The sequence below is a fragment of the Nicotiana tabacum genome, chromosome 20 (genome assembly GCF_000715075.1).
Source record: "Nicotiana tabacum cultivar K326 chromosome 20, ASM71507v2, whole genome shotgun sequence".
NCBI classification, from domain to species: Eukaryota; Viridiplantae; Streptophyta; class Magnoliopsida; order Solanales; family Solanaceae; genus Nicotiana; species Nicotiana tabacum.
The window spans coordinates 124,045,827-124,117,915 of record NC_134099.1 but is presented as its reverse complement, the minus strand read 5'-3'; the positions used below and the strand labels follow the sequence as shown (position 1 = coordinate 124,117,915).

Genomic DNA, 72,089 nt, shown 5'->3' with positions numbered 1-72,089 from the left:
TATGATAGATGCTCTGTGACATGAACATCATCAACTAACACGACTTTAGAAGGATTTTTGATACATTTACTAAGCATAGACACATGAAAGACTGGATGTATAGACTCCAAGTGAGAAGGAAAGTCTAACTCATATGCTACATGGCCTACCTTGCGTATTATCTAAAATGGTCTAATGTACCGAGGGCTATGTTTTCCTTTCTTTCCGAACCTCATTACGACTTTCATCGGTAATACCTTTAGGAATACCCAATCGTCAACCTGAAACTCCAAGTCTCGTCGTTGATTATTCGCATAAGACTTCTAAAGGCTTTGAGCCGCTAATAGCCTTTCCTGTATAAGCTTAATCTTCTCGATTGCCTTTTGTACCAACTCTAGTCCTACTAACTTTGTTTCCCAATAATTGAACCATCCTATAGGCGACCTACACTTTCGTCTGTAAAGTGCTTCGTATAGATCCATTTAAATATTGGAATGATAGGTATTATTTGTAACGATCCGACTGGTCATTTTGAGCATTTGAAATTCGCTCGCCAGTTCTTGAGCATGACTAGCCCCGTATGGTGTATTATGACTTCTGTACTTGGTCAGTTTTGGCTTTCAGGTTAATCGGAATAGATATGAAAGAACGATTCTCAGCTTGAGGCTTCAAATTTGAAAGATTTGACCAAGTTTTGACTTTTTAGTATTCGATCTCAGATTTGGATTTTTGTGATTTGGTTAGCTCCGTTAGATGATTTTGGAATTGATGTCACATCATGAATGTGATTTGGAGGGCCGTGTGGGAATTAGGCTTGAATTGGCGAAATTGAAAATTTGGCGTTTCTTAGTCGGCAGTGAAAATTTTGATATCGGGGTCCGAATTGAATTTCGGAAGTTGTAGTAGGTTCGTATTGTCATTTTTGATGTGTGTGAAAAATTTCATGCCTTTCGGACGAGGTTTGATAGGTTTTAGCGTTGTTTGTGGAATTTGGAAATTTAGATGTTCTTAAGCTTAAATCTGACAGTAATTTGGTGTTTTGATACTGTTTTGAGTGATTTGAAGGTTTGATTAAGTTTTAATGATATTATGGGATATGTTGGCGTATTTGGTTGGTCAATGGGACATAATTGGACTTGAAAAGTTGGCAGTTTTGCTGGGCAGTTTTGCTGGTATTTCTGTTGCAGAAGGTCCTTCTTCCCGATCGGGAAGAGAAGGACGTGGTCACGTAAGGGGAAGGTCTGAGGCTGCTTGTTTCTTCTTTGCATTCGCAAACATGGGTTCGCGTTCACATAGGGTGTGGTATATGGAGAATCGTGTTCGCATAGTGTTGGGTCTGAGCTGAGGCAGCGTGGTTATCTCTTCGCGTTCGCATGGTCAGTTCCGCGAACTCGTAGTTCACTTAGTGGTGCTTAACGCGATCGCGAAGGGTATTATGCAATCGCGTAGGGTCATTAAAAGGCATCTTTTTCTTCCTCTTTGCGATCGTGATCGATGTGTATCTAGGCAAATTTAAAAGATTCAAATGAGGGTTCCGAGTTCATAATATAAAATGGAAATGGGAGCTCGGTAGAAAGCAATTTTTGAAGGGATTTTAAGAAAAATGATTGGGGTAAGTGTTATTCACTTAATTTTGGTTAAATTCCATGATTGTGTCTTGATTTTTAACATCTAAAGTGGGAATTTGTGGTGAAAATTTGGGGAAAGGTGGAGGAGAATTGGAGAGTTAATTTTAGGGATTTGGATGGCCATTTGACGTCGGAATTTGGTGAATTTGATATGGGTAGACTTGTGAGTGAATGGGATTTCTAGTTTTGTGATTTTTATCGGATTCTGAGATGTGGCCCCGGTGGTTGGGTTTGAGCAAATTGGGGATTTTTGATCTTATTTGATAATTTTCGTATGGGTTTCACTCCTTTAGCGTATATTGATGACAATATACTAATTTAGGTTAAATTCGGAGCATTTGGAGGCCGAATCGAGAGGCAAGGGCATCATGGGTTAGAGTTTTGGCTTGGTTTGAGGTAAGTAACCCTTCCAAACTTGGTTCTGAGGGTTCGAAACCCCAAACGTTGTGCTATATGATTTGTATTGTGGTGAAGGAAGTGCCAATGATGGGTGAGTGGGCGTGCACCGTAAGAATTTTGGCCTGGCTCATTCCACGACACTGCTTAGTGACTCTTTCTTATTGATATTTGTGTTGTAATTATATGATTTGGGAAGTGAACTGTAAAATCAAGCTAATTATCATGTTAGGTCTTCATGCCAATACCGTTGAGACCCGAGTGGTCGTTTCTTGCTATCATCTCATTAGTTTCATTGATATCCTGTACTCAGTCTTGTTCAGGCATATCATATCACATCTCAGTCTCAGCTGTTATTTATTTGCACATCATATCATTGTTCCGGGCTAGTTTTTCCTGGCATTGAGAGCCCGTGGGAGAGACTGGAGAGTGATGACTGAGTGAGGCCGAGATCCTGGTTATGAGTGATAGTTACGGGATCGGGCTACACGACGTAGCAGATTATTGATTATGCCTTTGTTGGCATTTTATAGTGCTTGGGCTAAAAAGAGCCCCTCTAGAGTCTATACACCCCTAGTGAGCACGGTTGATTATATTCAGGGTTGGATCTTCCCTTGGTATGGAGATGGATCTTCTCAATGAGGCTAGATTGTCCTGTTCCTCGGTACTGGAGAGTGATGTCAGTGACGTGTATATATTCCGGGATGGATCTTCCCTGGGTCCTATGAGCCATATACAGTACCTAGTGGTTGTGAGGTTGTTATTATTATTATTATCTGGAGACAGATCTTCTCCATAGGCATGATTGGCATTCCTCAGTATTGAGTGACTGCTGTCAGAGATATATGTATTCCAGGATGGATCTTCCCTAGGTTGTTTAAGCCATATACAGTACTGAGTGGACGAGTGTTTGAGATTATGGGCACCTGATGCACTAAGCATGGTGCATTTTATACAGCATGTACATTGACATGTAGATGTAGCAGAGTTACACTTCCTTTACCTTATTCATTCCTGCTCTGTTTTACTGTTCGTGTCATTTATTTAACTAAAAGCATGCCTACGTTTCTGCAGATTATTTATGTTATCCTTGATGAGGTCGAGTCCGTCACTACCTATCAGTCCATATGTTGGACTTATTACTTACTAAGTTGGTGTACTCACGTTAACCCCTGCACCTTGTGTGCAGATCCATGTACTTTTGGCCCCAGTGGCAGTCGTTGATTGAGGTTACAGGCTGTGGAGTTTGTTGAGGTATCTGCATAGTGTTCGCAGGCCTTAGCTCTCCTTTTTTTCTTTTGGCCCCAGTGGCAGTCACTCATGTACTCTGTGACACCCTTTTTGGGATGTTTGTATCATAATATGGATCTTTATTTTATGTCTTAAACAATTTATTTAAAATGATAAAAGTTTTTTCGCAAATGGTTTGGTTTTAGTATTATGGTTTTGGGTTGCATTGAGTTAAGGCTGGCCTAGTTCCACGATAGGTGACATCATGATGTGATGAGTTTTGGGTCATGACATTATTATACGCGAAATCAATAAGAGGAAGATGATCATCCCAGCTACCCTTGAAGTCTATCACACAAGCCCATAACATATCTTCAAGTGTCTGAATAGTACGCTCAGCCTGTCCGTCTGTCTGGGGATGACATGCCGTACTAAGACTTACCTGAGTCCCCAATCCTTTTTGGAAAGACCTCCAGAAATTAGTTGTAAACTGAGATCCTCTATTCCGAGATAATAGATATAGGGACACCATGAAGTCGTATTATCTCCTTAATGTAAAGCCTTCCATAATCCTCTACGGAACATGTAGTCCTAATGGGAATAAAATGGGATGCTTTTGTAAGTCTATCAACAATCACCCATATATAATCAAACTTATGCTGGGTATGAGGTAAAACCTAGGATAAAATCCATATTGATTACTTCCCACTTCCAAGTCAGAATCTCTTTAGCCTGCAATAATCTATCGGGTTTTTGATGTTAAATCTTAACCTGGTGAAAGTTAGGGCACTGAGCAACAACCTCTTCTATATCCTTTTTTCATTCCGCCCCACCAATATATTTCCCTAATATCATGATACATCTTTGTTTCTCCTAGATGGATAGAATAACGAGAATAGTGAGTTTCTCCCATAACCTGCCGATGCAGCCCTGCAACATTAGGGACAATAAATCGCCCTCGATATATGAGGACCCCATCTTCCGTAATCTCAAACAGTGTCTTCTTCTTGTGAGGGGTTGTATCCATATAATGATCTAACACGGGATCCTCATACTAGCATTCCTTCAGTTTAGTTACTAAAGAGGATGTTGTCGTGTCCTGAACAGTAATTCCAATATTACCTGAGTCCAGTAACCGAACTCCAAGATTAGCTAGTTGATGAATGTCATGAGCTATCCCACTCTTCTCTGGTTGTAAATATGACATGCTACCCATAGATCTACTGCTGAGGGCATCAACTACTACATTTTCCTTCCCTGGATGGTATAAAATATCAACATCATAGTCTTTTAGTAGCTCAAACCATATCCTTTGGCATAAATCAATTCATTTTGCTTGAAATATACTAAAGGCTCTTATGATCCCTATAGATATCAACATGAATGTCATACAATAATGCCTCCACATCTTTAGTGCATGAATCACCACGGCTAACTCTAAATCGTGGGTCAGGTAATTCTTCTCATGCTCTCTTAGTTGTCTAGAAGCATAAGCTACAGGCTTACCATGCTGCATCAGTACACAACATAATCCAACCCCCGAAGTGCTGAAGTAAATATGTTCTTCAATTCCTGAAAACTTCATTTTCCATAATTAGTCCATTGCAATTTACCTCCCTTCTGAGTCAACTTTGTCAACGGTGATAAAAGGGAAGAAAATCCCTCTACGAATCTCCTATAGTAACCTGCCAAACCGAGGAAGCTACGAACCTCCGTCGGTGTTGTACGTCTATGACAACTCTTTACTGCCTCAATCTTTTGTGTATCAACCAGATACCTTCACCTAAAATAATATGCCCAAGGAAAGGTATAAAATTCAACCAGAATTCACATTTAGAGAGTTTGGCGTACAACTTCTCTTTTTTTTGGTAGAACTCTAAGCACCGTACATAAATGATATACATGCTCAACCTCTGTACGGGAGTAAACCAATATATCATCGATAAATACAATCACGAACACATATAGAAAGGGTCTAAACACACTGTTCATAAACTCCATGAATATTGGTGGGTATTAGTCAAACCGAATGACATAACACGAAACTCAAAGTCCCCGTATCTGGTCCTGAATGCTGTCTTCGGAATATCCTTGTCCTTAACCCTTACATGGTGGTACCCGGACCTCAAGTCTATCTTTGAAAAATACTTGGCACCTTGTAACTAATAAAATAAATCATCAATCCTCGGGAGCGGGTGATGTGCTTTAGAATTTCGGCACAATTGATACCAATTGCTTAGATTTAACTCATCTTTTAATGCATTTTTAGTTAATTCTGATCAAGTTTGGTCGTTTTGTAGTGCATGAGCTTGAAGACCCGAAAATATAGAAAAGAAGTCAAAAGGTCACAAAATAATGGATATGCTGCAAGTATGCAGCCTCATAATTCATATGCAGACTGCATAATTCAAATGGTGATCGCAAATAAGGACAGACTTATTGTCCAAATGAAGAAGAAAATATTCGGTCCATTATGCAGTCGCATAACACTTATGCGAGCCGCATAATGGTTGCATAACTCCAGTAGAAGAAAGTTCTCACCATGATATACGATGGCATATGTGGTCGCATAACAGCATAATTGGTATGCGACTGAAGCAAGAACTGGGAACTTATCAAGTCTGCGATGGAATGTGTCACACCTTCTTCTTACCTTCACCCCCCGAGAAGGGTATAGAGGAGTTTTTCCAATTAAAGGACAATCGAAACAGGATTTATTATTATTAAAACTTCACATTCGCCACTTGGAATAATTTTAGGGTGTCCCAAGTCAGCGGTTCGAATCCCGAGTCGAGGAAAAAATTGACTCTGTATTACAGCCCGTGAACCAGAAATCTGGGTAAGGAATTCTGCTAACCTGGGAGAAGGTGCTAGGTATTCTCGAGTTCCGTGGTTCTAGCACGGTCGCTCAACTGTTATTATTGGCCTATTTATTTGATTTTAAAACATCTTTGGAACCTATGCATTTTATTCTTATTAAAACCACTTTTAATAAAATATTTTTAGGGAAGATTCAACGTCATCTAAAACACATCTTGAACCACGTCACATAAATGCACCCGCAGTGCACGACACATTTTATTTAACATTGTTGAGATTTGGATTTGGGTCACATAAATGCACACCCGAGATTAGGAAAGTACGTATCACAACTACGTCACGGGAACCGTACCCGTAGCTATGATAATTTATCATTAATCGCGCATAAAGCATACTAGCGTGTTTGTGAGCATTATCTCTTGTAAGTTCGCTATATTTATTTCATGTCTTTTCCATCCTTGTTTTTCCTTTTGGCAACGAGTCTTGAACTAATTTGCGACTCGTTTCACTCGCTCACAATTTGTCATTCAACTCTTTTGTTTCATTTACATAATAAAACTTTGGGTACCGCAATCTACATCACTCACTAACAATTACTCTATTTCTGCTTATTTAATTAATTAAGTTGGCCTAAAGTAGTATTCAAGTTCAATTCTTCTTAAATCTTATCAACCCAGACCAATCCAAACATAACCAATCAACTCCTAAAATCCAATTAGCTAAGGAAACTTACTGCCATAATATCGAAACAAGCCAATACATCAATCTAACATTTGTATCGACTAAACTCAATGCATCAAAAGATTTATATGAACTTATCAAAAAAAAATTCAATGAAAAATCATAAAGGAAGTATGTATCTTCAAGAAAACAGATAATGAATTAACACTATGAACAAAGACAAATTAACACTGAAGAGCAAACAAATAACCAGAATCATTCACTATTCTAGCAAGACTAGATTGGGATAATATAAGTGTAAAGAATGGACCTTACTGCTGAAACCTTTCTTTATATTTAGAAACCAACAGTGAAGAAAATCTTGAACAAATATGAGACAGCCATCGACCTTCGCCGGAACCTCGAACCGGCAAACTTGACTCAAATGAAACTCTGCCGGTTGCAAATTGAAACTCGTCGATGACGAAATCCAGTCGAGTCAACCAAGTGAACGTACGAGCGGGAAAATATTAGAGGCAGTCAAAGCTACCAGATCTCGTCATTTCCGGCAATGTAATAGTGAAAAGAAAGAGAGAAAAGACGAGAAATGAGAATGGTGTGATAGAAGTTCGCCGGATTCAATGGAGGGTCACCGGATTTAACCAAACACTCGACCAGATCTAAAACTCGTTGCACATGGAGGAGAGGAGAGGACGGAAGCCATGAAGCTTCGTTGGTCGTCGACAAGTTGACAACGACGATGGTTCCCGGCATAAGAAGAAACAGCCTAGCTTTTCTCGGTTCTTTGGAGGAAGAAGAAGCTTCAGTGGTTTTGTGAGGGTGAAGCTTCATTTATGGTCGTTGCGTGGTGAAGGGAGGTTAGGGATCATTTGATCGGTCAGCTGAGGAAGAAGATAGGTTGCTCGATGGATGGGAACTGTATTTTCCGGCGGACTGGCAGTAGAGATGTTGGTGGTGTTGGAGAAGTCAGGGGTCATTTGGTTGTTCAGATGAGGAAGAAGATGGGCTGCTCGATGGATGGGAACTGTGTTTTCCGGCGGACTGGCGGCGTGGCTGGTTCGTTGGTTTGGGGTGGTTATGGCAGGCTGAGGGCGGCTGGGGTCTCTAAGGGTGCTAGGGTTCAGCTAGGTTTTTGGGTGGTGTCTTCTTGAAGAAAAAAGCTGCCATGGATCTCCTCCTTTATTCTATCTAGGGTTTTATGATGTAGTAGATGAAGAAGAAGATTAGGGTGTTGATGGGGTATTGGGTTAAGTCTTGTTGGGCTTGAAATTGGGCCAAAAGATCAGGAATGGACCTCTCTTACTAAAAATGTGATAAACTAAGCCAAAAACTCACTCTTCCTTCTGAAAATGATATAAAATTTACGAAATAAAAATATAAAACCAATCCTAATCAAATAAAACAAATAATATTACACTATGAAACTATTTTGGTATTTTTCAAGATTATGTAAAAATAAAATAGGTTCAAAGTAACATATCTTCCTAATAATATCTAATGCGTGAATTAAATAGAGAAATATGGAACTATTTTTGTATTTTTCAATTTTGTGATAAAAATAACGTAAAAAAAGTAAAACTTAGTTGAAATAACTATATTAAGCCTAAATTAAATATTTTACGGTAAAATGGGTGAAATTTCGGGGAGGGTCAAAAATTACATGTCTACAACTGCCCCTCTTTGACTGGAAACGTTAAGAGTTTTCAGACAAAGAATGACTAGATAGGTTTTTTGACCCGACCCTTATTTAAGGAAACCAAAACTAAGAGAAAAGGGGAATTGACCGAGCCCTGGTATATGAGCTGCCTACATATCCTTGGCTATAAAGGAATCAGGACACGTGTAGTTCAGAGGTGAGTGAGATGATGGAGTATGCCGAGGCGGAGAGCCGGTTGAGGTGCCATTCCACCGAGGTTCCAGTCCGTGGTCTTGATGTTACATCAAAAATCAAAACTTAAAAAAGACTAGCTAATCCTATCAACTATGCGTTACAAGATTCCTATCTATAAGTCTTCTAAATCTTGATCTTGAGTCTTGAATGATTCTTCATGCAGACTTTGGATTTGAACCTTCACGCTTTCTAGTTGCAGGTGCTAGCTCGTTCTTCTTCAGCTTTTTGGATCAAAACCGGGCATGCAGTGCTTGTGACCTCAACCATGTCTTGAGAAGCTGATATCTTTCATCAACTTCTGCATTTGGATTAACTTCATGCCTTTCTCTTTTTCTTTGTTGTGACTAAATTTTGTTGATCACCTCGGACTGCTGACTTGCATTCTTGCTGCGAGCTTCTTTTGTTTGCTAACTTGAATTGTAATCTGAGATGCTTTCCCTTTTCTTCAGGTAGAAGAATGATTACTGAACTCGAATAATAATGTGAGATGTTTTCTTTATCTCCAGGTGGACGCCTGATTACCGACACTTAAATTGTTTCGCTTCCTTAAAATTGGTGTTGTTCTCCCTTGCTCTCCAGGTGATCGCCTGATTGCCAAAATTTTATCTGTATTCCCCTGCTTTCTAGGTGGGCGCCTGATTGCCAAGACTTTGACTGTATTCCCATGCTTTCCAGGCGGGCACCTAATTGATGAACTTGAACTATATTCCCGTGCTCTCCAAGTGGGCGCCTAATTGCTGAACCTGAACTATATTCTCGTGTTCTCCAGGTGGGTGCCTGATTGACAAAAACTTGAAATGTATTCTTTTGTTCTCCAGGTGGGCGCCTGATTGACAAAAACTTGAAATGTATTCCCTTGTTCTCCAGGTGGGCGCCTGATTTCCATAAAACTTGAACTATATTCCCTTGTTCTCCAGGTGGGCACCTGATTACTGAACTTGAAATGTATTCCCTTGTTCTCCAGGTGGGAGCCTGATTTGCTGAATTGGAAATGCATTCCCTTGTTCTCCAGGTGGGCGCCTGATTACTGAACTTGAAATGTATTCCTTGTTTTCCAGGTGGGCGCCTGATTGCTGAACATGAAATGAATTCCCTTATTTTCCAGGTGGGCGCCTGATTGCTAAACTTGAAATGTATTCTCTTGTTCTCCACGTGGGCGCCTGATTGCTAAACTTGAAATGTATTCCCTTGTTCTCCAGGTGGGCGCCTGATTTCAACAAAAATAGACAAAAACAAAGAAAACATCTGCCCCAGTTTGGCATGCTACCAAATAACAGTAAGAACTTGAAAACTGAAACTTGAACTATGCTCCCTTATTCTCCAGGTGGGCGCTTGATTGCTGAACTTGAAATGTATTCCCTTGTTCTCCAGGTGGGCGCCTGATTGCTGAACTTTGAAAATGTATTCCCTTGTTCTCCAAGTGGGCGCCTGATTTCCACAAAATAGACAAAAACAAAGAAAACTTCTACCCCAGTTTGGTCATGGGCGCATCTGTGAGTGTTAATTGAATCATGTTACCAAAAAATCTCAACGAATTTTAAAAGCTAGATCTCATTATCCAGGAGGGTCCTGAAAACTCCTAGTTATATGACAATTTTAAATCTAAGTTATATTTCATAAAGGTACGACTTCCGCTAAATCTTGTTATCTATGAAGACCTTAAAACTAAATCCCATTATCCAGGAGGGTCCTAATATTTAAAATCAAATCTCATCTTAAGGTTGAAAATTTCAGAGCTAAATTCAACTTCCTAACGGTAAAACTTATGCTAAATCTTAGCATCTAAGGGAGGTATTAAACTAAGTCCCATTATTCATGAGGATCCTTAAAATTTTAAATTTAATCTTATCCTATGCATGAAAACTTCAAAGCCAAACTTATATTTCCTCAAGTTAGAGCCTAGCTAGATCTTGTTACTCATGAATGGTTTGAATTTTAACTAAGCCCCATTGTCCAAGAGGGTCCTGAGAATTTTTAAGATTAAATGACATTATCCAGAAGGGCCTTGAAATTTTAAAATTAAATTCCATTATCCAGGAGGGTCCTAAAAATTTAAAAACTAAATCCCATTATCCAGGAGGGTCATGAAAACTTAAAAACTAAATTCCATTATCCAGGAGGGTCCTCAAAACGTTTAAAATTAAATCCCATTATCCAGGAGGGTCCTGAAAATTTTAAATTAAATCCCATATCCAGGAGGGTCCTGAGAATTTAAAAACTAAATCCCATTATCCAGGAGGGTCCTGAAAATTTAAAAACTAAATCCCATTATCCAGGAGGGTCCTAAGAATTTTAAATTAAATCCCATTATCCAGGAGGGTCCTGAGAATTTAAAAACTAAATCTTATTATCCAGGAGGCTCCTGAAAACTTAAAAAACTAAATCCCATTATCTAGGAGGATCCTGAGAATTTTTAAAATTAAATCTCATTATCTAGGAGGGTCCTGAAAATTTTAAATTATATCCCATTATCCAGGAGGGTCCTCAGAATTTAAAGCCTAAATCCCATTATGTAGGAGGGTCCTGACATTTTAAAATTAAATCCCGTTATATAGGAGGGTCCTGAAAACTTAAAAACTAAATCCTATTATCCAGGAGGGTTCTGAAAATTTTAAATTAAATCCCATTATCCAGGAGGGTCCTGAAAAGCCGAGAATGAACTTACCTGAGCCATGCTTTCTTTCTGGAGGATCTCTGCAGAACGAACAAAATTCCTTGCCTCTGAACCATGCTTTTCCTCATGGAGGGTTCCTGTAGATCGAACAAATTTTCCTTTACCCTTCTTAAACCGCCTTTGTGCTGACAAAATTTGGGCATTACATTTGCAAAAAAATTCAAACTTTCAAGCTTTGATTTGGACACAATTTTCGTCGATGTTTCAAACAAAGAAAACTTGTGAGTTTATAAATATGGTGATTGGTTTGTGGCATTGACTTTCAGGGCGATTGCTCCTTCACTTCCCATGATAACTTTGGTTTCAACTTGAAAGACCTTGCCTGTTTATTGACTGACCACTTTCTCTGTCACCCTTATCACAGAAAAAACCTCTTCTCCGTTCAGACCCAATACCCTCTATCTGTTGCATTGCTCATGAACTGGAATTCACCAAACCTTTGTGTCTCACATGAATCCCAAAGCACGTAAATGGCCACCTACTCAGTGCATATGTTGTTCTTCCTTGACTTAAACCACTAGCCTTGGCCTTGAGGTCTATTGCTTCTTCACTTGCCATGATAACTTTGATTTCTACTTGGAAGACCTTGCTTGTCACCGGTTAACCACTTTCTTTGTTAATTATATCACATAAAATACCTTTGATTTGTTCACCCTACACCCTCCATCTGTTGCATTGTTCATGAATTGATATATACCAAACCTTTATGTTTCACCGAAAATACCTTTGGTTCGTTCACCTAACACCTTCCATCTTGTTACATTATTCATGAATGGATATGTACCAAACTTTTGTATTTCACAAGGATCCATTGATTATTACCAGCTCAATGAGCTTGTTGTTCTTTTCTGACTTATGACATTTTGATGTGTTAGCCCGACCCCATTTTGTGCAATTGGCCAGCTGGTGGCAAATTTTGAAGTCATTTCTCACTTGTTCTAACCGCACAGACTCAGGAAGAGGAAGTGAACATGACCAAAAGAACAGAGTAAAGGACAATGAAAAAAAATGATTCCTAACGAGAAAATTACAAAGTAGAAACCTATCAATTGTGGATACCAACTCTAATGACCATGACATGCACCTGTGGCCTATTCTGTCAAGTAAGCTTGATGTTAAACTCTTGTTGTACCTTTAAACCGTGAAACTGAGCTTCAATGCTCCAATTATCCAATCTGATTCACAATCCTTATTCGACTTGTAGTGCTCGGAGAGATTTCACCATCAAGCCTCTCTCATTTGTTCTTTCTCTCAACTTACCATCGCCTCAAGGTGCCCATGAAGGTTTTCACCAATAAGACTCTCTCATTTTTTATTTCTTTCAGCTTTTATCGCCTTACGATGCCCGTGAGGGTTTTCACCAATAAGACTCTCTCATTTTTCATTTTTCCTTTCTTGGACCTGAGTGTTGCCCCTAATATGATTCACCTCTACTCGCTTGACTTGGCATCTCTCGAAGACTGATCGGAAGGTGTTTCTTTGGACCGTAATGTGGGCTTTTGGACAGGGTTAGAAAGAAAGGGTATCAAAGGCTTGAAACAATTCAAATGGGTTCAAAATTACAACTTTCAGAATCAGATTCCCCACAACAACTACAACTTCTGCCCCAGTTACATTGCTTGGGGACTTTTGGATTTTTATTTTGATGGGACCAAACCATGAGGCTGTCTACGTATCCTTAAAAGGAATCAGGTCGAACGTAGTTCATGATATAGGAATTGCTTCATTTTTGTACTTTTCTCTGTTTTTTTCTTTTTCTCTTTTTTTTCTTTTTTTTCTTTTCTTTTCTTTTCTTTACTCTTTTCCCATTTTTCTTTCTCTTTTTCTCTTCTCTTTTCCTCTTTTCTCTTTTATTTTTTAAATTTTGTATCTGTATTTCTAAACTCTGCTTCTGATTCCAAAAGAGGGATATGAAAGAAAATAAATAAGGGTCGAAGGGGTAACAAAGGATAAAATGTTTAGATAGCAAAATAAAATGTCTTCGTCATTCCAATATTTAAAGCATGCCAAACACAAACAACACAATTAAACAAACCAAAGAAATCATACATAATATCTTTTAACTATATCAGAATTGATAATCATATCGACACATTTGCCTTCTACATATGTTAAATACAAAGTACCATTGGACAACACTCTTGTTACCATGAACGGCCCATGCCAATTTGAGGCAAACTTGCCTTTAGCTTCAACCTTATCCGGCAGGATGCGTTTCAATAGTGTTTCTTTATGTTCTATCTGCCCCAGTTTCACACAATTCGGGCTTGAAGTGATCTCAAAATTCCTTTACTTATTACCCTCAAATGTCCTTACATCTTCAACATTGTTTCGTTGCTTCGTGATTAAACTGACTTTTAAACCAGGCTGAGAATTACGCGTGCATGTCATGTCACTAGAGTCAACAGGAAAAGAACTATAAAAAGAAAAGAGAACTAAACGAAAATGACTAGAAATCACAAAAAATAGAAAATTGCATTAGACAGATGGTGAAAGGGTTTGGACAACAAAACAAACAAACTAAACTGGGGTTACAAACCTAGAACAAACCTAGACAACACTAAACGGGCTATTATGACTAAACAAACTAAGAAAAATAAAAGGATAGAAGGGTTTGAGTCACAAGACAATATCTGGATTACAACAGTGAAATAACCCCGATAGAAGAAATGACAACAAAATAAACCACCAAAACTCCTCCCTGGCTAACCGAGAAATGAGCGTCTTTCCAATCATCAAACTCAACATCTTAGCCACTGACTTCTGCATCAACAATACTAGGACCTTCACAAGTCTCCATCACATTGTTCTTAACAGATTGCCTTTGGGTTCTGTTTACCTGCTCGTTCTTAGAATCAACATCTGATAGCACTGAAAGCTTCGTTGCATGTGGACTTCCTAGGATCCCAGAAAAATTCACATTCCTTTTCAAAATAAATCATACCCACCATATGCGTCTCATTATGCACTGGTGATGGACTTTGGCTAGTGTCTACTGCGTCTGGATTTTGCACGACAATGTCGCCTGCATCAATAAGCTTCTGAATCACATTATTCATATTCCACAACTTCTCTATGTCATGCCCCGGGGCATCTGAGCAATATGCGCACTTTTGAGAAAAAGTAAACTTCTTTGGAAGAGGGTTTGACATTTTTATCTGGATCGGCTTCAACATGTCCAATTTCCGTAGCCTCTGGAACAGACTGACATATGACTCTCCCAATTGAGTGAAGGTTTTCTTCTTCTGCAACCTCTTGTTCTTAAATGCTTGATTGGGCTGGAAACTTGATCCAGAGGGGTTTCGGTAGACTCGTGGGGGTAGATAGGCATTTTGTGGAGCTGGGTACTGGGAGAGTGATGTACGACTTTGGGAGTTCTGTGGAGAGAAGTGGCATTAGGGAGGATCATCTGGTGCATAAGGATATCCACGGGGATGATGTCGAGGCTGGAAGTGTTGATCGGGAAAGCCCATTGGATCATCTTTTCTATTTCTCTTTCTTCCACCCAAGCTTACTAGGATGTTCTGAATGTTTTTCGAACAACTCATGATTTTGCCTAACTTGATTCCCTCTTCTACTAGCTTCCCCATTTTTAACACATCATTGAAAGGCTTCCCCAGGGCCGGGATCAAATGACTGAAGTAGGTGGGCCCTGGTCTTGTAGGAAAAGCTCAACCATTTCTTCTTCACCAATCGGGGTATTGACTCGAGCAGCCTGCTCCCTCCATCTGAGCCTAAACTCTCTAAAGCTTTCCTCCGGCTTCTTTCCCATTCTAGATATGGAGGAGCGGTCTGGGGTAACGCCTGATTTGCATTGCAAGTTTTGAACTAAATCTTGAGCCATCTCACCCAATGTAGGCCACTTACCAACATCTTGATGATTATACCAATCCAAAGCTGCCCCAGCCAAGCTCTTACAAAAATACGCCATCAACAAATCATCTTTCTTGCCAACACTTCTCATTTTACTTCAAAAGACCCTCAAATGGGCTACCGGATCCCCACGCCCATCATACAAGTTAAATTTTGACACTTTAAATCCCGCAGAAAGGCGAACGTCCGGGGACACAAACAGTTCTTTGTAAGCCGTGCTACCATGGTCTCCCATTCCTTGCTTGTTCTTTAACGACTGTTCTATGCCTTTCAGCCTCCTGGGTGCCCCATCTTTCCCTTTTCTTCTTGTGAACCTTTCATTTTCAACATGAGGCTCATCCCTGGGGCCCTGTTTGTATGAGTAGGGAACCTTGTAGGCAACCTCTGAGGGGTAATATTGGGAATCATGAGCTTGAAGATAAGCGGGTGGATCTGGAGAGTATGCAGGATCATCTGGCATCTTGTCCGGATTTTGGGTAAGGGCAGCATCCAGGAAGCTAGGTGGTGGCGGGGGTGGCACCTTCCAAGTCATCCTAGCCTGATGCATGTCAGCCATCTGTTGTTTTAACATCTTTACCTCTTCAACCAACCCATTGTCCTGTTCAACCAACTGCTTTCGAGCGCCGGTATCAACAAAATCAGTTTTGTTGTTGTCTGTCATTGCCTTTTGACTTTATGTTGTATAGAAGAGTTACCACTTTTAAACCACAAACCAACCATCATTCTACTATGAATATAACAAAATGAAGCCATCACGTTAGCATTAGGGCATTTAACATAAGATAATCTCACTTTATGTGCAGTGCATCTAGCCACAATTATCGGTTCTAAAATGACTTTGAGTATACAAAGGTCAGTTGGCATCATCCCAATTTATTCATTTCAATCCTCTCTTTTCTTTGCTTTTCTAGCACTTGCTTGATCATTTTCCTTCCTCTTTTTCTAATTTCACCCTTTTATTTCCTCTCATTTCTCACATCCCACAATTTCATCTCTTTTTTTTCTTTTTTCCTTTTTCTTTTCTTTTCTTTTAACAGTAAAAAAAATGATTCGATCGAACCATATGTAGGTTTCCTACGTATCATGACGCCGCATGAATACGATCTTTGCGTAGTTCTGGAAGAACGGGAATAAAGTAAACAAACTAACGTTCTTTTTTCTTTTCTCTTTTTTTTTTTACCTTAAGGACTATTCTTATAAGAAAAGAGGAATAAAAGAAGCAAATCCTTTTTTTTGAATTTTCTAGACTTAATGTTCTATAACCTATTGCAAACTCAAGCTTAACGAGCATATATTTTGCTTTTTTTTTCTTTCTTGAAACAAACACTATATGGGAAATTATTAAGGAAAAACCCTAGAAGAGAAAAAAATACTTTTTGATTCTTTTTTTTAGGAAGAAGATCGAAAGAATAAACCACAAAAAAATATTTTGAATTTCCATTTGATATCCTGATGCAGGATTTTGAAACAAGCAAAAAGGATAAAACAACATGTTTTTGAATTTCAATTTGATTGCCTAAAGGAAGAAACTTTAAACAAAAGATAAAGTATGTTCTTTTTTCTTCTATGTACAATATCCTAAGTTCTTAGGAAAATAAAAGAATATTTTTTTTCATTTTTCATTAAGAACCTCAAAAGATAATCTTTTTGGATTTTTGAGATTAATGTCTTAAGGAAAACTTTTAAAAGGTACTAAAAGGAATTTTTTTTTGAATTTTGGTCCTAATATAGAAAAGAAAATATAAAAATAATTTTTATTTAAGTCCTAGATATTAATTTCCTAAAGGAAAAACCACCTCCAAAATACTTTTTTTTCATTCCTACCATTAGTATTCTAAAGAAGATTTCTAACGGAAATGTGAAACGCAATATTTGTTTTTTTTTTGGATTTTTGATTCATTACACACCCTTTCAAATGAAAAATAGAAAGTACAATAATAATACTAAAACTCGACATTACTATACAAAACTAAAAGATAAGACGACATAAAATAAAATAACAGACTCAAAACATAAAAAGAAAAGAAAATCTTCTTTTAATCCACTCCTGAATGAGCGATCCTGACTAGATGTCTTGGGGCTCTGTCCTGCTCAAACTCCGATAAGTAAATCCACGCCTGTATGAGAAAATTAAAACCAAATAGGTTAAAGACCTAGAGCTCTATGCGAGACAATAACCCTTCCTATTGAAAACATGCAAGACATGATTTAGGCAATTTTTGCAAAATGACTTATTTGGCCAAAAAATGGCTAGAAGTGCAAAATTTAGCTAAGATCCCGCAAAGCCAAGAACCTAAGATTTATTAGGAAGACCGGACCCTATGTGGGTTGCCTACGTATCATGCCCCGAAAGACGAGAATTAGGTATGTGTAGTTCGGGCAGATTGGATACGGGCGAGAATTAAACAAAAAACAACTAATTTAGAGAAAACATATTTTTTGTCTTTTTTTTTTAAAAAAATGATAAGACATGTAACTTCTTTTTGGATTTTTTTTTTCTTTTTTTTGATTTTTTGATTTACGGAAAATGATGAAAAATGCAAAATATCTTCTTTTTTTTCAAGCTCTCTTTTTTTAACAAGAATGTGACAGAAAATATAATCGGGCCCCACTCGCTTTATCTTCATACTTCACCCTCTATTTTCTTTTTTTTTCTTTTTCTTTCTTTTTTCATTTCTTCATTTACCCTCAGCTATCATTGGTCCACCAAATGACCTTTTTACCCTTGAATAATTGCAACATGCAGCACATAAGATGCATCAGGATGGTCTTTTATTTTTTGGGGTATACCTGTCCTAGACGGACCCAACCCCTGTGTTGAGTGCCCTAAGTCAACTGCACATGATGAAAACAAGCGTTCCTACTAGGGATCCTGCATGAAGCTGAGTTATTCTATGTTAAAAACCTGGGTAGTTGTTCTAGACTTGTGTACCCGAGCGGACAACTCAAGCCGAGGAGGGGGCTACGTACCGGGAACCAAAAGGTCATCCGGCTTAGTAACTTGTCTGAGCCTCTTTCTTATTTCAAGGTATGACACTAACAGAATAGGGAGTCTCGACCAGCGAGAACATCCCCGAATATGAGAAGAGAAGGGTTTCGTAACAGTTTATATACAGTTCAGATAATATCAAAGCGGTAAAAGCAACATTTAGCACATTAGGCCCAAACATGTAATAAAATTAGACAGTAGATAAAGTCAAATATAATAATTCATCTAAGCTCGAATTACGAACCCTGAACCAGAAGTTCTGGGTTCTTATCCCTAGCAGAGTCGTCAGAGCTATCACACCTCCTTTTTACCTTCACCCCCCCGAGAAGAGTATAAAGGAGTTTTTCCAATTAAAGGACAATCGAAATGGGAATTATTATTATTAAAAATTCAGAGTCGTCACTTGGAATAATTTTATGGTGTCCCAAGTCACCGGTTCGAATCCCGAGTCGAGGAAAAGATTGACTCTGTATTACAGTCCGCGAACCAAAAATCCGGGTAAGGAATTCTGTTAATCCGGGAGAAGGTGATAAGCATTCCCGAGTTCCGTGGTTCTAGCACGGTCTCTCAACTATTATTATTGGCCTATTTATTTGATTTTAAAACATCTTTGGAACCTATGCATTTTATTCTTCTTAAAACCGCTTTTAATAAAATATTTTTAGGGAAGATTCAACGTCATCTAAAACACATCTTGAACCACGTCACATAAATACACTTGCGGTCCATGACACATTTTATTTAACGTTGTTGAGATTTGAATTTAGGTCACGTAAATGCACACCCGAGTTTAGGAAAGTACGTATCACAACTACGTCACAGGAACCGTAACCGTAGTTATGATAATTTCTCATTAATCGTGCATATAGCATACTAGCGTGTTTGTGAGCATTATCTCTTGTAAATTCGCTATATTTATTTCATGTCTATTCCATACTTGTTTTTCCTTTTGGCAACGAGTCTTGAACTAATTTGCGACTCGTTTCACTCGCTCACAATTGTTCATTCCACTCTTTTGTTTCATTTAGGTAATAAAACTTTGGGTAATGCAGTCTACATCACTCACTAACAATTACTCTATTTCTGCTTATTTAATTAATTAAGTTGGCCTAAAGTAGTATTCAAGCTCAATTCTTCTTAAATCTTATCAACCCAGACCAATCCAAACATAACCAATCAACTCCTAAAATTCAATTAGCTAAGGAAACTTACTGCCATAATATCGAAACAAGCCAATACATCAATCTAACAATTGTATCGACCAAACTCAAATCATCAAAAGATTTATATGAACTTATCCAAAAAAATTCAATGAAAACTCATAAAGGAAGTATGCATCTTCAAGAAAACAGATAAATGAATTAACACGATGAACAAAGACAAAATAACACTGAAGAGCAAACAAATAACCAGAAGCTTTCACTATGCTAGCAAGACCAAATTGGGATTAACATAAGTGTAAAGAATGGACCTTACTGCTGAAAACTTTCTTTATATTTAGAAACTAACTGTGAAGAAAATCTTGAACGAATATGAGAAAGCCATTGACCTCCGCCGTAACCTCGAACAGGCAAACTTGCCTCAAATGAAACTCCGCCGGTTGAAAATTGAAACTCGTCGATGACGAAATCCAGCCGAGTCAATCAAGTGAACATACGAGCAGGAAAATATTAGAGGCAGACAAAGCTACCGGATCTCATCATTTCCGGCAATGTAACAGTGAAAAGAAAGAGAGAAAAGACGAGAAATGAGAATGACGTGATAGCAGTTCGCCGGATTCAATGGAGGGTCACCAGATTTAACCAAACACTCGACCAGATCTGAAACTCGTCGCATATGGAGGAGAGGAGAGGACGGAAGCCATGAAGCTTCGTTGGTCATCGACAAGATGACAGCGGCGATGGTTCCCGGCCGAAGAAGAAACATCCTAGCTTTTTCTAGGTTTTTTGGAGGAAGAAGAAGCTTCGGTGGTTTTGTGAGGGTGAAGCTTCATTTATGGCTGTTGCGTGGTGAAGGGTGGTCAGGGGTCGTTTGGTCGGTCAGCTGACGAAGAAGATGGGCTGCTCGATGGATGGGAACTGTGTTTTCCGGAGGACTGGCGGTAGAGATGTTGGTGGTGTTGGAGAGGTCAGGGGTTGTTTGGTCGTTCAGCTGAGGAAGAAGATGGGCTACTCGATGGATGGGAACTGTGTTTTCCGGCAGATTGGCGGCGTGGCTGGCGGGGCTGGTTCGTCGGTTTGGGGTGGTTATGGCAGGCTGAGGGCGGCTGGGGTCTCTAAGGGTGCTAGGGTTCAGCTAGGTTTTTGGGTGGTGTCTTCTTGAAGAAGAAAGCTGCCATGGATCTCCTCCTCTCTTCTATCTAGGGTTTTATGTTGTAGTAGATGAAGAAGAAGATTAGGGTGTTGATGGGGTATTGGGTTAAGTCTTGTTGGGCTTGAAATTGGGCAAAAAGATCAAGAATAGACCTTTCTTACTAAAAATGTGATAAACTAAGCCAAAAACTCACTCTTCCTTCTGAAAATGATATAAAATTTACAAAATAAAAATATAAAACCAATCCTAATCAATTAAAACAAATAATATTATACTATGAAACTATTTTGGTATTTTTCAAGATTATGTAAAAATAAAATAGGTTCAAAGTAACATATCTTCCTAATAATATCTAATGCGTGAATTAAATAGAGAAATATGGAACTATTTTTCTATTTTAATTTTGTGATAAAAATAACGTAAAAAAGTCAAACTTAGTTGAAATAACTATATTAAGCCTAAATTAAATATTTTACGCTAAAATGGGTGAAATTTCGGGGTGGGTCAAAAATTTCATGTCTACAGAATGAAGAATATGCGGACCGCATAAGTGGTCTGCGACCATTATGTGATCGCATAAGCTATATTGAGGGGTATTTTTGGCCAATTTTGACCACGACTTTTGGTCCACTATAAAGAGAATAACTAGGGATTTTGTGGGTCATTCAAGTCTGAAACAAGGTCCTACTTAGAGAGCATTAAATACTCCATTTATTTGGAAAGTTGTGAAGAAGGAATCTTGCACTTTTCTAAGCTTTATGGCTTTATTAAATACTTTGTTCTTGTATTTTAGTATGAGTAGCTAGTTTTAAATACTAAGTTTGTGGACCTTAGATGGGTGCAATACTAATGGGTATTTAACATTGAATATATATATAATGGTTCGTTGATATTTATTCAATTCTTGTTCTTTATTTATGATTGGTGGTTGCAAACATTAGTCTATTCCATTTCACTCATTCTTTACTTGGAAAAGTGAGTTAGGGTTTGGTAGAATTGAATATCAAGTATTCAAGACTTTAGTTCTTGTTTAATAGAATCGCTTAGGAATAAGTGAGTTCTACTTGGCATAAATTGGATGTTCTTAAATTGCAACTCTTTTATATTTAGAAAAATCATAAAGAGAAAATACTACCCTACCATTGAAAAATATTGGGTAGTCATTTAGAAATCATTTTCATATCAAAGGACCTTCCATTAGAAATATATCATATTAACACCGATAGCATTATATTCCATTGACGGGGACACAACCTTGGTTTCCTTAATCAAATCATTTACATTCTCATATCAAAATTAGTTACCTATTTAATTCACAATCATATCATTCTCTTGTTACGTTAACAGAATAGAATTACGAACCAAGTCAAGTTCCACACTACTAAAGTGAGATTTTCACACCATATTCCCTGTGGGATTCGACCCCAACCTTGTTGGGTTATTATATTTGACACCAACAGCCTTACACTATTTAATTAAAGTGTAATTTGAGGGTATCAAATTTTGGCGCCGTGTCCGGGGAATACGGTTGTGAAATTACTAATTAGTGTGTGATTTACTTTATGTCTTCTTCTATTCCATCACATTTTGCTTGTTTTGCTTGGTGTTGACATGAAAACACGGTTGAATATGAGGAAGAAAAAAATCCTTTTGCGGACATAGATGAGTACATTGAGGATACAAATGCTATTGTACCTCCGATAGTTGGCGCTACCAATTTCAAGGTGGAACATGGTTTAATCCTAATGCTCAAAGCGGAGGGGTTCTCCAGGAATTCCACTGATGATGATCCAACACAACATCTTAGAAACTTCTTGGGTGTGTGTGCGATGCACAAGTAGAACAATGTCTTAGATGATGCCCTAAGGTTGAGGGTGTTCAAGTACTCACTGGCTGGGGAAGCAAGGAAATGGCTTCAAAATTTGCCACCAAATTCCATTCGTTCATGGCCTGAACTTGTCCGAGCATTCATAGCTAAATGGTTCCCACAAAGCAAGAAATCTAAGCTCCGGGATAAAATTTTCTTTTTTCATACAACTACTGGGAGAACATCTACATGAAGCATGAGATCGATTCAAGTTATATTTGGTGAGAGTCGCCTAATAATGGTTTTTCGGATTCTATCTTGTTGGAGAAATTCTACATGGGTTTAGATGCTATGAACAAATCTATAGCCAAGAATGCAGTTGATGGATCTTTTATGGATAAGACATTTGCAAAGATCACACAAATCCTTGACAAAATGGAAAAACATAACAAAGCTTGGCACTCAGAGGACACCACAGGTGGATCCTAGACCAACATGATTATGGAGAACCAAGAAAGAGATCAAATAATTGCAAGGCTTGCTACCAATGTCAATGTGTTGACAAAAATGTTCACTGAAAGACAAACAAAGAAGGTAAATGTGGTGGAAGATGTTCAACCCTCATCAGATGAAGATTATGAGGAAGCAAACTATGTCAACAACTCTCAAGGAGGCTATCAAAGGAAACAATACCAAGGTCAAGGAGAACAAAATTAATGGAGGCCTAACCCACAAGGCCAAGGCAACCAATAGTGGCGAAATGACCAAGGTAGATCAAATCAAGGGAATTGGAATAACAACAACAACAACTTCTCAAATCGGAGTTCAAACCCTTATGTTCCATCAAAGGGGCAATATTCAAATCAAGGTTCCTCAAGTGATTCCAAGTTGGAAAACATGCTTGAATAGGTATTGCAAAATCAAGAAAGGCCCGACACATCTATGAGGAATATGACCGAGATTGTTGGTTCTCATACCGCATCCATTAAAAAATTTGAGATACAAATGAGAGATCTCTCTAGGGAACAAAATCCAAAGCAAAATGGGACACGTTCAAGTGACACAATTGCGAACCCAAAGGTTAGTGGGAGTGGTCCAACTTCTCATTGCATGGTAATTACTACTAGGAGTTGGAAAGTACTTCAAGGAGAGAGTGAACAAGTGGTTGAAGGGGAAGATTCCGAACAAGAGGTTGAGGCACAAGTTGAAGAGCCAATTGTTGTTGAAGCTAAAAAGGTCCCAGAAGAGTTGAAAGTTCAAGAAGTGAACCGGGAAGAGGTTAAGGAAAAGGTAAAAGAGACACAAAAAACTCAACCACCTATTACTATACCCCCTCCTCCTTTCCCTCAAAGACTTGATAGGAAGGTTGATGAGAGAAAACTCGAAGAGTTCTATGACATTCTCAAGTAGTTATCGGTAAATATCCCATTTCTGGAAGCATTTCAAGAGATGTCGGGTTTTGCTAAGTATTTGAAAGACTTGATCACCAAGAAGAAAACCACCAAGAATGAAGTGGTGAATGTGACTCACCGGGTTAGTTCCATCATTGCAACAACCACCGTTCAAAAGAAAGAAGACCCGAGAGCTTTCACCATTCCATGCACTATTGGGGCGCGTGATTTTGCAAGAGCTCTTTTTGATAATGGGGCTAGCATCAACTTAATGTCTCTTGCTTTTTACAAGCAAGCGGGGTTAGGTATGCTGAGGCCTACAAGTATGAGGTTGCAAATGGTCGATCGTTCCATAAAGAGACCGGTGGGAATTGTCGATGATGTGCTTGTGAAAGTGGGAGAGTTCCATTTGCCGTCGATTTTGTATTCCTTGATTGTGAAGTTGACAAAGAGATCCCTATTATCTTGGGGAGACCATTTCTTACTACAGGAAGAGCACTGATGGATTCGGAACGGAATGAGATCAAGTTCTGTGTGAATGATGAAGAGGTCACATTACAAACAAGAAAGGGTATGAAATTGCCACATGAATATGAAAGCATCTCGGTGATTGATATTGTTGATGAGGTGGAAGATGCAGTTGAAATGAAGATGCAAGAACAATGCCTCGATGAGGCGTTGGCGGCTATCTTGGTGAATTTCGTTGTTGAAGATATGGAGGGGTACTTGGAATTAGGAAATGCATTGGAAGAGCTTGGGTCCTACACTTATTCTCCAAAGAAACTATCTCTCGACTTAGATAATACAGTCACTCCTCCCGCAAAGCCTTCAATTATTGAGCCGCCGCAACTAGAGCTCAAACCACTTCCACCGCACTTGAGGTATAAATTTCTTGGCTCTAATGACACTCTACCAGTAATCATTTCTTCTTTTAACAACTGTTGAATGTCTTGAGGGAGCATAGGCCTGCTATTGGGTGGAAAATAGCGGACATCCCGGGGATTCCTGCCGGAATTTGCGGACAGAAGATACAATAGGAGAATGAGAGCAAACCAAGTATGGAGCATCAACGAAGGTTAAACCCTTCCATATAGGAGGTGGTCAAGAAAGAAGTCATCAAGTGGTTAGATGTCAGGGTAGTCTACCCCATTGCCGATAGTTCTTGGGTGAGTCCGATGCAATGTGTGCCGAAAAGGGGAAGCATGACCGAGATTGAAAACGGCAGAAAAGAGCTCATTCCAACAAGAATAGCGACCGGATGTGGGGTTTGTATGGATTACCGGAAGCTAAACAGTGCTACGTACAAGGACCATTTCCCTATGCCTTTTATTGATCAAATGCTTGATCGGCTAGCGGGAAGGTCATTCTACTTCTTCTTGGATGGATATTCCGGCTACAACCAGATCAATACTGCATTGGAAGATCAGGAAAAGACAACATTCACTTGTCCATATGGGACGTTTGCATTTAGCCGGATGCCATTTGGGTGATGAAACGCTTCGGCTACTTTCCAAAGATGCATGATGTCAATATTCTCAGACATGGTGGAAGATTTCTTAGAGGTATTTATGGACGATTTCTCTGTCGTGGGGGATTCCTTTGAGCATTGTCTTGACAACCTTAGACAAGTGCTCAAAAGATGTGAATAAACTAACCTTGTGCTAAATTTGGAGAAATGCCACTTCATGGTGGATGAGGGCATTATTTTTTGCCAAAAAATTTCCAAACAAGGCATAGAGGTTGACAAGGCAAAGATCGATATCATTTCGAAGCTTCCTCCACCTACTTTAGTTAAAGGTGTCTAAAGTTTTTTGGGGCATGCCGGCTTCTATAGTCGTTTCTTCAAGGACTTCTCCAAAATTGCAAATCCCATGTGCAAACTCCTTGAGAAAGATGCAAAGTTTGTATTTGATGATAAGTGCCTCAAAGCCTTTGAGAAATTGAAAGAAAAGCTCACCACGACACCTATTATTGTCACACATGATTGGTCTATTCCATTCAAACTCATGTGTGACGCTAGTGTGTAGCTATTGGGGCGGTGCTTGGCCAATGTCATAAAAAGATTCTTCACCCTGTCTATTATGCAAGCAAGACACTCAATGGCACTCAAATAAATTATACTGTGACTGAGCAAGAACTTCTTGCCATTGTCTATGCATTTGAAAATTTTCGGGCTTATTTGTTGGGGTCCAAAGTGATAGTATACACCAACCACGCTGCTTTTCGCTATCTTATGGCAAAAAAGGATTTCAAACCAAGACTGATTCTGTGGGTCCTTTTGTTGCAAGAGTTTGACTTTGAAGTCAAAGCCCGGAAAGGGACGGAAAATCAAGTTGCGGATCACCTATCAAGGCTTGAAGAGGCAGGGAGACCAAAAATACACCTTGAAATCAATGATGCTTTTCCAGATGAACACATATTGGCATTGTCAAACACATTTGCTCCTTGATATGCCGACATCGCTAACTTCTTGGTTAGTGACCTTGTTATAGATGGATTGTAAGCTTATCAAAAGAAATTTTCTTGCAGGAGTGTAGGCATTACTATTGGGAGGAACCCTTTTTGTTTCGTACTTGTGCCGACAACATTATCCGGCGGTGTGTCCCGTAATATAAGGTAATTCCAATTCTCAAGGTATGCCATGATTCACCGGTTGGGGGTCATCATGGAGAAAATTGGATGGCGGCAAAAGTGCTTGAATGTGGCTACTATTGGCCAACGATCTACCAAGATGCAAATCAAATGGTCAAGGCATGTGACCAATTTCAAAGACAAGGGTCAATATCTAAAAGACATGAGATACCGATGACTTTTGTATTAGAAGTTGAGATCTTTGATGTGTGGGGAATAGATTTTATGGGCCCCTTCGTGAGCTCGTATGGCATGACCTACATCTTGGTGGCTGTGGACTACGTATCTAAATGGGTCGAGGAAATTGCCTTACCTAACAATAAAGCTAGGAGTGTGACTGCATCTTTTAAGAAGAACATATTTATACGGTTTGGTACTCCAAGGGCCATCCTAAGTGATGGTGGGTCTCATTTCTGCAACAAGGCTTTCACCGGGCTGCTTGAAAAATGTGGTGTAAAGCACAAGGTGGCCACACCCTATCATCCTTAGTCGAGTGGTCAGGTTGAAGTTTTGAACAGAGAAATCAAAACATCCTAGCGAAAACTGTCAATGCAAGCAGGACCGACCTGTCAAGGAAGCTGGATGATGCATTGTGGGCATATCGCACAACATTTAAGACCCCATTGGCACTTCACCGTATAGGTTGGTTTCTGCCAAAGCTTGTCACTTGCAAGTGGAACTGGAACACAAAGCCATGTGGTCATTGAAAACGCTGAATCTTGACTGGGCCGAGGTTGCTAATCTGAGGATGACACAACTCAATGAGATGGAAGAAATCCGTCTCCATGCCTATGAGAGTGAAGCCATATACAAATAAAGGATGAAGTTTGTCCATGACAAGAAGATCTTAAAGCGGGAGTTCAATTTTGGTGACTTGGTCTTACTTTTCAGCTCAAGACTCAGGTTATTTCCGGGTAAACGTAAGTCCAAATGGTCTGGCCCGTTCAAAGTTGTGAATGTGTCCCCCTATGGTGCTATTGAACTGGAGTCAGAGGATGGGACTCGAACTTTCAATGTGAATGAACAACAAGTCAAGAATTAACTCAGTACCACAGGAAAAAGGCATTTGATAGAACAATTTTCTCTAATAGATAGTCCAACAGCAGCTCCCACCAAGGATGTTTACCGTGAAAATGGTAACAACAATTAAATTTGTAAATAGGATTCTAAAAATATGTGATATATTCTCGAGATGGTTGTTAAAGCAGTTAATGCTAAAAACGTGAAGTGTAATGATAAAATGCGAGCTAAGGCAGTAATCAAACCAAATGGGCCTGTTTTCCAGGTGCCAAGATGGTCGACAAGACCTCAGGGTCGGCGTTGGTATTGATCTCGAACTATCGGGGACGACCAGGGATGGGATAACAGTTAAAGGTATAATTAGATAGGGCTCTTACAGCCAATATTAAGCTATAAAATGAAGAATAGATAAGAGAATGATAAATGCCAAAGCGATCTCGGACCAGTGAGAATGAACCACTTATAAGAAAATAGAGAGATATTATTGCACTTGTGGAGAAATAGAGCAACATCAGCCCCTCACAAGGTGGGCTGAGTCCCCTTTATATAGGAGGGGGGACTCGGACAAAAATGTGGGGATTAAATACAAAGTACGGTGATGGGATGGCTTGACATGATGCTTCAGCATAGGCTCTAGATAGGCTGGGCCTGTGAGACGTAGACATGTGCCTAGAGGGCTTCCCTCTTTGTCTTGGCTTCGTTCTTGGTTTTCTTCGAGTCGGCCTTTGACGAGTCCTGAGGTCGAGAATTTGGTCACGACCTCCATCCCTCGAAGTCCCGAGGCATGCTCCCGAAATGTCTCGATAGCGAGAAATCAAGTATTCTAATTTTACCGCATACAAATAGTCTTCACGTTTTCCATAATGAAGGGATGGGAAACGATTATGACACTTGACGCCTTGAGCTTCTTTCGACGACGTACCAATGATGCGACTCCTAGCCTATGCTTTGCGGTGATTGGACATCCACGGGCTCGTGCTTTTCAACTTCATTCATTGCACTCCTGATTCTCATTATTGAAGGTGAAGGTACCAACGTCGGCTTGATTTTCAATGGATGCATTAACTGCGTCCGTCCGTAAGCCTTCTAAAGCCTAGATGACCGTGTCGTAATCTCCTATAAATGGGGGTGCCTTGGTGGGGGTGCCTTGGCTTTGATTTTCCTATCCCAATGCTTCCGTTGGCTCGCTTTCCTTTCCCTTCTTATCATCTTCTTTCACCCATGAACATCATGCTAGGGGCTCTTGACCTTAAGGCCATTTGGAGGAGTTTCCTTATATTGTGTTGTGACCTTCTACCAGGGCTTCCCTTCATCGAACATAAACGTGTCGTTCCGCTGTTGTTGCGGTCGTCGGTATACTAGCTTTTACAGCTGCTGCTGGGCCGAGGTAATGATGGACAGGGAGTTTGTTTCTCCCTTATATAGATAGCTATTCGGGTTATGCACCGCTTCTCACTCTCCTACCCGGGCCTGGTGTGACACTTCATCCCTAGGACTTTTTCTTTCCCAAGGGATAAAGTGGCACTACAGGCCACTAAGGCTGAGGCCCGCCGAATCTTCAACCTTTGGCTTCGGCGGGCCATGTCTCTTTTCTTTGCCTTCTCTACATCCTCTCCTTTTCCTCTTCTTCATCTTCACCGGCGAGGATCCCTCGGGGGATTGAGCTAGGAACCTATGGGAGGTGGATATCAAAGCAGTTATCCTCGAGGATATGTGCTCGAGGGTGCGGCGCCCGAGGATGTTGATACCGGAGATGAACTCTCGAGGGCGGGTCGGGCGCCAGGTTTAATCGCATGTACATCCTTCCATTTCTCCTCGTTGGGCGTAAACTCCTGTAGGCTTTTGCATGTTGTATGTAACGACCCTCAAGAGCTACTTGTACACAAACTTTTATGAATAAGAATATACTTTGCTTTGTTTCTGTATGCTCTCACGCCCTTCGAGGCTCTTCGAATGCCTTTTTTATTCATTGACCGCTGATATCTTACTTGAGCGTGAGCGCTCATTCTAATCTTATGCTGATTGACATGGCTTTCCTCTGACCTGTCATCGTACTTAGGACTAATCTTGGATTGATTCTGATAGATCCAGGCTACCGAGGCCCTCCGAGTTGTTTGGACATCATGCGTCAAATTTCGGGGCTTTCGAGAACGTTACCTCGGAGGAAGGTCATCTTCGGGTACCTAGGGGTCCTTATTGATCTTGACATAGATAACCTTTTTAGAATGAATAGGATTGACTTCCACTGGGGAGTTTGCTCGAGTGTCGGCATTCAAAGTTCATCGAGGTCCGACTTCTTTGGGCCAGGGGTTCTTGACGTAGAGTGCTGCCCCTAGCATGTAGATAATACGAACGGCCCCTTGAGTCTTGGTTCCTCGTTGGAGGATGTTTTCTGGATCGGGTATCGACCCGTTGATCTGTATCGAGGCTGTTGGCTTCCGGGGCTTGCCTTGGGCAGGCAAATCGTTGCTGCTTCTCGCATATATATGGGGTGGCTTCAGCTCCTTGGCAAGACTTCACCACTTTTATATATCTGCCTTTCTACTTTGGCATGGGGTACTTCATCTCTTTAGGTGCAAAACGTGTTGGTGCACGCCCTTGCCTTGACCTGTTAGTTTCACCACAGCCACGGGAACCACTTCGGGGCTGTTTCGGCAGGCAACGGGGGGCGCTGATCCTGGTGCTCAGGAACCGAGGGATTTCACTCTAGAGATGGCGTCCTTGATAAGAGAGGAACACCTAGAGATGGCGAGGAGGTACTGCAGTTGGAGCGAGGGGGTAACACTGCAGGTCCTTTCCACTGATGGGTTCTTGAGCATGTACCTATACCCTTTCGCATTTGTCCCCCCTAATAAGGTTGTGCTTGATTTTTGCTTGAAGTATCGGGTTACCCTGGCACAGATTCATCCGTCATTTTGGCGAATGGTGCTAACGATAAGATTCCTTGCGGAGAAGGTCGGGCTTGAATTCACGCTTAACCACCTTATTAGGCAATACTGGCCCTTTCATCATCGAGGCTTGCTAACTCTGAGGTGTCGTTCTTCCATGCCCTTCGTTGTTGATGACGAGGACAACGGGTATCGAGAGTGGGCCAGTTGGTTTATCCGGGTTCGGACGATCGATATTATCCCTTTAGAGTTCTTGCCATTTATCGAAGGGTGGAATTATGCACGTGAGTGAGGCGTTTGGCGCTTTTTCAGATTCCGCATGTAGCGAAAATCAATTCAATAATAATGTTGTTTTCCTTGTTGCAGCAACTTCGTGGATGTCGGGTGAGGTTTATGACCTGCCCGACTGGGTCCGAAGGCTGGTGACCCATTCATCTTGTGACGAGCGCAGATGGCGAGTTGTACTCCGTACGGGATGGGGAGCGCAATACCAAGGTTTGCGCGTATGCTGCCTTTCCCTTTCCTTGGTATACCCGAGGTAACCCTTTCCCCTTCCATTTCTGCCATTTACAGATATCAGTCGATTCCCTTGGATGGGGCAATGTTCTTCCGGAGAGGGGAAGGAGTCATTGGCTTTCGGGCCGAGGGGCGATGGTGGTAAGAGAGATCGGCACCCGCGGTGTGACGGAGCATTAAGTGGCACTGGTCGGGCTCACATTTCTGAGGAAAGGGCATCGCTCAAGTCTTCTGCTCCCGGAGTGCCTGATTCCCGGCCGACAATTCCTTTGAGCGAATATGATGTGCCCGGGGTCGTTTCTTCTGGGGCCTTAAGGGCAGGATCAACAAGAGTGTTTTCTGACTTCAAAAATGTCCATCGGCTTCACTTTGTGGTGAGTTTTATGTACAGTTTCCCTGTATCCTGTGTCCTCCTCCCTCTATTGAATCTTTCTCGTGCAGGGCTGTCATGGGCTTAGGTCTGAGCTATTTTGTCAAGGTGCCAAGCTTCAGAAAATTCTGGGTGAGGGCGAATATCTTAGGCTCCTTAGTGAGGAGAAGGATATTGAGCTGCAGCATTGGCGATATGAGACGTACCGGAGCTCAAACTATGAGAGCTATTAGGTGCAACAGGTAACTTCCTGTAGTGCGTGCTTCACTCCTTTCTAACCTTAAGGTTAATTCCCTTTTGTCGTATCAGTAGCAGAAAAAAGCGGAGGACTTGGAGTACCTCAGGGGCGACATCAATCATGTCAGAGTTGCTTGCGAGGAGCTAAGGGCTCAGGTGCAGGCTCGAGCTTTAGAGGAGATGAGCATCTCGGCTAAGGTCCCTGCCTTCGAGGCCCAACTCAGCTTGACTCATGACAATGCCAAAGTTCAAGTAGATATGATTGGGAAACTTGAATATGATCTCTCGAAGGTCAGAGTCGAGATAATCGATGCCCGGGCAGAAGCGACATTAAGCCGAAACAAGGCTGATCGTGAGATGGAAATTCGTATGAAAGATGTTGTTGATGCCCAAGCTAAACTGAAGTGAGCCCTCGACTGGGAGAAGAGGATCGAGGAATATATTCATTGTAGATCTCGGGAAAGGTACTCGAGGAGGTCGGTGCAATGGGATTCATTCTCTCGAAGGAATTAGCTCACGCAAGGGCGGAAAAGCGTGACGCTCGGTCACTTCTTGTTGACGTTGCGGAGGGCGAATTTGATAAGTTGTAGCTCTTTAACGTAGAGTGTAGATTTTATCATTCTATCGCTTTGTCTCTGATATACGTAGGACATGCCCGTAGATGGAGGATGTGCCTTTCCGCGTGTGTAATAAATAAGAAAGAATTTGAAGCTTTATTTCTTCTTTACCTCTAAATTTTTTTTGTTGTTGCTTTCGAACGGTCAGGGCAGTTTTTGTGTTTGGCGAGGTCCTCATAGGTCTAGAATGGATCGGACAGATCTGGGGGCTCTTAAGTGCACTCCTTGACGCAAGCAGGTGTTGGGGCCGTTGTGCCGGGCCTGACCATTTAGGCTTAGTCTTCGAGTCGAATTGTGACTCGTGCTTCAATTGACCCTCATTCTCTTTCCTGCGCGAACAGATGATGATGTCTTTTGTGCTTTGGGTTGAAGTGACCTTATGGGCGCTTGGTCCGGAGGTTTACTCGGTTGGTGACAGTGACATTCATGCCGCGCCCTTAGGTATATTGCAGCTTTTGGGTCCAGTCTCTAAGTCACATTGCGATTCGTGCTGTAATCGACCCATAAATTTGCATGATTCTCTGGCTGGCGATAGTGGCATTTATGTCGTGCCCTTGTTCATATTGTAGTATTTTGGGCTAGTCTCCGAGTCGCGTTGCGATTCGAGCTATGATCGACCCATAAATTTCCCTAATTCTTTGGCCGGCGATAGCGACACTTATGTCGTTTGGTTGTTGAGACCTTTCAGTATATGGCCCATAGGCTTTGCATAGTTAACTATTTTGGATCCGGCCTCCAAATCGGGTTACTATTCGAGCTCATTTTAATCCTCAAGTAGTCAAGATTTTTAGCGGGCGACAATGGCTCTTACGCTATTTTGTCGTAGAGACCTTTCAACATGAGGCCCATAGGCTTGCTTAGCTGGTGACAATGACCCTTACACTATTTTTTCCCGTGGGCTTTTTTTAGGCTTTGTTTCCGCTTGTTAAGGTATTTTTATAGTATTTTTGCCTGACCCGTCATCGGTTCTAGAGGAACCTCGATTTCAAGTCGTTGTCAGCAATGTTTCGAACACCTTGTAAGGTTCAAAGCTCGTAGGTCGAGTAGATCGACGCTCTTGCGATTTGGAGCCGACATGGTCGGAGCTCATTTTTGCCTGTTGAGGGAAGCTTGTTTTAACCGATTTTTTCTGAAGTTTATTCGGAGTAGTGGCCTGCGATTATTTAGCAACATTTGGGCATCCCCGAGTCGTATTATTTTGGATATATCAGCCGTTTTGACCGCAGTCATATGCATTTGGCCGTAGCCGTTTTTGATCCCTAGTGATAGTTTAGGCATCTACATCGAGGGTATGCCCTTTAGGGATTCTCACAAATGCGATGTATAGTCAAAACTTTGGGATTTTCATGCCTGTTGAGGTCTTACAGTTTGTCTTGCCTGTTGAGGTCTTACAGTTTGTCATGCCTATTGAGGTCTTGCAGTTTATCATGCCTATTGAGGTCTTACAGTTTGTAGAATATATATGGTTACGCCGAGGATGATCGCTAGGGGTCTTACAGTTTTGGGTTTTCTAGTTGTATGGCGATTAACAGTAGTCTCTGAATCATCGAGTTTGTTTAAGATTGAATACATCTTCTCGTGAGCTCGGAGTTGCCTTCCAGAGGCTTGATGAGCCCAAAGTTCCGACCCTGGGTCATGCAAGTTGTCGAATCACTAACGCTAAGTCTCCGAGTATATCGGGACTCATTTTATGGAGAAACATTTGCCGCAAGTATGTCGAAATCACCTTTCCCGAAATACGAAATGTCGAAAAGGTATTCTTTATTGCTTGGCGTAAATATATGTTGTAAATACATATTGTCCCGTTGCTGTGAGCTCTACCCGCATGGGTACGGCTCCTCTAATTATCTAATCTGTTTACATGGTTCCGTTTTGGAACTTAGCCTGCCATTTATTGGCCCTTCCGAGGGGATGGTGCCCTTAAGAGGAGGTCATCACACGTCGTCCGATTGTAGAAGAAAGGACCGTGATCTTGTCGGATCCCTTTCTTGGGGGTATGTTGCTCCATTAATAATCTTGATGGCGGGATCTTTAGGTCGGAAACCCGGTCAAGGAAAGAGAGCTCGGTGGGTCCCGCGAAGGCCTCGGATCTCCGAGTGGAGTTTATAATTTCTGAATGCCTCGGTTGACTTCCTACATGTAGGTTAGTAAAAGGAAAGAAACAATCAAAGGAGCAGAGTATTCCTTCCCTGTTGCGGGGTGTGTAGGCGACATTTTTGAGGTCTGGTATCTTCCTGCCATTTCGGGGCGCGAGCCCTAATGCAGCATTCCGCCGCATTCAACCAGGTTTGGCCGAAGTTGCGGTTTTGCTTACCCTTTGGTATCTTCGAGGGCGGAGGCATTGATGCCGACAGTGGGTCATATGGTGAGGGATTTCCTCTCGTCGTGTGTAGCTTTTTGTCGAATGCCTTAGTCCCACCTTTGTCAGGAAGTTTCATCCCTTTGGTGGAGTGGGGTCGAAATTGCCTCTGGGCGGTGTGCTCGTTGCCATCCGAATAAAACGTCTGCGCTTTGCAGGCTCGGCGTTCTAGTCCGAGCTCAAGCGAGCTGTATAGAGGGAGCGACCTTCCTGATTGTTGTGGCGATCGGCATCTGGAATCCACTAAAGATTCGAGGTGTGGGAGTAATTTAGTTCGTTAGTCCGAACTGCCCTATTGTATTTGGCCTGACGCCGTCGGTATAGTTGGTCGAACCACCTGCACTCATGAACACATGCTTTATTTGAAATAGGTTAAATGAGGTAGGGGGTTACCAACGTGTGAATATGAGGCCGAGGCGAAGTCTCGGCATCCCTTTCCTTGGATGTAAGGGTGTCCTTTGGGTATATTCCCCGGACCCGTCTTTTCCTGGCGATGAGTGCTTTCTCTCTGCATTTTATAGATCTTTCATAGGTGTCGCCGCCCTTTTATTGTCGTGGCAATACGTTGTGGCTTGTTAGCTTTGTTTTTCCCGATATCCTTCCTCCCTTGGAGCCGGATTCGAGCCTGACCGCTCGATGATACTTGGTGGCGACCTCTATTGAATAGCATGGTTATCGTTCTTTTTATCCGGTGACTTCGCGCACCCCGTGGTTCCTGTGTTGGGCCATAGTTCTCTTAAAGTGGTCTTAGTCGAATAGGCTTGAGCCTCCTGGCGTTAACGGCTTCGCTTATGATGATCACTATGTTCGGTATGGCAATGCTGAAATCACACTCGACTGGGCGGGGTTTCCCTACCAACTATGCCTTGTTGAATCTGGTTCCATTGGACGTTCCTTGAGGGTGCTATCCTCGGGCCATCTCCCTATTGTTGCGAGGTAGGTTGCATCTCAAGTCATTCCTTCCATTCGCCGCGCATGGATGATACCTTCATCTGCTTTGTATCAGCTTCTTTGTCGGGAGTTTGCTTGGATATACCGACCCCGAGGAGGTTCCTAGAGGGTTGTCCGTGGCCCCGATTCAGGGCTGGTGTAGGGTGTAGGCATCCAATCGGACCTCGGCTGGGTAGCTGATCAGGCTTCGCTCGAAATGTCCAAGAGTCATTGGGCATGCTTCATCGTCCTATCAGGGAATGGGGTACGACTTCTCGTAGTATTTAATTTCTTCTTCATTCAGCCTCAGGTGTATCGGGCCCTCTCTATACTGCTTTTATGGCAATGGTGCACGCTTCCGCAGAGGACCACACTGGTATGGTAAGCGAGTTTGTGATGTCAGGTGCTAGGTAATGGCGCTGCATCACGGTTTCTCTTGAAAGAGTTTCTTCAAACTTCCTCAACGAGACGGGCTCAAACTCATCATCTCGGTTATCGCTTCCTCTGAATGTGCACGCAAAAACGGTGGTGCGCTCTTAGGGATTTGAGGTCTTGTCGCACCTAGGGAGTTCCGGCGTTCCGGGTTTCTATGAAGTGAGTTCCGGGACTGTTCCCTCGAGAGATGATTGCTGTAGGAGCTTCCATGAACCCGATTCGATCCTTTCGAAAAGATTCTCAAGCATCCTCACTCCGGTGGAATCAGTTACTGACCCGTCGTTACTTTATCTCTCGGGTACTAGCTCATCGTATGGAGACGTCTCCGGCGCTACTGCGTTGGGGTGCCTGGGAGACTTTGTAGTCGAGCGATAGCTAACGGTCATGCCTGCAATATTTCAAAAATAACATGAAGACTAACTTCATGTTCTACCCGGGTCGGGGTTTTTTGTGCTTCCAGTTCGTTGACTTGTTGTGCCTGAAATCAAAGGATCTTGGACAAAAAATGAGTGTGAAAGATAATATGCGTTTGTGTGACGAAACCAGCAAGAAAATAATCACTATTATTTTTTGCCCTACGGTGGGCGCCAAACTGTTTACCGTGAAAGTAGTAACAATAATTAAATTTGTAAATGGGATTCTTAAAATACGTGATATATTACCGAGTTAGTTGTTAAAGCAGTAATGCTAAGAACGTGAAGTGTAATGATAAAATGCGAGCTAAGACGGGGCAGTAATCAAACCAAAGGGGCCTGTTGCTCGGGTGTAGAGATGGTAGACGAGACCTCGGGGTCGGCGTTGGTATTGTTCTCGAACTATTAGGGATAGCCGGGAATGGGATAATAGTTAAAGGTATAATTAGATAGGGCTCTTTCAGCCAATATTAAGCTATAGAATGAAGAACAGATAAGAGGATGATAAATGCCAAAGCGATCTCGGACCAGTGAGAATGAACCACTTAGAAGAAATGAGAGAGAGATATTATTGCACTTGTGGATAAATGGAGCAACATCAGCCCCTTACAAGGTGGGGCGAGTCCCCTTTATACAGAAGGGGAGACTCTGCTACAAGTATGTGGGGATTATTACAAACTACGATGATGGGATGGCTTGACATGATGCTTCAGCATAGGCTCTAGATAGGCCGGGCCTGTCAGACGTAGCCATGTGCCTAGAGGGCTTCCTCCTTTATCCTGGCTTCGTTCTTTGTTTTCTCCAACTTGGGCTTTGACGAGTCCTTAGGTCGAGAATTCGGTCGCAACCTCCTGCCCTCGGGGTCCCGGGGCATTCTCCCAAAATGTCTCGACATCAAGAAATCAAGTCTTCTGATTTCTCCACATACAAAGGAATAATCCAAAAGGAGTCAACTGCGTCATGCCGCGATATTAAATCAAGCTCTTCTTGGGAGGCAACCCGGTTGCCCAGTCATAAGTCCACCACATAACACTTATGCGATCTCATATTGTGTTGTGCAATGAACTTATGTGCCGCATATCTGCCAGGTATAAACCCTAACGTACTTAATTCACACACTCATGTTTGAACAAAACAAAGAAAAAAAGAGAGAAGAAGAGAATTCGTAGAATCTACTAAGGACAAAAAAAGGAAAGGATCAAAACAATTCAATACACACAATTTTTATCATTTCAATTTTTGCATCCACGAGTTTCAGGTATGGCTTCTTATTTCTCCTCGCTTCTCGTTACTCTCATTATTCCTTCTTGTTCTCCCTCTTGTGAACCTAACCTAACTAGGAAGCCATGAATATCTGAAGGTGTTTTCTTGTATATGGTCTAATTGGGCTAAATTTGTGACTTGCATGATAGTACAGTATGTGCATATGATTTTCTTTGGTGAGAAGTGGATTAATAAATTGTGTGTGTTATTGTTGATGAACCAAAAAGGGGGAAGTCTGAGTACCCCTCTCTCTTGTGAAATTGAAAAATGGGCTTTAGATTTCTAAATGGGTGGCAATAGGAACCCACATGATTTGGGGAAGGTATAATTTTTGTGATGAAGATGACTTCTGCGAGCTGCATAATCTCTTTGCGGTTCGCACAATCATTGCATATGACCCCTGAATTGCCATAAAGAATAACGGGTTTTGCAATCGCAAACCTTTATGTGGTCCGCATATGTGTCGTAGAGTGAGGCAGACCATCAGGCTATCCAACCTTCCAAAATGCGGTCGCTTTGTGATCATATAACCACTTATGTAGTTGGTTTTGCGATCGCATAACTCCTGATAACTTTCTGCTTCTGCACATATGCGATGGTTATACGGTCCGCATACTTGATATGCGATCACATAACCCATCACATAGTGGGCTTATTTTTTTGTTCTTCTTCTTTTGCCTCTAATGAATTTCCATGAGCTATTTCACTCACTCCTACAATGTTTCATCAACAAGAATGGCACCAAAGAAGTCCAATCCAATGCAATTGTCATCTAGTCGTAGACAGAAAAGGGCTACATGTCCTAGCCAACAAGCAACACAAGAAAAACTTTAGTGTGCTCATGCACTCCGCATTACTATGGAGCACTCCTCCCAGTCTGAAGAGGAGGAGTCACAAAGTGACCTTGGACTTTCTGTTGATCTACAGGCTGAGGCACAAAGGAAGCTGGGGGAGGATTTTAACCTCCAGTTTAAGGTCAAGGGCTCCATAGATCTATACAAAGCTAGGCTTTACCAGCTCTGTCCAAGATGGGTCTACTTGCTCAGCATGCCAATACTAACGTAGACCGGATAATCAAGAAAATTCCCAACCTCATCCAGCAAGCATTAACCCCTATCCAATCCTCAGTGACTGTTCTTCAGTAGCGACATCAAACTTATGAGGATCGCCTCAAGCACTTTGAAGCGCGTCATGAGATGATTTGAAAGCTGAGCTGCAGAAGATGCAAAGTCTAGAGTTTGACTTGACACCCTTCCTCCCGAAGGAAGGCGAGCAGGGTGCTGACACTTCTATCCCATGATTGGATATTGATTTCACGACCCTGATGACAGCCCCAGAGGCACAACATGTTTAGACCTCCAAGGCTTAAACTCTTCCTGCTCACATTGATGTTCCTTCAGATAAGGAATCAGGAGATACTGAGGAGTCTGATGAGGGGGGGTCAGGAGATGAAGAGACAAATGAAGAGGCACTGGGCGAGGATACTGAGGGTCCTTAAGACAAGGGTAAGCAGGTTGTTGTCTCTACAAGGGCACATAATGAAGAGGAAGTAGTTGTGAAGACAGAAATTGCACATTCGCTAGCAAATATGGTCGCCAAGGCACATCCATCGACCACTCAGCCATCACTGGGCGAGGCTAGCAGCTCCCAGGCCCCAACTCCAGCCTCACAGTAGGTGGATCTTCCTACTATACCCGCACATCAGTTGGAGCCTCTTGCTCCAGCCATGGAGGAGACCACTTAGTCCGAGGTTCCACAAGATGTAGTTTCACTACTAGCAGTCGATCCCATAGCTGCCTCAGATCCTTCAGTTTCCCCGAGCGCCTAGTGTGTCCCAGGGAGTCCCTGATCTTTCTTTTACTTTATATATGCATTGGGGACAATGCATGATCTTTCGTTGGGGGTGGATTAGCTATGATCACGATCTTGTACCCCATGTTTTGTTTAAATATTGTGTTGTACCCCATGTTTGTATATAAACTCTTGTAGTTAGCAATGAATTACCTTTGGTTTTTCTTCACTGGGTTCTTTTCCAAGGGTGTAATAGTGGAATCACGGCAGTAGCATGAAATGTTTTGACTTATTTGTGTTGGCTGTGTAGAACCATGGTAGTAGCATGAAATGTTTTTGACTTATTTGGTGATGACTGTGTAGCTTCAAGCATGTGCTAAATGTTGTAAATATATGATATCCTTCCTTCTTTTGAATCTAATAATAAAAATAAAAATAAAATAATATGTTGGTTAGTCATTCTTGTGAATTTGAGGCTCGCTCTTTGACTTTATGCTTATTCAGAATCTTACATGTTTGAGATGAAAGTTTTGAGTTGCCTTGTGTCGCTTGAGGGCTCAAACTATGTTGAGTTGAACAATCCATGCCTTGTGAGTGAGTGACGATTTTTATGAATCATGCAAATGACTAACTTGTGATGTCTAGAACTTGTCCGGTTGGTTTCTTAGTGCGACTCTCATGTTAATGATTGGATGTTGAAATGATCTTAGGCTCTCCTTGTTACTACTAGCTAGTTTTTCCTAAATTGACCTCCCTGGTACATTAGTTACCCTAATTACCCCCTTCGAGCCTTTAACCTTTCATTCGCTACCACATTACAAACCTTTACCGCTTCTGTGAAGTAATTCCTTCTTTTGAACCCATCCCTCCTTGAACGTGTGAGATTAAGGTTAAAAGCCTAAGTTGGGGGTGCCATTATAAAGTGGAAATTGGCAAAGTTTGCTACTGTTGATAACTAGGGATTGTAGTCTATTTTATGCTCCTTTTTGCTTGAGTTTTGGACTAAAATGTGCATAAGTATTCCCAAAAGCTAACTGGTGGTGCTTGTTTGCAGTGTTGGGTCAAAAGGATACAAGGATGTCATAACCAACTCAAAAAGGAGTGAAACTTGCACAAGTTCAAAGCCAAGTCAAGCAGTGCTACAACGGAAAATACATCGCTACCGCAGAATAACCACCGCTCCTTTTATCGCGATCCGTGATAGCAAGGGTCAGAGAGATACAATTTGAGGCATTCCAAGTTACCGCGGTCCATGGTGATTTTATGCGACTGCAGTAACCCTACTGTGACAACATTCCTTTTACTATGGTCCGCGGAGAAGAGATTCAGAGAGCCTGGAGTCTGAGCTAAAGCTAAAGACCGCAGTCCACGGTTGATTTACCATAGCCGCGGTAGCCTCACTGCTACAGGGGTCCATTTTCTGCTGTCAGCGGTACCTCCGTCAGGGGCATTTTTGTCCATAAAATTTGGATGTGTATAAATACTACCTTTTCAGATTTTTAGGCCATCTTATGTTAGCTGAGCACGTGAACGGTGACTTTTACCTATTTTGAGTAATTTGGTAGCTTACTTAGCAATTAATATTAGTCTCTTATCTTGTAATTACAATTTATAGATTATTCTTCATCTCAATTTATGATTTCTTCTTCAATTATGAGTAGTTAAACCCATTAGCTAGGGTTGTGGCTCAACCCTAGTGTGGGTATTTAGTGGGTCTTTTATTTTAGGGCTTAGATATTTATTGGTGATTGTTATTTGGCCTGATTTATGCTTTCTATGTTGAATTAGTGGTTGCAAACACTAATTTGTGCCTTTTTGACTTAGGGTCTTCTTGAGAAAGAGAGACTAAGTCTAGAAATTTCAGCCCAACAAGGAATTGGGGTGTATTCAAGAGATTGATAGCCCCAATTAAAGGGTTAAATCTAGAGATAGTAATACCCGACTTGAGCCAACATTGCTTTCACAAATTAAATACCCAATTGGTCTAGAGAAAGTCAATTAGGGCAAAGTCACTCTTACTACCGAGAGGCGTAGAGTGAGTAGCTTCGTGCATTGGCTATATCACGATCCCAACTATAACATTATTGCCTTATGTTCTATATCCCGTTAAATTCTCACCTAGGAGTAAGTCACTTCCCCAATGCCTCTTTACCCATTTAGAAAACCCTACAAACATATTTACTTAGCTTAATTTCGCACATCATTAGTATAAAATTAGAAGTAACAAATAAATAAGAATGATTGGAAGTGTAATCAAGAGCACTACACACTGTTAGATTAGATAGGAATCCAACTCCAAACATTGTATTAGCTCCTTGTGTATTCAATCCCGACCTTCTCGGGTAAAAGCTACATTGACCTCTCTTGCCACTCTATAGTGGTGTAGGGTTGGACCCGAACACTTTTCGGCGCCATTGCCGGGGAGCTAACGATTTTGGCTATCTATCTAAATAGTTTTGTGTCTTGTTTTTCTTTCCTTCTGTAATACTAATTTTTGTGTGTTGCCAATTCAGGTACAAAATGGCGAACAATAACATTGACCCTCTTGGAAACGTGATCTCGGGGGAGGAGATTGATGATAATGGTGATGACGGGGTGCGTCTAGTACCTCAAGAACAAAGACGGGGCTGCCACACCAACAAAAATATTCCAGAACCTCCCCCACCTCCTCCAAGAGTGGCTCATTGGGTGCTTCCAAACCCCGGATCCGGGCGGGCAATTTCCAAATTACAAGTGTGATGTTGACCTTATTAGAGCAGCAAGGGTATTTCACTGGTGCTCCCCATGAGAATGCATATAAACATCTTAAAGGCTTCGTGGATACCTGTTGGGGAGGTAAACAAACAAATATGTCAGAGGATGCAATGCGGTTGAGATTATTCCCTTTCTCACTTAGAGGGAATGCTTTGGACTGGCTCGAAAGGCTTCCCAACCATTCCATCATTACGTGGGATGAGTTGGCGGACAAGTTTATAGCAAAGTTTTTCTCGCCAGGGCATATGACAACTTTGAGAGATGAGATTTTGGCCTTCACACAGGAACTTAATGAACCACTTCATGAGATCTGGGAGAGATATCGGACAATGGTGAAAGAATGTCCGAACAATGACATGACCGAGGCAATGATTCAGCAGACATTCTACTATGGCATTAACACGACAAATCAGTGTGTAGTGAACCAGCTAGCAGGGGGAAATTTTATGAGCACACCTTACAATAAGGCGTGTGAGATATTGGATGAGACGGCAGATACTTCCTCAGCTTGGAAAAGTCGATCCAATGTGCCTCAGGGTGACCCCACTATCATCCACTTACACAAAGAGCTCCATGATCATGGCCAGGCAATAACAGAGTTAACTACAACAATGAACCAGTTGGCAAAAGCTCAATTGCAACAAGTTCAAGCTCCTAGACAAGTAAATGCTATGGAAGGTGTCAATATGTGAGTCAACAAGAGAAGACAAAGATGTCAACAAGGTCAAGGTAGTCCAGATCAATATGACCACAGTAGTGTTGGTTTCAATCAAGATGAGGGCTATGATGAGTAAAACAAAGAAGTGCAGTAGGTGAACAATTATCAAGGACAAAGGGGCAATTCTTCTAACCAATAACAACAATGGAGATCCTAAAGAAATCCGGGAAATCAATACCAACAAGGCAATAGCAACTAGGGGAACAACAATCAAAATTGGGGAAACCAGAACAATCAGGGCAACTGGAGTGGCAACAACAACAATTGGGGAGGAACCAACAACTAAGGGGGTTAGAATAATGGCAACCAAGGGAACCAGGGGAGAGGATTTCAAAGGCCTCTGATGTATCAACAACCAAACAACCCGCCTCCATTTCCGTCCCAAGGTACTAGCTCATCAAACAATGAGATGGGAAGGATCGAGATGATGTTTGAAAAGATGATGAAAAAGAATGCCGACTTTGATGCCCAGTTGGCATCCCATAATACTTCAATCCAAAACTTGGAGGTGCAACTTGTCCAAATTTCACAATCGTTTACTTTCCCTAAGGGGGATCTATCTAGTGATACGGTAGTAAACTCGAAGGGTGGGAACAATATCGGGCATGCAATGGCGGTGATTACTAGAAGCGGTCGAGGCGGTGATGAGAATGCCTCCAACCAAAAGGAAATTGTGAGTGATGAAGTTGAGGTGCAAGCTGATGATATCTCTTTAGTTTATCAAAATGTGAGTGAAGAGAACTTGAATGCAAAAGTGAGAATTGATGTTTGTGATAATTAGGTAGAGACTCAACATGACGTGAACCCATCTAGGGAACACGTAATAGACATACCAGAAAAGGTAGTGCCCAAGGCTAAGGCTCCCTTGCCAAGGCCTCCTCCACCTTACCCTCAAACGCTTGGGAAGCAAAAGAATGAGAACCAATTTAGAAAATTTATTGACATGATGAAGAGCTTATCAATCAATGTTCCTTTGGTGGAAGCTCTTGAGTAAATGTCGGGTTAAGCCAAGTTCATGAAAGACTTGATGACTAAAAAGAGATCCATGGATTGTGAGACCATCAAAATGACACACCAAGTAAGTGCAATTATGCACTCGATGGCTCCAAAGTTTGAAGATCCCGGTGCTTTCACCATCCCATGTAGTATTGAGAGTGCGGATTTTGCTACGGCATTATGGGATTTGGGTGCAAGTATAAATTTGATGCCTTACTCTGTGTTCAAAACACTGGGTATCGGTCAACAAAGGGCTACTTCAATGAGGTTGCAAATGGTAGATAGAACAATGAAGCGGCTACTTAGTATTATCGATGATGTTCCTGTTCGGGTAGATAAGTTCATTTTGCATGTTGACTTTGTGATATTGGACTGTGAGGTTGATTATGAGGTTCCATTCATATTGGGAAGACCTTTACTTGCAACTGGGAAGGCATTAGATGATATGGAAGCAGTGGAGCTCACCTTCCGGGTGGGTGATGAAAAGGTGGTCTTTCATGTGTGCAAGTCAATGAAGCAGCCCAACAGTACTGAAGTGTGCTCTTTCGTGGATCTTGTCACGGCAGTGATAGTTGATGATACTAGTGCAATGATCAATGTGGAGGACCCTCTAGAAGCGATATTGTTGAACCTTGATGTAAATGAGGATGAAGGCCAGGTAGAGTGTATCAATACTTTACATGGAATGGGCTCTTACTCTTATGAGCCTCGGAAGCTCTCTTTGGATCTTGAGAATAGGAAGACTCCACCAACAAAGCCCTCAATCGAGGAACCTCCCGTGTTGGAGTTGAAGCCATTGCCTCCATACCTCAGGTATGAATTCTTAGGCCCTAGTTCAATATTGCCAGTTATTCTTTCCTCTTGTCTTACTAACATGCAGGTAGATGCCACATTAGTGGTGCTCTAAAAATGGAAAAAGGCAATTGGATGGACTTTTGCTGATATCCGGGGGATAAGCCCCGCCTTTTGCATGCAGAATATTATTCTTTAGGAAGATGCCAAACCCTCCGTGGAACATCAGAGGAGGTTAAATGAGGCAATGTAAGAAGTTGTGAAAAAGGAGGTGATCAAGTGGTTGGATGTAGGGGTTTTGTACCCCATCTCGGATAGTTCTTGGACATCGCCGGTGCAATGTGTGCCGAAGAAGGGTGGTATGACAGTGGTTACCATTGCACATAATGAGTTGACTCCCACCATGACTGTGTAAGGCCCCGAAAAAAGTTTCCAAGAAATTTAAGATTTCGTGGTGCCAAGGTAGGCTAATTATTTTATTTTGTGTGCAAATGAGGATTCATGATATAATGGATATCAATTGTATATGTTAATAAGCGTATAAGTCATATTATAAGTGATTTGGGGTCTAAGGAGAGGCCTAAGTATAAGCCAAGTTGGAAAATTTCATAATAGACTAAAGTTGTAAATGAGTGCGCATAAGACCTAACTTTGGATGATCATATCTCCAGTTACATACAGAGTTGTGTGATGCAAATCCTATCTAATTAAATCTATTTGAGTTTGGTTTCCAACGCATTAAACCGTTCGTCATTCGGAGGTGTATACAAAAAGCTAAGAGCATTTTACTGGGCATGTATCATTAGAGCGGCCTTAGCGCGGCCATTAGCGCGGCCGCGCATATTGCGAAGTATTCAGCCTCCTTAACACAGGGGCTCTAGTAGAAGACCTCTAAATACACCTAATGACGGGAAATTAGAGGATTTAAGTCATTTTTCAAGACTAGGGCATCCTCTCCATCCCCAATCCGACCAAGGCATCCAATTGCACACCTAAAGTGAGTTTTTAAGTGTGTTTTCATGGTGATTTCACTTCTCAATCACTAGTTACAACATGATTTTGATTGGATTTCATAGGATTTCTTCAAAATCTCAAGAACATCCCAAAGTTGTCTTTCAAGATTTGGTCTACAAGAGGTAAACTTTTACCCTTAGACTAACATATATGGAGTTATTATGGAATTATGAGTATGAATCAAGTATTACAACTTATGGTATGGTAATTGGAAGCCATAAATTCCCAATACATGACCATGGTAGGGATTTAAAGGTGATTATTTGATGGAATTTTGTTGGTTGGGTGTAAATGGTTGATCACACATGTGATGTTAGGAGTATAAATTGTTAAAGAATAATGGTGGGATGAATTGTTGGTTAATGTTGATAGTTGGATGAACCAATACTATAGTTATGAGGTGTATAAACCTATACCTACAAGGTGTTTGATAATATGACTAAATGACTTAAGTTATGGAATTTATTACTAATATTGGCCCTATTGAATGTTGTATTGTAGATTGAAGTTACATAAGTGTATTGGATCATTGTAGTATCATTAAAGGGCAAATTTATGGTATGTATGGCTAAAACTCCCTCTTCTTAGAAATTGAGCTCCCATGGTGTCCCCGCATATGTTGTAGATCCGGAATTTGATTTATGTAGTATTCATTATTTAAAAGGATTTGGGTGTTGCAAGAATATATGTGAAAGATGTACCTCAATGTGTTCAATATGCTATTCTTGGTAAATTGGGAATATGTTAAGAATGTGAAGTATATGCTAAATTGCCTAGATTTCAAGTCAAGTTTTAATTTAGATTGTTATACCAAACTATGTGAAATACTCTATGGGTAGAGATGTTTGAAATAAATCAAAATAAATTTGGAAAATAGAGTATGGCCAACGTGTCGAGAACTTGAAATATAATGGTGCCTGGCGATGCCTATGACACGCGAAAATATGAAATACATTATGAAATGAGCCTTGACTTCACTTTCCATAAAAGACTTCAATAATAAAGTGCCCTAAAGGCTTTATACACAATTTATGCCATAAGTGGCTATTTGAAATAATGTCTTGCCTTATGAGTACTTCCAATGTGATCCGAGTTGTTACATACTTCGATGTTAAAATTATATATTGTCATTATTGTAAAAGAGTAATTCAAGAACAATTGGTGTAATTTCTTGCTTATGAATTTGAGGTGTGTTTTTATTGCGGGTTGGTGTATCCCCTCCTTTATTGGTAGAATTCGTTGTGTTTAAAGTTCCATTGTTAATAACTTGAGGTGTATTATTTCTGAAATATTGTATCTGCCCAAGATTCCTGATTCCTCTCATGTGTACTTGACATCTTGAATTGAATGGCTTGTTGTTGAAATTGATATTGATGTGAAATATGTGGAAATGATGTGAAATGTGGGAAAGAAGAGATTGAGTTATGAAATGCGGCCTAGTGCCAAGAATGATGTGAAGAGTTGTGGCCCTAAGTGCCGATGAAATGACATATGTGAAATGAAATGATTAATGAAAAGGGAACAATGCCTTGGTAAGGCGACCTAGCCGATCGGGCCGAGATCGGACTCCGCTCAAGATAGCGGTGGTATTGTGAATGAATTATGGAGAAAGGGAAAATGAGATTGTGATTGAAGTATATGTCTCAAATGACGAGACTTAGCCGATCGGATCGAGATCGGACTCCGCTCAAGTTAGCGGTGGTATTGTGAACAATGTTGAAAAGTATGAAATTCCCCAAACTAAAGGCTATGGAAACATGATGTGAAAATTGTATGATTCTTTTATATTGATAATGATGATCGTTTAAAGCTTTTGAGTTGTACTTATGATTTCCTCATTTTTGCATGATAGTTCTTTCTAATTACACGGTGTTTAGTTACACATACTAGTGTTATTCGATGGCACTAACGTCCCTTTTGCCGGGGGCGCTATGTCTTTAAATGGATGTAGTGTTTTTATAGCAGGCAGTGTTGGTCGTAGCTAGTGCCGCATCATCCTTTCAGCTGAATTGGTGAGCCCCACTTTGTTACGGGGTCCTATTTCATCTGTTTATTATGTACATTGTATTTGAGGTATAGCCGGGGCCTTGTTACCGGTATTTCCATATTACTCTTCAGTTGTATTTAGAGGCTCCGTAGATAGGTTGTGGATAGTGTCAGGTATTGGAATTAGATTGGAAATATTTATGTTTGGCAATGTGGTATAAAACATGTAATATCTTCAAAAATTGTGAACGAAGTTGTTAATTAATTATTTTCAAAGTTTTAATAATGGAGTATATCTCCTCTTTATTCAAGGATGACTTTGGGTAAAATGAAATCTAGCAGGCTTGCTCAGTCGGGTTTACTCAGTTGAGCGCCGCTCACGCTCCACGGTTTTGGGGCGTGACAAACGTGGTATCAGAGCCTAAGGTTTTAAAGTATCCTAGGATGTCTCAGAGCCGTGTCTAGTAGAGTCCTTCTTATCGGCGTGTTGTCGACCACATCTATAAGTTGGAGGCTACTTGGGCATTTAGAAATTTCACCCTTCTTCGATACTCCAGATCTTGCGATATAGCTCAAGATAGGGAGCTAATTTCCTCTCTAAGTCTTATTCTCAAGATTTGTAATCCTGATACCATAATCCGCGAATTTGAAGCATGTAAGGAGGGATTGATCCCACCATTGAGTCCGAGTGGATTGCCCAAGGACTTGTTAGGAGAATGTGTCGAGCCATGGAGGGATTGGTAGAACTTGTTGCTAATGAGAGTACCCTTATTCCTATTAATGTCACTGCACCACCAGATCATGTAGTGTATTAGTATGTTACTAATGTATGTTACGGATATGAAGTCGGGGTGCATCAGTTAAGGCACTGCCCTGCCAATCTAGAGTCACACAGGAAAGTGACCCATTAGTACGTCATTCTGAACGCCACATACTTTTCCTGATTATATACATACACCCTTATTGGGAGCCTACATAATTATGTTCTTAAAATGAATCTAAATCACAAAACATTGCATGCACCTGCTCTTTGATTGAGACGTATTATTCACAAAGTCTCCCGATCACGGTTCTCTTACTTATAGCCTCCTATGGAATCGAGCTCTATAATTATGTTCCTGAATTGAGTTATAACACTATTGATACTTCCCACTTGCTTTTCCTAAATTCTCAACAAGGGACTATTCCTGATGAATTTCTTCCAAAAACGTTTCATTTAAATGGACAAAATCTGCTCACTTGTGCCTATACATGCACCATCATAAAGTTTACCTATCTGGTGTCAAGTTCCATGCAAAGCATCCTAGCATTGTGATCCTTCTCGAGTCACTCTTTTACTCAGTCATGTATATGGCTTATATGGTTTGAACAACCAATCTACTCTCTTGCGAATATCATCATGAAACCTTCTCACTGTCAAGTAACATGAGAGCATGTGTCAACACCTATCATATGAGTGCATATCAATCGAAATGGTCACCATGTGCATAAAGTCTTTCTGAAAATTTAGATCCTCACATCCCCATCACAGGAGGATCTTGTGTCGCCATAACTTTCGTGTCCACTTGAGATATCCCATAGCAAGTAGCTCACTTGGTTTCTAGTATTGTGGTCGCCCCTAATGTGGTCTTGTATTGTAGTCTGGGAGTTAATATAGCAGAACTATGTAGCTCATAACAAATGATTATTTTCTCTTTATACCTGCATAATGTGTTAATTGTATTCCCTAGTTAGTGAATTCATTGTACTAGATCCCAACACTTGTTCGATAACCATGAGAGAACATGCCCTTCTAGGTGTCACTATGACACTTTCTTTTTCATGTCAAAACCCATGGAGAGTTCATCATGAACATCTGCAAACCTTCTATGATTATTTTGCACTGTCTCATTGAGTTTGGTTGTCTTTACACCATCGACTTCTAGAATCATTGACTATATCGTTGTCATGTGCGGGGCGTTTTGCTACCCTTGGTATTCCACCTTTCTGGGTGGGTAGAAGTGTTATTTATCTTTCTCCCAGAGTATCATGTTAGCCATTAGAACCCCTCTAACCAATACATGATTTCGTCCCAATATTAAGATGCCCTAGCTATGTGATTTCACTCGTGAAAGGTTGAGATTAGATGCCTTTAGATTTTTGCACATATCATGAATATATTGATTTGGAAGGCAAGTTATTGTATATTTACTTCTCTCATATAGTATCAATTATCATGAAGGGTTAAGCTGTTTGAAGTATGATAATCTCATAAGTGTTCAACTTCTTTTCATCCTCATAGGCTTGTGGCATTTATCCCTTGTTTCAGTTAACGTTAAGAGTGTAATTCAACTTCATGTGTTTTGAAACCCATATCGCATTTAAGGTGCCAGAATATTCTCATTCTTGATAACTGGATTTTCCCTACACTCCAGGAGGTGACTCGGTCACGTACTTGAACATTCCTCCTTAATGGTTCCTATTGGAAATGTACGAGTTACCCCTATGCTTTAATTGTCTAATAGTTGATGTCATCACAATGATTAACCATATCGGCATCATTAATAGAAATCCTCGTGTCTCTTAGCATGTAACCTCATGAAATACTCTGCTCAGTGCCTAAATGGATTCTTGAATAATTCCAGCCCAATCTTGAACTCCGCTGCTCCTTATTGTATTAGATCTATTGGGTATTGAAGGTTCAAACATGTCAAAGAGGAAGTTTCCCCATGTAATCCCATATATTCGATAGGTAATTTTACCGTCTGTTTATGATAGCACATCTTAGAGTAATTGTGGAAGCCATTAAAGGTTTAGCATGGGCGTTCGTGTAGAGATTTAGAGTTTAGGAAGGTGAACGAGTTATTCTTAATACTTTCCCTTAAAGATGTTATGCGAGTTGATAATGAAGGTTGCCTAAGTGTAGTTCACATTGGGACGTGCTAGGAGTATGATGTTTACCATCATTGTTCTACATGTATTATGTGTTTTCATATGTCTATGCCTAAGAAGGTAGTTGGAGACCTATTGTGTATTATCCTGGTAGAAACTATTGAACATGAAGTTAATGGATAGTTAGCTTATGCGAGGTATCTAGTTGTCATCCTTGTTAGATAATTTTGGAGGTTGGGATTGTTTTTTCGAATGGGTTGTGGTAAAGCTTGTAAGTCGAGGAGGCCACCTTGAAGGCCGAAAGTATCGTGGAAAGATTCGCTTGATTGTGTAATAATTAGTTTTGGTTGGAAAGGTACCTTGTAGGTGATATGATTTAAAATGTGAAGTCCATGTCCAGGTATCATCATGATAATGTAGATGTGTTTTTAGGATGGTTTTGGTGTTTCTCTGACAGGTGGATAGGCCTAGTTACAAAGGAAACTCTGGCGAAATTTTCGGAAATTTATGGAGTTAGCCAAATTCGGGGTTGTTGATATATTTCATGATGTGAACAAGCTGAAGTTACATAAGGATGGCTAATGAATGAACCTCGATCCTCATTTGAGGACGAATGATCCTAAGGGGGGGGGGAGAATGTAAGGCCCCGGAAATTTTTTTGCAAGAAATTTAAGATTTCGTGGTGCCAAGATAGGCTAATTATTTTATTTTGTGTGAAAATGAAGATTCATGAAATGATGGATATCAATTGGATATGTTAATAAGCGTATAAGTCATATTATAAGTGATTTGGGGTCTAAGGAGAGACCTAAGTCTAAGCCAAGTTGGAAAATTTTATAATAGACTAATGTTGTAAATGATTTCGCACAAGACCTCACTTTGGACGATCATATCTCCAGATATATAAGGAGTTATGTGATGCACAACCTATACAATTAAAGCCGTTTGAGTCTAGTTTCCAACTCCTTAAACCGTTTGTCATTTGGAGGTGTATACAGAAAGTTACGACCATTTTACTGGGCATGAGTCATTAGCACGGCCTTAGAGCGGCCATTAGCGCGGCCGCGCATAATGCGAAGTATTCTGCCTCCTTAGCGCGGGCGCGCTAGTAGCAGACCTCTAAATACACCTAAGGACTTGAAATTAGAGGATTTAAGTCATTTTCAAGACTATGGCATCCTCTCCATCCCCAATCCGACCAAGGCATCCAATTGCACACCTAAGGTGAGTTTTAAAGTGTGTTTTCATGGTGATTTCACTTCTCAATCACTAGTTACAACATGATTTTGGTTGAATTTCATAGGATTTCTTCAAAATCTCAAGAACACCCCAAAGTTGTCTTTCAAGATTTGGTCTACAAGAGGTAAACCTTTACCCTTAGACTTACATATATGGAGTTATTATGGAATTATGAGTATGAATCAAGTATTACAACTTATGGAATGGTGATTGGAAGCCATAAATTCCCAATTTAATAACATGACCATGGTAAGGATTTAAAGGTAATTATTTGATGGAATTTTGTTGGTTGGGTGTGAATGGTTGATCACACATGTGATGTTAGGAGTATAAATTGTTAAAGAATAATGGTGGGATGAATTGTTGGTTAATAGTGATAGTTGGATGAACCAATACTATAGTTATGAGGTGTATAGACCTATACCTACAAGGTGTTTGATAATATGCCTAAATGGCTTAAGTTATGGAACTTATTACTAATATTGGCCCTATTGAATATTGTATTGTACATTGAAGTTACATAAGTGTATTGGATCATTGTAGTATCATTAAGGGGCAAATTTCAGGTATATATGGCTAAAACTCCCTCTTCTTAGAAATTGAGCTCCCATGGTATCCCCGCATATGTTGTAAGTCCGGAATTTGATTTATGTAGTATTCATTATTTCAAAGGATTTGGGTGTTGCAAGAATATATGTGAAAGATGTACCTCAATGTGTTCAATATGCTATTCTTGGTAAATTGGGGATATGTGAAGAATGTGAAGTATATGCTAAATTGCCTAGATTTCAAGTCAAGTTTAAATTGAGATTGTTATACCAAACTATGTGAAATCCTCTATGGGTAGAGATGTTTGAAATAAATCAAATTAAATTTGGGAAATAGAGTATGGCCAACGTGCTGGGAACTTGAAATATAATGGTGCCTGGCGATGCCTATGACAAGCGAAAATATGAAGTAGATTATGAAATGAGCCTGGACTTCACATTCCATAAATGACTTCAATAATAAAGTGCCCTAAAGGCTTTATACACAATTTATGCCATAAGTGGCTATTTGAGATAATGTCTTTCCTTATGAGTACTTCCAATGTGATCCGAGTTGTTACATACTTCGATGTTGAAATTGTATATTGTGATGATTTTAAAAGAGTAATTCAAGAACAATTGGTGTAATTGCTTGCTTATGCCTTTGAGGTGTGTTTTTATTGCAGGTTGGTGTATCCCCTCTTTTTTGGGATTATTCGTTGTGTTTAAAGTTTCATTGTTAATAACTTGAGGTGTATTATTTCTGAAATATTGTATATGCTCAAGATTCATGATTTCTCTCATGTGTATTTGACATCTATAATTGAATGGCTTGTTGTTGAAATTGATATTGATGTGAAATATGGGAAAGAAGAGATTGAATTATGAAATGCGGCTTAGTTCCAAGAATGATGTGAAGAGTTGTGGCCCCAATGTCACGACCCAAACCGATGGGCTGCAACGGACACCCGGTACCTTACTCAACCGAATACCAATGTAACGTATCTTTCTTATTACATCATCATATATACGTGACATACAGGCCTAATAGGCCAACATAATCATTTATCAACTCAAAATATAGACGGACAAGGTCTACAATCTTTCACGTACATGACATATGTCTACAAGCCTCTAAGAATACATAAATATCGTAAAGGTCGAGACAGAGTCCCGCCATACCAAACAATATACGTCTAACTCATACTAACCAAACAAGCAACTCTGAAGCAAATGGAGCGGCACCAACATCTTCCGCTGAGCTGATAGCCTACATGGAGGGCTCTCGACCTGTCTATCGGGACCTGCGGGCATTAAACACAGTGTCCCAGGCAAAAAAGGACGTCACTACGAATAATGTACTGAGTATGTAAGGCACATAAATAAATACATAAGAGACATGGAAGACATATACAGTACATGACTCAACCTGTAAGTCTGAATAACTTTGTAAATCATAAATTACTTTTAGCGTCATGTGTATGCATATAAATGTCATGTCGTGCATAGGTACATGTTTCATAACATCACCAGCCTCTGAGAGCATCCCATCATATTATATCGGCCACTGCGGGCAAAATCATCATCGTATACCAGCTGATTAGGTGGTGGTGCGTAGATAACGCCATAACCTTTTCCATATCCCATATACATATATGCATACATATATACGCGTATATAACGCCGTTTGAATCATATTTACATATATATGCGTATATAACGCCGTTTGAATCATCTTTCGGCCACTGTGGGCAACACCATCATCATATACCAGCTGATCAGGTGGTGGTGCGTATATAACTCCGTAACCTTTTCCCATATCCCATATACATATATTTACATATATACGCGTATATAACACCATCTGGTCATGGGTCAATGCACATGAATGCAATGCATGAAAAGTACGTCAATAAAATCATTCGGAAGGTCATAAGACCACTTTGCCTCTTGAGCAATATCGTAAAGTAACATCTTTTCAATTTTCGTATTTTTCTGAGACCCATGAACAGATGATCAAATATTATGACACATGGGAATTAAAGAACATAGATATTTCTATTACTTTTATGAGTAGAGTCACTTATAGAGTTTGTGCATTTGCACATTTCGTTCATATAGTATGGATCATGCCAGAAGAAAGAAGGGATAGCCTTAACATACCTGAATCGATTCTATTGACAATTCCTTTTACACTCGTTAAGTGCAGCAACACGCAACATCGAATCGAAGTAAGGAAAATCCGTGTGATATTCTTGGAAAAAATTGCACCGCACTTCTTTAAAATCTTCAGAATCATGAAATAGATTGTTCCAAAGCAATTAATACTAGAGCCAAATTTTGTAACTCTAATACACTAGGTTAGGCAGTAGGTTAATCCTTCTTAAACATTACAACATGGCCTAGTAGCAAGATTAATCCTTCTCCAACTAATTTGAATAAGTAGTAGAATCTTCACAAGAAATGCCAACTCTCTCGTCTTTGTTTTAGATAAGATCACTTATCAGAACTCAAAAAAAGTGATTCGACTTTTTCACCACCATCAGAATTTATATCTAAAGGCCTTACCTCACTTCTGATGGTAATGGTACTCTTCAAGACACTCCACAAATATATAGTTATTTCTTGCATAAAAAGTTATTGGAAAGAGTTGAATACTGTCACGCCAACTTTTCTTTCTCCCAAAGTCCATTTGGTCAAGCCACATATATTGATGAAAGTATGAGTCACTTTGTTTAAGGCAAAATTTGCCACGTTATGTTTTTATCCAAAATATTTTGGATAATTACCAATTACTCGCATAATTAAGAATTATCTCAACTTACTTAAAATTATAATTATTTTTAATATAATTTATACACCTTATTGTTATGGCTATGGGGTACCTTGCATGGTATTAGTCCATAAATATCAGGCATTTTAACTCAATATTCAAAACTTCGACAAAAATTCGATTTCTTCGATCTTACTTACCCTCTTACCTTCACGAATTTACTCATCACTTATAATCCTTATAATCCCAAAATAATCTTTTCCTTGGACTGATGCCAATTACCTTATGACAAATTTAACGTACAATACTACAGGGTGCAACATCGTCGCAGCTTATTACTGCGAAGTGTAATATTACCGTAATGTTATACTGCAAGGCATAACATCATTGTAATACTGCGGGGCATAACACTCAAGTGCCGAAGAAATGACATATGTAAAATAAAATGATTAATGATAAGGAACAATGCTTTGGTAAGGAGGCCTAACCGATCGGGCCGAGATCGGACTCCGCTCAAGATAGCGGTGGTATTGTGAATGAATTCTAGAGAAAGGGAAAATGAGATTGTGATTGAAGTATATGTCCCAAATGAGGAGACCTAGCTGATCGGTTCAAGATCGGAGTCCGCTCAAGATAGCGGTGGTATTGTGAACAATGTTGAACGGTATGAAATGCCCCAAACTAAAGGCTATGGAAACATGATGTGAAAATTGTATGATTCTTTTATATTGATAATGTTGTGATAGTTTAAACCTTTTGAGTTGTACTTGTGATTTCCTTATTTTTGCATGATAGTTCTTTCTAAGTAGATGGTGTTTAGTTATACATACTAGTGTTATTCGATGGCACTAACGTCCCTTTTGCCGGGGGCGCTATGTCTTTAATTGGATGTAGGTGTTTCTATTGCAGGCAGTGTTGGTCGCAGCTACTGCCGCATCATCCTTTCAGTTGACTTGGTGAGCTCCACTTTGTTTCGGGGTCCTGTTTCATCTGTTTATTATGTACATTGTATTTGAGGTATAGCCGGGGCCTTGTTGCTGGTATTTCCATATTACTCTTCAGTTGTATCTAGAGGCTTCGTAGACTAGTTGTGGGCAGTGTCGGGTATTGGAATTAAAATGGAAATATTGATGTTTGGCAATGTGGTATAAAACATGTAATATCTTTAAAATTGTGAACGAAGTTGTTACTTAATTATTTTCAGAGTTTGAATAATGGAGTATATCTCCTCTTTGTTCAAGGATGACTTTGGGTAAAATGAAATCTAGCAAGCTTGCTCAGTTGGGTTTACTCGGTTGAGCGCCGGTCGCGCACCTCGATTTTGGGGCGTGACAGACTGTCACCGGATGGAGGGTGTGCATAGACTACTGCAAGCTGAATAAAGTGACCCGCAAGGATCACTTTCCATTGCCTTTTCTTGACTAGATTCTAGATAGACTTGTTGGGCGTGCCTTCTACTGTTTCTTGGATGGGTACTCTCGGTACAACCAGATTTTGATTGCTCCGGAAGATCAGGAGAAAACCACCTTCACATGTTCGTATGGCACCTTTTCCTTTTCTAGGATGCCATTTGGGTTGTTTTGATGCACCGTCTATACTCCAGGGGTGTATGATGATCATATTTACCGACATGGTGGAGAATATTTTGGAGGTGTTCATGGACAACTTCAGTGTTGTGGGTGACTCGTTGGATGAATGCTTGAGGAATCTTGACAAGGTGTTGGCCCGATGTGAAGAAATTAATTTTGTGCTCAACTGGGAAAAATGCCACTTTATGGTCGAGGAGGGCATTGTCCTTGGCCATAAGATCTCGAAGCACAGTATAGAGGTGGACAGTGCTAAAATTGAAGTGATTTCAAGGCTTCCTCCTCCTACCTCAGTCAAGGGGGTTAGGAGTTTTCTTGGGCATGGGGGATACTACCAAAGATTCATCAAAGACTTTTCCAAGTTAGTGAACCCTTGTTCAAGTTATTGGAAACGAATGCCAAGTTCGTGTTCAATGAGGGATGTATGCAAGCTTTTGAACTTCTCAAGCACAAATTGACAACCACTCCTATTATTACCGCACCCAATTGGAGGTTACCTTTTGAGCTCATTTGTGACGCCTGTGATGTTGTGGTAGGAGCGGTTTTGGGTCAAAGAGTGAATAAGATGTTTCACCCGGTGTATTATGCAAGAAAAATAATGAATGATGCTCAAGTTAACTACACGGTGATGGAAAAAGAGTTGTTGGCAATTCTGTTCGCAGTGGAGAAGTATAGGCCTTATCGCATGGGTGCCAAGATGATAGTTCACACCGACCATGTAGCCCTCCGCTACTTGATGACGAATAAGGATTCCAAAGCGCGGTTGATGTGATGGGTCTTATTGCTTCAAGATTTTGATCTTGATATTGTGGACCGGAAAGGGTGTGAAAATCAAGTGGCGGACCACTTGTACCGCTTGGAAGAGGAGGGGAGGCCCCGTGATAGCCTCAAAATTAATGATTCATTCCCTGACGAGCAACTCCTTTCTGTATCGGTGAATAGCATGCCTTAGTTTGCGGATGTCGCTAAGTTCCTTGTGACTGGTATTGTTCTGTGTGAGATCTCTTCTAACCAAAGGAAGAAGCTTAAATGGGATATCTTGGACTACTACTGGGATGAGCCATATTTGTTCAAAATCTGCAACGATGGTGTGATCCGGAGATGTGTTCCGAGAAAGAGCAATTGAGTATTCTGGGTGCTTGTCAATCCTCTCCCTACGGTGGTCATCATGGTGGGGCGAGGACAACTTCAAAGGTGTTAAGTTTTGGGTTATATTGGATCACATTGTACAAGGATACAAGTGAACTGGTGAAGAAATGTGATGAAGGTCAAAGAGCGGGTGGAATTTCGAAGAAGGATGAGATGCCTCTCACCACTATTCTTGAGGTTGACGTATTTGATGTGTGGGCATTGATTTCATGGGTCCGTTTGTAAGCTCTTATGGCAATACGTACATTCTTGTGGCCGTTGATTATGTTTCAAAGTCGGTTAAGGCCGTGGCTTTACCCAACAACGAGGCCCGGAGTGATGTGGCCTTTCTCAAGAAGAGTATATTTACTCGGTTTAGAACTCCTTGAGCAATCATTAGTGATGTGGGGTCTCATTTTTGCAATAAGGCATTTGACACTTTGCTTGCAAAGTATGGTGTCAATCACAAGGTTTTTACCCCTTACCATCCTCAAGCTAGTGGGCAAGCTGAAGTCTCCAATAGGGACATCAAGAGTATACTGTCAAATACGGTCAATGCAAATAGGACCGGTTGGTCAAAGAAATTGGATGATGCTCTATGGACTTATAGGACTGCTTACAAGACTCTGATTGGTATGTCTCCATACGGTTGGTGTTTAGGAAAGCTTGCCATCTACCGGTTGAGTTTGAGCACAAGGCTATGTGGGCTTTAAGGAAGTTAAATCTTGAATGGGATGTGGCAACAAATCTTTGGGTGGAGCAGCTTAATGAGCTTGATGAGTTCAGATTTCATGGCTACTCCCGTTCGTCCTTGTATAAGGACAAGATAAAGTACCTTCTGACAAATATGATCGTGGCAATGAGTTTAAAGTCAGTGATTTGGTTCTCTTGTTCAATTCCCATTTACGACTGTTTCCGGGAAAGCTTAAGTCAAAATGGAGTGGACCTTTTGAGGTAGTACTTGTGACTCCGTTTGGCACTCTTGATTTGTAAAATAAATATGCTAAGAGATCTTCAGAGTTAATGGACACCGAGTCAAGCACTATTTTTGCAGATTTGATGACAGTCATGTGGTGGCGATGATCTATCTCAAGTGATTGATGGTAACCTCTGTCGTGTCGTGACGTTAAATCATGCGCTTCTTGAGAGGCAACCTGTGTATCTTTATTTTAATTTTTCTTTGATTGTCTTCTTAGTGTAGGATTTGTTTTTGAACTAACTGGTTGTGAGATGTGCATAGGGGTATTTGATGCAGTGCCAGACTAATTTGGAAAAATTTGGCACTCTCTGAAGTTTAGACCGCTGCCGCGCTCCATTTTTTCACGATCGTGATGGACTCACCGCGGAGGCAGAAATTGATCGTGGTCCATGGTGCTAGAAGGTGAAAAATACAGGTTGTCTGAAGTTTCAACCGCTACCGCAGTGCATTTTTCGCGATCAGCGGTGGCTTATCGCTATCGCGGAGCATTTTTTGCAGTACACGATGGTCTCAATGTAACAACCCTTCTGAAATTCACAACCACGGTCCGCGGTGCATTTACCGCGGCCGCGGTAGGTAAGAATGCATGGATCCTAGGACTTGTCTATAAATAGAACCTTAGGGCCCCCTTTTACATTTTTCTCCCTTTGCACTCTCAATCAACATAAACTACTATTCACTCACGCCCTAGCTTGCACAAACACAAGAACTGAGTTGAATTTGTTTCAGATTTCACATCTGGTAATTACAATCAACCCTTAGTCTTTAATTTTGTTCTTATTTTCTTTTAAATTGATAGTTATTACTTATTCTTCTTCTTCTTCTTTTCTTCTTCTTTTTTTCTTTCAATTTTGACTTAGGGTTTCATAGTCTTAATTAGATTAGGTTTCAATTAGTTATAAATGGTTATTAAATCCCTACTGGGATTTTTAATGTGTTGATTGATGCTAAATTGCATGAAAAATTAGAAAACCTAGGTGTTGACCTCTGTGGTCCGCGATCATCTTTGTTTTGTGAGATTGTTAAGTCCTGATAACCGCCATTTGCCGTGAAAGTTTCCGCTGACCATGGTGCCTCGCCGCGGCCGCTAAAGTTTTTTTGCGGTCCACGATGATAATGTTCAGAAAGGTTCATTTAAGGGATGTCACACCTTCTTTTCATTACTACACCCTGCAAGGGCGCGTAAAGGAGTTTTTCCAATTAAAGGACAATCAGAACGGGATTTAATTATTAATTATTTCAGAGTCGCCACTTGGGATATTGATGGTGTCCCAAGTCACCGGTTGAATCCCGAACTGAGGAAATTTATGACTCTGTTACAGTCTGCGAACCAGAAATCCGAGTAAGGAATTCTGTTAACCTGGGAGAAGGTGTTAGGCATTCCTGGGTTCCGTGGTTTTAGCACGGTCGCTTAGCTGTTGCACTTGATTTTATCCGACTTTAATACATGCTAGCTTATGTGCCTTTTATTCGTAAACCGCTTTTTGTCATTGTTTATTCTAAAAGAATTGCGACGTCGTGAAAATGCGTTTCGAACCACGTCGCAATCAATGCACCCGTGGTTGTCGACCCCTTTCGACTTCGTCGAGATTTGGATTTGGGTCGCATCAATGCGCACCCGAATTTAAGAAAATAATTTAATTAAATCATGCCTAAAGATTCTAACGTATTATTATTTTGGGGAAGGCTGTGAAATTCACTATACAACCCTCCCAAATTTTAAGATTTTTATCAAAAATATTTATTGAGGGCCCCGCAATTTATGTATTTTGTTTGACGGGGCTCATCTCATTTATTATTTAAAGGGCAAACCTAAAAGCAACTATGATTCTCTACTTTATTTGTCTCTAATAATAAAATAAAAGTCCTAATTGATTAGTATTATTTAAGCTACTATTTTTTTTAAGGTCCCAGGTTTCCACATGGTTCAGACCTTCAGCATTTTAGGCTTCTGCATTTGGTCTGGGCAACAAACGAGTGTGGCTTTCGAGTTTGTCCAAGTTTGGTCCTCTGATATTGTCCTTGGGCCCAAGCCTCCCATTATGGTATTTGTGGCCTCAAATCAATTAAACTAAAAGGGAAGAGGGATTAGATACTTTCAGCAGGCTAAACTACTTATTAGTCCTAATTCGATTTCCAAAACAATTGTTAATTTGGACATAACTGACCTCTAACAGTTCATCAATTAATAAGGCTTAAGAACAAATTCGAGGTGATTGGAACATTTGGACACAATTGCATCTCAACTATTTTGGTTCCTGATTCGAATTAACACACAATAATATGAACACCAATCATAATCAGTTTCCAGTTATTAGTATAAATAAGGCTCGTGGCTTCCAAAATCACTTTTATGTTCTAGCAAGATTCTGATTTCAAAATTATGCTACAAAATGAAACTAAACTAAGAAGGCTAATGAATAATTGCTATTCTAACAATCCAGTCAGTCCATTATACATTAACAGTCCAAACAGTCTACTACAAATAAGCTAAAACAATGAATTCATCCAAAAATCCTAGAACTAGTTGTAATGCAACTAACTAATAAAACAGTGAAAGCTTCAATGAAGATCAACAACAACTGCATTTCCACTTCATGAAGGAATTACATTAAGTCAGTCTCGAGTTTGTACCTGGAATTCGAATAAAAAGTGAAGGAGAAGAGGTCAAGCTAAGGCAAATAGACGAGCAGCAACAACAATAATAATTTCCAGCAGTATAGAACAACGAGCAGCCCAGGAATGGATTCAGAAATCCAGAAATATTCAACAATCAGACAAAAACTAACAAATCAACCCAAAGACCACTTGAAATGCACTCAATAAGCTCGAAATGCACCAGAATACTTCAGCAAATCCAAACTCATCCAAAACCAGTTTAAACAGACCCAAAATTGCTCGAAATCAAACAAGAGAACATTTGAAGTTTCAAAATTCAAGTATTGAACTAGAAGAATGGAGATCAACAACTAAAAGTCAAAATTAACCTGAATTGTCTAATGGAACAATACTTTTTTTGGATTTTTTGAAGGTTTTCTATTGTTTTTGTTTTTTCCTTTGAAGAAAGCTAAGCTAAAGGGGTTTTGGATTTGAAATTTTGAATTTCAGATCTGCGAGGCTAGAGGAGTATTTTTGGGAGGAATTTTTTAGAGATCAAAACTTGGGAATGAAGGAATTGAACATGCCCTTTTACAGGCACAAATGGGGTTCTATCAGATTTTAGACTATACAAATTAGCCCTTCCTTATTTTCAGTTTGGTCCCTCTATTTTTGACTTGCTAAGCAAGAAAATACCTCTATAGTGCTACTATATACACTAAAGTACCCTTCTAGAAGGCCCTAGGGTGCTCTTTTAGCTAGGCAATTCCTTTACTACCCTTACCCCTGTTTTGAAATTACTATTCCTAAAGAAACTACCCTTTTCCATCCCTAAAATGCCCTTCCAATAGTCTGAAAATTGCAGACTGGAATCGATTGATCCCAATCCCTTACCCTGGCTAGAATTTAATTAAAGTTAGCCAAAACAAAAGATTTTGTTCAGCTATAACCAACCAGGTTCACCTCTAATGCAACATATTCAAGCTGAATCATACTACCAATTAATCCTAATGCACACTCTACCAAGCCAATAATCACACGAAAGTAATCATCAACAATGAGAATAGACTAAGCTAACAGCTAATCACGGAATCATCAATCCATAAGCAAGAAACAGACAAAATAGAAGAATAGAACAAAGGCCTGGAAAAATCAGAACAAGAATCCATACATGCATTGAATTAACATTAATACCACTGCATTCAACTAATAAATCCTATTATTCATGAATGACACTAAAGTGCGAGCAATAAACTACTAATCCAACTGACTAATTAAAACTAACGATGATTCAGAGCCTAGGTCCTATTGTTAATTGAAACGGCTAAACTAATAAAGCATAGAAACACGAACTAATTTAACCTAATAAAATTAGACTAAAACAAGTAAAAATCAGAATTAACCATGGACAATTTCCACAATAGATCAAATCAAATAGAGAAGAAGAAGAGACTGTTAGGCTACAATGATGGAAATCGAGCTTAGAAAGTTGGAGAGAAACTCACCGACGGAGAGAAAACTCCGGTCAACCACTGTCGTTCGAATCTTTCCAGATTTTTGACACACAACATCCCTAACCATGTGTTTTTACAAGAGAACACATGGTTAAGGATATTACCGTCCAAAATCACAAAGATTTAGGATTAAGGTTTTGGCCGGAAACTCTTAGATTTGAAATTCGAGCTGCTTCACCGAGATTCGAAGGAAGATGGTCATGGATTTGGGTTGAGGGAAGTCTGGGGATGGTGTGGTGTGATTTTGAGCCAGATTGGATGAGTTAGGGTTTTTGATCGGATTTTCGATCTAAGATTCGAGGAGATGGGTTGTGATTCGAAAGAAATTGAGCTTGGATATAGGAATGGGAGGAGGAGAGGTGTATATGGTGAAATTTTGGGTGTATTTGGAGCTCGAACGCCGCCGTAGGGCAATTTCCGGCGGCGGCTTAGGGCGGAGCCGGCGACCTCGTCTTTGAAGTAAGAGCGTGAGGTGAGAGAGACGATTGAGGGGGTGGGGGGGGATCGTTCGGACATATTAATACCAAACATTATAGGATGATCTCAACCGTCTGATCAAAAACCAACGGTTGAGATCACTCCACAATACGATGTCGTTTGGGTTCTGACGAGGGCGGACCGGGTTAAAGGGAAGAGACTTGGGCCGGCTGAGTGGGTTTGGGCTGGGAATTTTGTCACAACTGAGCCCAATTGGCTTTTAATAGAGACAACCCTCTTCTTTATCCTTTCTTTTAAATCAATTGTTCCCTCTTGCTTTATTTTTTCCCTTTTCCTTACTTTGTAATTTTTATATTTTTTGTTTTAAAATGACAAATAAAATGTATGGACTAGATTAATACTAAAATTATTACTTGATTTTCCAAAATGAACTAAATTCTATTTTGTAAAACTAGCATTAAAACAATTTCTACAAATTAAAAAGTGCACAATTTTTTTTTTGACCTTTTCTTTATATGAAACAACTTTAAATTACCAATTAATCACTAAAATATGAAATTAAATCCTCAATGCAAATGCGTATTTTTGTATTTTCATATGAATAAAAATGCACAAATAAAATACAAACAATTAACCTAAAATGACACCAAAATTCACAAAAATTGTAAAAATAAAGAAAAAATTATTTTGTTTGAATTTTTGGGAATTATTCATATATAGGGCAAAAATCACGTGCTCACAGCTGCCCCTCTCTGCTCGGAAACACGAAGAGTTTTCGTACAAAGACAAGTGCGCAAATACGAGCGATTTTTCCCGTTTGAAAATTCCGTGTGAAGCATTTTTGAAAAGTTTGACCGCACCCTGCTTCAGTGGTTACCTATATATCCTGGGCTAAACAGGAATCAGGCCAGTGTAGTTCGGGTATGTCTGGTAGCTGGGACTACCAGGAGTTGTGATTTTACTGCGACTGCTGCTGCTACTGCTTGCTGACCTCCCTTATTACACCGTGTCAAAAAACAAAAGAAGTTAGACTAAGCTATGAACTATGAATTATAAGATCCTGTCTAAAATCTTCAAACTTGTTTTTGTACATCCTTATCGTCTTGCATTGCTCTAATGAAATCCATCGTTGCTACTAAGATGTCATTCATTCCCTTCAACTTGTGGGACTTGAATAAACTTGAACTTGAATGTATTCCTCTGTTATCTGGGCGGGCTCCCAACTTCTAAAACTTGAACTGTATGTATTCCTCTGTTATCTGGGTGGGCTCCCAACTTCTGAAACTTGAACTGTATGTATTCTTCTGTTATCTGGGCGGGCTCCCAACTTCTGAAACTTGAACTGTATGTATTCCTCTATTATCTGGGCGGGCTCCCAACTTCTGAAACTTCAACTGTATGTATTCCTCTGTTATCCAGGCGTGCTCCTGACTTCACAACACAAACAAAACAACGAAAACTTTCTGCCCCAATTTGAAAACTGGGTACATGTTACTGGATGAGAATTTAAAACTAAACTTGAATTGTAATATCTCTATTCTCCAAGCGGACTCCTGACTTCAACTACAACTTAAAATATAACAACCTCAATTCTCCAGGCGGGCTCCTGACTTCAACTACTTAAAAATTTTAATACCTCCACTCTCCAGGCGAGCTCCTAATTTCGAATTTAGACAAGAGATTGATTGAAAACTAAAATTCGAATTGTATCACCTCTGTTCTTCAGGCAGGCTCCTGATTGCTTAAAATTTGAATTGTATGTCTCTGTTCTCCAAGCGGACTCCTGACTTCTGAACTTTGAAATTGAATGTCTCCATTCTCAAGGCGGACTCCTGACGTCCGAGCTTGAAATGTATTCCTCTATTATCCAGGCGGGTTCCTGATTTCACAAAAATAAACGAACCAAGAAAACTTTCTGCCCCTGTTTGGGGAAAGTAGGGCTTGTTACCACCTACTAACAATGGTTAAAAACTAAAACTTGCATGCTTTTAAAAGTTACAGACTGAGATGTATTCCTTTGTTATAGGGGCGGGCTCCCCACCTCCACACTGTGCAATTTGCTCTAAAATGCAGACCTGAAACAACTTACATCTCTCTATGCTACTCTTCATTTTCTTGTATTTTAACCATGTTACACTTGCGATTAAACTGGGTTAATACCTGCTCTTCCCTCACGGAGAATTCCTCCTCAACAACTAACTTTCTGCCTCTGTTTCAATCAAAGAAAATTCCGTTAGTTTAAAATGGTGGTTAGTTGATGGCATTCTTGCTGAAAAATCCTTCCCCTGCATTGCTTTGTGTTAACTGACTTACACGCACTCACCCTGAACCGCTTGACTTTCTGACCAACTTTTAAATTCCCCAACCTCTGGCGACCTAAATGTTTTACACCCATGCTGTTATTTCACTTCTCTGACCCTTTTGTTTGAACCTTTGCATTTCCCACGATATTTCCCAATCATTCCACCGATGAAACTTTCGTTAATTCCCTGTATTCCACTTGACATCATGTTGTTTTTGACATGCTCTAACCACATTTGTGCTTCACAATTTCGGAAGCTAGTAGTGAGCCTTGGAGTCCTTTCCCACTTGCTTTTGAACATAATTGACATTAGAACATTTAGACAAACAAAACCCCCAAAAGAGAATGAAATGCAATGGTTTTACGGGTTAAGGATAAGAAGAATCCAAAACCTGATGGCTACTAAAAATGAAGCAAAGAAAAGAAATTTATCTGACCGGAACAGCCGGCACCAATGGTCATGACATGCATTTCAGACTAATCGTCCCGACTGATCCAACTAAACAACTCTCAGTTGCCATACCTCATTGCCCAGAACTTCCATCAATTGTTTGAATTACCCAGACCTTAACCTTGTTTTCCTGCGGTACCACGAAACGGTTTCCATCAACAGACCTTTCTCAGTTTGCCATTTCTCAACTCACTTTTGCCTCGAGGTGCCCGTGAAGGTTTTCACCACTAAGACTCTCTCATTTTATTTTCTCTCAGCTCCTGCCGCCTTACGGTGCCCGTGAGGGTTTTCACCCATAAGACTCTCTCATTTCTATCTTTTGTTCTTCTTGCTTGAACCAGAGTGTTGCCACTACCACGACTTAACGCTACCTGCACGACTTGACATTTTTCAAAAATTGATCAGAAGGTCTTTCTTTGGACCGTAATGTAGGCTTTTGGATTGGGTTAGAAAGAAAGGTATAAAAGGCTCAAACAATTCAAATGGGTTCAAATTACAACTTTCGGAATCCAACTTTTCATAACAATCACAACTTCTGCCCCAGTTTCTTGCTTGGGGAGTTTTGGATTTTTATTTTGGTATGACTGAACCTCGGAGTAAGGCTGCCTACGTACCCTTTCGGGATCAAGTCAAACGTAGTTCACTGTATCATAATTACCTTTGTTGTTGTGTGTTTTTTCTTTCCTTTTCTTTATTTTCTCGTTCTTTTCCTTTCTTTTCTCCTCTTTTTCTCCTTTTCTTTTCTTCTTTTTCTTTTCTTCTCTTTCTCTTTTCCTTCACTTTTCATTTTTTCTTTTTTCTTCTTTTTTCCTTCTTCTCTCTTTTTTTTCTTTCCTTTCTTTTCTTTTTTTTTTCCTTTGCTTTTCTTTTCTTTCTTTTATGTTCGGCACCTGTGTTCCTTGATAGTGCCATTGATTCCGAAAGAGGGGTATGAAAAATAAGTAAGGCTCAAAGGGGATGACAAGGGATAAAAATATTTGGATAGCAGGACAAAACGCCTTCGTCATTTCAATCTTTAAGATATGCCAAATACAAACAGATACATTCAGAAATGAAGAAATCATACATAATATCTCTTGACCGCATCGGAATTGATGGTCATTTCTATACATTTCCCTTCTACATTTGTCAAATACAATGCTCCGTTAGACAACACTCTGGTTACTACAAATGGTCCCTGCCAGTTTGGGGCAAATTTTCCTTTTGCTTCAGCCCAATGAGGCAAAATCCGCCTCAGTACTAACTGTCCGACTTTGAATTTCCTTGGACGCACTTTCTTGTTGTATGCTCTTACCATTGTTTGTTGGTACAGTTGACCATGACACACTGATGCCAATCTCTTCTCGTCAATCAAGCTCAACTGCTCAAGGCGGCTTTTCACCCATTCATCATCATCGATCTAAGCCTCCGCAACGATTTGCAGAGACAGAATTTTCACCTCCGCAGGTATTACTGCCTCGGTGCCATACACCAATGAATAAGGAGTCGCCCCCACCGAGGTATGAACGGTGGTGCGGTACCCTAATAATGCAAAAGGTAATTTCTCATGCCACTGTCTAGACCCTTCAACCATCTTCCGGAGTATTTTCTTTATATTCTTATTGGCTACTTCAACTGCACCATTTGCCTTGGGACGGTATGGAGTAGAATGCCTATGAGTAATCTTAAACTGCTCACATGTCTCCTTCATCAAATGACTATTAAGATTAGCTCCATTATCCGTGATGACTACATTCGAAATCCCAAACCGACAGATGATATTTGAGTGCACGAAGTCGATCACATCTTTCTTAGTCACAGACTTGAACGTCTTAGATTCCACCCATTTGGTAAAATAGTCTATAGCTACCAGAATAAACCTGTGCCCATTTGACGCTGCTGGATCAATTGGCCCAATAACATCCATGCCCCATGCAACAAAAGGCCATGGTATGGACATCGTATGTAGTTCTGATGGTGGAGAATGAATCAAATCTCCATGCACTTGGCACTGATGACATTTACGCACAAAACTGATACAATCCCGCTCTATAGTGAGCCAATAATAACCTGCTCGGAGAATCTTTTTTGCTAGAACGTACCCACTCATATGCGGTCCACAAACTCCGGAATGTACCTCAGTCATGATAGATGTGTCCTGTCTTGCATCCATGCATCTCAACAACCCGAGGTCTGGAGTTATTTTGTACAACACTCCTCCACTAAAGAAAAACCCGCTTGCCAATCGCCGAATCATTCTTTTCTGATCACCAGTGTCCTATACTGGAAGCATGCTGATCACAGACCTGAATCTGCAACGGATCAACATAAGCCTTGTCTGGATGATGCAACATCGACGCCAAAGTAGCCAAAGCGTCGGTAACCTCATTATGAATCCTTGGAATACGCCTGAACTCTATAGCCTGAAACCGCTGACAAAGCTCATGCAGACATTGTCGGTACGGTATAAGCTTTAAATCCCGTATTTTCCATTCTCCTTGAATTTGGTGTACTAGTAGGTCCGAGTCACCCATGACCAAGACATCCCATACACCCATATCCACAGCTAATCTCAATCCCAATATACACGCCTCATATTCTGCTATGTTGTTCGTACAGTAGAAACGAAGCCGAGCTGTAACAGGGTAATGCTGACCTATTTCAAAAATAAGTACCGCTCCTATTCCCACGCCTTTCATATTTGCAGCCCCATCAAAGAAAATTTTCCATCCCGGCTTCTCAACTTGTTCCAATTCGTCAATGTGCATCACCTCTTCATCGGGGAAATGAGTTTTCAAATGTTCGTAATCTTCATCGACGGGGTTCTCAGCAAAATGATCGGCTAGTGCCTGTGCTTTCATCGCAGTCCGTGTCACATAGATAATGTCAAACTCTGTAAGCAGGATCTGCCACTTTGCAAGCCTCCCTGTGGGCATAGGCTTCTGAAAAATATACTTCAGTGGGTCCAAGCGAGATATGAGGTAAGTGTTGTAGGATGACAAATAATGTTTCAACTTCTGTGCTACCCAAGTTAGGGCGCTACATGTCCTCTCCAGATGAGTATACTTAACCTCGTAAGATGTGAACTTCTTACTGAGATAGTAGATAGCCTACTCCTTTCTACCCATAACATCATGCTGCCCCAGTACACAGCCGAATGAATTATCCAAAACTATCAGATATAGAATCAAAGGCCTCCCTGGTTCTGGCGGGACCAACACGGGTAGGTTCGACAAATACCCCTTTATCATATAAAAATCCTCCTGACATTCATCAGTCCATTTGACCGCAGCGTCTTTCTTCAATAGTTTGAAAATCGGCTCACAAGTTGTCGTGAGCTGAGCAATGAACCTACTGATATAGTTCAATCTTCCTAACAAACTCATCACCTCAGTTTTGTTTCTTGGAGGTGGCAATTCCTGAATAGCTTTGATCTTCGATGGGTCTAATTCAATACCCCGCCGGCTAACTATAAACCCCAACAACTTCCCAGATGGCACCCCGAAAGCACACTTTGCAGGATTGAGCTTAAGATTGTACCTGCGAAGCCTTTGAAAGAACTTTCTCATATCTCTGACATGGTCGGACTGCCGTCTAGACTTCACGATCACATCATCCACATACACCTCGATTTCTTTGTGTATCATGTCATGGAATATTGTTGTCATGGCCCTCATATAAGTTGCCCTAGCATTTTTCAAACCGAACGGCATGACCTGATAACAATACGTTCCCCACGGCGTGATGAATGTTGTCTTTTCTGCATCTTCCTCGTCCATTAGAATTTGATTATAACCCGCATAACAATCCACAAAAGAACCAATATCATGTTTGGCACAATTGTCAATCAGTATATGGATGTTGGGCAGTGGAAAATTGTCTTTTAGACTTGCCTTGTTAAGCTCTCGATAATCGACACACACCCTGGTCTTGCCATCTTTCTTCGGCACAGGCACAACATTAGCTAACCAAGTGGGATACCGTGTAAACCGAATGACCTTTGCCTCAAACTGCTTGGTAATCTCTTTTTTGATCTTTACACTTATGTCCGTTTTGAACTTTCTCAATTCTGCTTGACAGGAGGGAGTGTCGGATCAGTGGGTAATTTATGAACCACTAAATCGGTGCTTAGTCCCGGCATATCATCATACGACCATGCAAAAACATCTTTGTACTCATGAAATACTTTAATTATCTCCTCCTTGAGTTGTGGCTCCAGATGAACACTTACTTTAGTTTCCCGCACATTGTCTTGGTCCCCTAGATTAACTGCTTCTATATCATTTAGGTTAGGTTTGGGTTTTTCTTCAAAGTGACTTAATTCTTTACTAATTTCCTCATAAGCCTCATTATCGTTACAATCCACCCCATCATCACACTCGATTTCTTGTATTATTATTTCTGAGCTAGATTGGCTTTTAAAACTGGGCCGAAGATTCCTCATGCATGTCATATCATTGATATCAGCATAAAAAGAACTGTACAAAAGAAAAGAAAAAAATGGAAACAAAATTAGGAATGAAGAAAATTGCATTTCATTGAATGTAAAGATAACAGGGTTTTAACTCATCCAAACGGACGGAACATAGCAACTGAATTACAAACCCTAGAATAATCCAGGTGACAAAAGGAAAACAAAACCCACTACCATGACTCCCTCCGAATTGGAAGAGGAGTAGCTTCCCAATTGTTGATGTTAGCATGCGGTCCGATGTACTGTATATCTGCTCTGCTTGACCCTTCCCCGGCCACAACTATGTTCACTTCAGCAAATACCCTCTCGAACACCTTATCCAAGTTCTCCTCTGCACCAATCAGTGGACCCGACACCTTTGCCAATGACTGCTTCTTGCTACCTGGCCTGACGAAGGACCTGGACAAACGTGGAATCGGTTTGGGAACAACCCAAGCTTTCTTTTTCAATTTATGAGCCCTTCTAACATCTGTCGCTGTTGGTTTGAACCCCAGTCCGAAGGTGTCCAGATTTTTAGGCATAGAAACAGGTTGCACAATGCCCTGAAGCTCAGCCCCCAGACCTTTTCCTGGCATGAACCCATTACTCAACATTTCTGATACTACCATGATGGTCGCAGCTGCCACCCTAGGACACGGGATGCTTTTACCCTCGGGCACTCTGTTCACCGGGACCGTATCGAAGACCTGATAAACCCATGGTCCCTTATCATCTTCAGTTTCTATAAAGGGAACAATGGCATCATTCATGGCGCATGTGGGATCTTCCCTATATAATACGATTTCTTGTCTGTCCCACTCGAACTTGACCATTTGGTGCAGTGTGGAAGGAACTGCTTTGGCCGCGTGGATCCCTGGTCGACCCAACAAAAGATTGTAGGACACTGCAGCATCCAACACCTGAAATTCCATAGTGAACTCGACTGGGCCAATAGTCAATTCGAGTATAATATCCTCCACTGTGTTTGTTCCCCCTCCGTCGATCCCTCTAACACAAATACTATTTTTGAAGATTCTATCATCATCAATCTTCAACTTGTTCAATGTAGACAATGTACAAATATTAGCACTTGACCCGTTATCAATCGACACCCGAGTAACCATTGAAGCTTCACACTTGACCATAAAGTAGAGAGCTTTATTGTGTTCTGTTCCTTCCACAGGCAATTCATCATCAGAAAATGTTACCCTGTTTACCTCAAAGATTTTGTTGGCAATTGTCTCCAGATGGTTCACTGAAATTTTCTCGGGCACATGTGCTTCATTCAATATCTTCATCAAAGCTCATCAGAATGGATCAATAATGACAACAATGAGATCGGGGCCAGTGTTTTTCTCAATTGTTCAACAATGGAATAATCTTGCACTTTCATCTTTTTCAGAAATTCCTCTGCCTCTTCTTCCGTCACTACCTTCTTGACTAGCACTGGATTTTCTTTAGCGCCCCTAGCCTTTCTCAACTCTTCGGGCGCAAAACAACGTCCCGACCGAGTTAATCCTTGTGCTTCACAACTCTCTTCCTCAATTTCCTTTCCTTTGTATGTCACCACTACCTTGTCATATTTCCATGGCACGGCTTTGCTATCAGCCACGGGTAATTGGACTACCGGCTTTATGACAACTGGTTCTATGTAGACCCCTTTTAAACAACCACGGGCGCAGATGATGCCCCTGTTACCACTAACTTGGTTGGCTCTGGCTTTTCTGCATCGACAAATGGCTCTTTCCCCATTACTACCACCAGCTCGTCTTTTATATCTTCCGGCTGAATTGGTGGCTTTACCTCAACTGCCTTTCCCTTGGCTTCAATAGAACGGATCATCATGACC

The 72,089-nt window shown here is 40.6% G+C and overlaps 1 protein-coding gene across 1 annotated transcript; it reads left to right on the top strand.

Annotated features, from left to right (window-relative positions):
- Positions 1 to 43,713: 43,713 nt before the first annotated feature.
- On the top strand, positions 43,714 to 44,517 carry LOC142174526 (uncharacterized). The gene is made up of 2 exons (XM_075240336.1): positions 43,714 to 44,082; positions 44,491 to 44,517. Exons 1-2 carry the CDS (start codon positions 43,714 to 43,716, stop codon positions 44,515 to 44,517), a joined length of 396 nt encoding a protein of 131 aa, XP_075096437.1.
- Positions 44,518 to 72,089: the final 27,572 nt, after the last annotated feature.

Excerpts from the sequence above, each read along its gene's own strand:
- LOC142174526 (XM_075240336.1), top strand. The coding sequence starts at position 43,714 with ATGGCTCCAAAGTTTGAAGATCCCGGTGCTTTCACCATCCCATGTAGT. Across the intron at positions 44,083-44,490 it reads CAGTGGAGCTCACCTTCCGG|GTAGATGCCACATTAGTGGT; the intron begins GTGGGTGATGAA and ends ACTAACATGCAG.